Source organism: Cucumis sativus, chromosome 3 (genome assembly GCF_000004075.3).
Source record: "Cucumis sativus cultivar 9930 chromosome 3, Cucumber_9930_V3, whole genome shotgun sequence".
Lineage (NCBI taxonomy): Eukaryota > Viridiplantae > Streptophyta > Magnoliopsida > Cucurbitales > Cucurbitaceae > Cucumis > Cucumis sativus.
Genome location: NC_026657.2, coordinates 2,526,926 through 2,587,873, shown reverse-complemented (window position 1 = coordinate 2,587,873; position 60,948 = coordinate 2,526,926). Strand labels below are relative to the sequence as shown.

General features: G+C 31.1%; 9 protein-coding genes across 14 annotated transcripts in view; 3 read left to right on the top strand and 6 right to left on the bottom strand.

Moving 5' to 3' along the window:
- The first annotated feature begins 4,451 nt into the window (after positions 1-4,451).
- On the top strand, positions 4,452-8,972 carry LOC101219601 (protein YABBY 4). 3 transcript variants are annotated; one of them, XM_004150599.3, is made up of 7 exons: positions 4,452-4,867; positions 4,957-5,127; positions 5,351-5,468; positions 6,593-6,641; positions 6,951-7,026; positions 7,287-7,374; positions 8,657-8,972. In XM_004150599.3, the coding sequence occupies exons 1-6, from the start codon at positions 4,766-4,768 to the stop codon at positions 7,326-7,328; spliced, it is 558 nt and encodes a 185-aa protein (XP_004150647.1). In that variant the 5' UTR covers positions 4,452-4,765; the 3' UTR covers positions 7,329-7,374; positions 8,657-8,972. The 3 variants fall into 3 exon arrangements, with proteins under 3 accessions (XP_004150647.1, XP_011650422.1, XP_031738726.1); XM_011652120.2 differs by lacking the exon at positions 5,351-5,468; XM_031882866.1 differs by lacking the exon at positions 8,657-8,972 and having other exon boundaries at positions 4,766-4,867; positions 7,287-7,375.
- Positions 8,973-9,325: 353 nt separating this feature from the next.
- LOC101220548 (probable trehalose-phosphate phosphatase F) lies at positions 9,326-15,912 on the bottom strand. 4 transcript variants are annotated; one of them, XM_011652116.2, is made up of 14 exons: positions 15,775-15,912; positions 15,597-15,687; positions 12,180-12,279; positions 11,576-12,074; positions 11,346-11,486; positions 11,183-11,254; positions 10,957-11,082; positions 10,754-10,810; positions 10,565-10,666; positions 10,387-10,464; positions 10,228-10,297; positions 10,085-10,155; positions 9,893-9,985; positions 9,326-9,784 (listed from the first exon to the last, which is right to left on the bottom strand). In XM_011652116.2, the coding sequence occupies exons 4-14, from the start codon at positions 11,870-11,872 to the stop codon at positions 9,692-9,694; spliced, it is 1,200 nt and encodes a 399-aa protein (XP_011650418.1). In that variant the 5' UTR covers positions 11,873-12,074; positions 12,180-12,279; positions 15,597-15,687; positions 15,775-15,912; the 3' UTR covers positions 9,326-9,691. The 4 variants fall into 4 exon arrangements, with proteins under 4 accessions (XP_011650418.1, XP_031738724.1, XP_011650419.1 ...); XM_031882864.1 differs by having other exon boundaries at positions 12,180-12,274; XM_011652117.2 differs by having other exon boundaries at positions 15,597-15,658; positions 15,775-15,909.
- Positions 15,913-21,862: 5,950 nt separating this feature from the next.
- LOC101219204 (probable xyloglucan galactosyltransferase GT19) lies at positions 21,863-23,974 on the top strand. The gene has a single exon (XM_004150597.3). The coding sequence runs from the start codon at positions 22,085-22,087 to the stop codon at positions 23,453-23,455; it is 1,371 nt and encodes a 456-aa protein (XP_004150645.1). The 5' UTR covers positions 21,863-22,084; the 3' UTR covers positions 23,456-23,974.
- Positions 23,975-24,402: 428 nt separating this feature from the next.
- LOC101220318 (flavin-containing monooxygenase FMO GS-OX-like 3) lies at positions 24,403-27,772 on the bottom strand. Its single transcript, XM_011652115.2, has 7 exons — positions 27,041-27,772; positions 26,605-26,675; positions 26,287-26,439; positions 26,127-26,209; positions 25,612-25,747; positions 25,350-25,523; positions 24,403-24,737 (listed from the first exon to the last, which is right to left on the bottom strand). The coding sequence occupies exons 1-7, from the start codon at positions 27,564-27,566 to the stop codon at positions 24,516-24,518; spliced, it is 1,365 nt and encodes a 454-aa protein (XP_011650417.1). The 5' UTR covers positions 27,567-27,772; the 3' UTR covers positions 24,403-24,515.
- A 1,233-nt stretch (positions 27,773-29,005) lies between these two features.
- On the bottom strand, positions 29,006-32,488 carry LOC101220079 (flavin-containing monooxygenase FMO GS-OX-like 3). The gene is made up of 7 exons (XM_011652112.2): positions 31,765-32,488; positions 31,361-31,431; positions 31,006-31,158; positions 30,841-30,923; positions 29,875-30,010; positions 29,610-29,786; positions 29,006-29,372 (listed from the first exon to the last, which is right to left on the bottom strand). Exons 1-7 carry the CDS (start codon positions 32,288-32,290, stop codon positions 29,151-29,153), a joined length of 1,368 nt encoding a protein of 455 aa, XP_011650414.2. The 5' UTR covers positions 32,291-32,488; the 3' UTR covers positions 29,006-29,150.
- Positions 32,489-33,769: 1,281 nt separating this feature from the next.
- On the bottom strand, positions 33,770-38,035 carry LOC101212991 (flavin-containing monooxygenase FMO GS-OX-like 3). Its single transcript, XM_011652113.2, has 7 exons — positions 37,148-38,035; positions 36,257-36,327; positions 35,826-35,978; positions 35,670-35,752; positions 35,100-35,235; positions 34,850-35,023; positions 33,770-34,100 (listed from the first exon to the last, which is right to left on the bottom strand). Exons 1-7 carry the CDS (start codon positions 37,671-37,673, stop codon positions 33,915-33,917), a joined length of 1,329 nt encoding a protein of 442 aa, XP_011650415.2. The 5' UTR covers positions 37,674-38,035; the 3' UTR covers positions 33,770-33,914.
- A 211-nt stretch (positions 38,036-38,246) lies between these two features.
- On the bottom strand, positions 38,247-41,775 carry LOC116401639 (flavin-containing monooxygenase FMO GS-OX-like 3). Its single transcript, XM_031881847.1, has 7 exons — positions 41,064-41,775; positions 40,266-40,336; positions 39,850-40,002; positions 39,680-39,762; positions 39,054-39,189; positions 38,801-38,974; positions 38,247-38,612 (listed from the first exon to the last, which is right to left on the bottom strand). Exons 1-7 carry the CDS (start codon positions 41,608-41,610, stop codon positions 38,394-38,396), a joined length of 1,383 nt encoding a protein of 460 aa, XP_031737707.1. The 5' UTR covers positions 41,611-41,775; the 3' UTR covers positions 38,247-38,393.
- A 2,098-nt stretch (positions 41,776-43,873) lies between these two features.
- On the top strand, positions 43,874-49,145 carry LOC101219844 (glycine-rich domain-containing protein 1). The gene is made up of 9 exons (XM_004150600.3): positions 43,874-44,028; positions 44,381-44,552; positions 44,855-44,972; positions 45,061-45,315; positions 45,703-46,164; positions 46,300-46,844; positions 47,501-47,702; positions 48,032-48,187; positions 48,269-49,145. The coding sequence occupies exons 2-9, from the start codon at positions 44,395-44,397 to the stop codon at positions 48,932-48,934; spliced, it is 2,562 nt and encodes an 853-aa protein (XP_004150648.1). The 5' UTR covers positions 43,874-44,028; positions 44,381-44,394; the 3' UTR covers positions 48,935-49,145.
- A 10,609-nt stretch (positions 49,146-59,754) lies between these two features.
- The window catches only part of LOC101218731 (adenine phosphoribosyltransferase 3), a 7,298-nt gene continuing 6,104 nt past the window's right edge, over positions 59,755-60,948 (bottom strand). The window contains exon 6 of the mRNA XM_004150595.3: positions 59,755-60,181. Coding sequence (XP_004150643.2) covers positions 60,122-60,181 — 60 coding nt within the window. The 3' untranslated portion in view covers positions 59,755-60,121. The remainder of the gene's footprint in view (positions 60,182-60,948) is intronic.

Below are 60,948 nucleotides of genomic sequence, written 5' to 3'. Positions count from 1 at the left end.
ACAAATTAGAAAAATAAATGGAAAAGGTAATTAAAATTTAGCAAAGGACGAAGGAAGCAATTAAAAGAAGAGCATTTATGTGATAACAAAATTGCCTTTTTGGGATTTTAAAATTATGTATTTTTTCGATATTTGTGTTAGGCAAGTGAGATTGAGTGGTCAAATCAAACTTTTAAAAACTATAGAGTTGTACTGCCAAAAAAAAGCATGTTATAGAATAGAAAATTTTGAAAAACTTTGCATTTTCACTTTTTGGCAAAATAATTAAATTAAATTAAGCATTCATCTAAATAAAGTTTGTATTTGTTTTGTTTCTTTTATTTTTTAAAAAAAAAATTATGGATAAATGAAAAAAATTAGCAACATTTTTTTAAATATACAGTAGGAATTGATTTTTAAGAATTTAAATTTTATCACTTTTAAATTGCATGATACCTGTTTTGGTTCATCGTTATTGAATTAGATTATTTTTCTTTTTAAGATCAAATACGTGTTTGAACTTCTTAATTACTATAATTAGATTAACTTAAGTTGCATCTCACAACTAACTCACCGTTGTTCATTGATCCAAAGATAAAAGGGTAAACATATATAGTCTCAATAATTTCTTAACTATAAAAGGTTGTAAGTTCAATCCATGATGGTCATATTCTTTTGGAAAAATTTAGTTAGACATGTTGGTAAGTATTACTTTTATCTTATCAATGTCGTATCCTCCAAAATAAATAGAATATATGACTTCAAGTGATATATTTTCATCGTATAATAAATATGTTAAACTTATTTATGAAAAAAAAAACCATTACTATACTTTTTCATTCTTTTTACACAAAGTAAACAAAATATGTAAAATTTTCAATTTTAACACCAGAATAAAGTCATCAAAGGGAAAAGGAAGATAATTATAAATCAAAACATGATTTTTTTTAAGGATAATATACATAACCGTAATAAAATCTAAAATTATTTACGATCCGTATAACAACAAATAAAAGTTCACTAAACCACAATTGTATTTTCATAAATTCCAAATTTGCCCTTGAATATTGTGGGACGATTCGTCAATTCTTTTTCTTCTTCTTTGCAATGTTCATCTTCTTTGTGATTTCTTCATTCTTCTCTTCCATATTTTCTTTCTTTTATTTTTAAATGATTTATTCTTCTATTTAAATCTCCTATTTCATCTTCATCATTTTCGACAAGATGCTTTGAAGTTTGTTTCACAATTATTTCAATATTCTTCTTCATCTTTCTCATATTCGATAATATCAAAATCGTTAAAATATAATTTTAAATGATCAACATGATATCAAAATGATCTATCATATAGATGTTGTACAACATGTGCCAAGATTGTAACGCCTCAAGCCCAAGATTCATACCAACATTATTTGATTTTTTCTTGTCTTAAAGGCTTATTAGAGTGAAAGTTGTCCACAAACCAATATGAGTTCTTTCAGCATGTTTTATCCTCACTCACATGCATCCTATAAAAATTTTCAAGAGGTCACCCATCATATAGAATTGCTTCAAGCTAAGCACGTTGAACTTTGGAGTTCCTACGATCGACCCACTAAAAATGAAAGTGCACCTTGTTGATATATGTATCAACTTTTAATTCCTTTAAGTCTTTCTTAACCTTACTTTCATATCTTCATGATCCCTCTCATTCATATGTAATATCGTGTCATTCATATCTCCCTCCTAAACTCGGGGTGTTACAAAGATCATTTACAAAGATCTGAACTGCTTTTTGCACGCATGTGTCGCCAATTAATCGTGGAGTATTTTTGTTATTTCATGTTGTGAGCTTGTAACTTTTTGTATTTTTAAAATTGTTTTATACGGTCTAAATATTTTCACGTTTTATTTCATTTTTTAAAAAACCTCATTTTCTTATACAAATACTTTTCTTATTTTATTTTTTTTGGATGAAATGTGGAATGAGAAAATCAAAACTAATTTTGATGTATACATATACAAATGGACATTTCAAAAATAGCAAAATATTGAAAATGTTAATTATATAAATATTTTAAATTAATTATTAAGAAATTGTCAAAAATAGAACCTTTCACAAAACATTTACATTTGATAGGAAAATCAAATATAACGAACCTTGTTTTTAAGAGTTTTGTTTTGTAGAGAGTAAATATATGATTCGTCAAAATTTTCTATTTTGAAAAAGAAAATCCTTAATTAATTAGATGTGTTGTTGAATCATGATAACAATGCAGATAGTAGGCCCCTCTAATGTTAAGGTAGTTATGAAAGCATGTTTATTTTTTTAAAAAAGAAAAAATCTCTTATTATTTTGACAATATTCAGAAACAAAAGGATATATTATTAAATTAATTAAATAGTAGACTTTTTCCAACTAATTTATATATATTATTCATATTGCATGGGAAAAAAAAAGTAAACTTTTAAACAAGACCTTTATCTAAAAAATTCATTTGTGTTTAACGTATGGGAAGGATTTGAACATTTGACCTCTTATCTTAATCAATTAACTTAAGCGTTAGAAGTTAGGTCTATGTTTAGTTCTTACATTGTATCTAAATTTATCCATTATACTTTTCACAGGGATGAAGAACGTTATCATTAAAGCCTAATTAGTAAACATTTAGGAGTGTTTGGTAATTCGTAATGGAATAAGTTTATAATGCAATGTAATCAAAATCCAGGTTTGAATCGAGTATTTTAGTCTAATTGTAATAATACAACTCTCTATTTCGACAACCTTCAATTTAACACTCTTCTAGTTTCAATAATTCTGATTGCATTATTTCACCTTTCCAAACAATCCAATGACATCCTTTAAAAAAGGGCATTAGTATATATTGGTTGTCAAATAAAATTAAATGGCGTGCATTCTATCATTAAATCGATATTTCTTGTAGCATATCCAAATTGATATTTTGTTTGATTTGGTTTCACATGATCATATACAAATAGATGTGAGCTAGGGAAAATAGGACAACTAAACAAAAATAATGTCACATTTGCAACGTGTGCACTCTTGCAACCATACTCCAATTTATCTACCACCTCTCATGCCAAACCAAATAAAGTATTATCTATTGGACATGTCAATGTCATCTTCTAGCTATTACTACTAGCAATAAAACTATAGACTATATATGAATAAAAAAAATAATTATATACACACACACATTTAATCCAAATATATGTAATTGAATGTTGTTTTAAAAGTCACTATATATATAATGTAGTTTTAAGAGTTACAAGTTTGAACAACTCTAACTTTTTAAGATTGTATTTTTAAGGTTATTAGACTCATTTAAACGTATTAGAAAAAAAAAAAAAAAGCAAATTCTAAACTTTTCATTTTGTTCCATTTTAGTATGTTCTTTTTAAACTTTAAATAACCTCTTATATGTTAACACAATTTATTAGACACATAAAATTGAGTCCCTTTTCACCAAACCTTTAATTATATCATTTGAATTTTGAATTTTAGAGTATATAGTTTAATGTATGCTCTTGAACATGAAAGAAGACGAAAGGAAAACACACTATTGAAGAGTGAGATTTAGTTAGCGATAAGGTTCAAAATGTTGATATCAAATATATTGGCGATTGATAAATTTTACATAAATGTACAGATTTTATTGTTATGAAATGTTAAAATTAAAACAAGAAAAAGTATAAATTGATAAATAAATATTATAGGAAGTGGTAGACAAGTTAAATTATTTATTGTATACTATTCTCACATTAGTGACATTTTCTTACCTATTTTTTCATTTTACATATTTTTCGAATACAATTTCATCATATATGTTAAACTCATAAAAATATAAATATTTTTAAATATAGTAAAAAAACTAAAATATATATAAAAATGTCGAACCTAAATGAGTAATAGAGATTAATAGTAGTTTATTATAGTATCAAGTAATGATATTAATATATACATCTATAAATATTTATTAGTATCAATACATTTATATTATTAATAGAATATAAAGAATTTGTATATTGATAAATAATTTTAGTTATTTTACAACTTACAATAGTTTTTGGTCTGCATTTTAATAAAGAAAAAATTAATAGTAACTCATTAGTTTCAGGGAAGTTAAGAAAATGATGATAGTGTGATGATTATGCCATTATTGGTCACAAGAAAAAGAAAAGTAAGAGAGGGTTTGTCTGCAAAAGGACAGAAGTTATAGGCCAAGAGGTATAAGGGAAAAGAAAAGATATTATTTAGGGTTCGGAAATTGAGGAAAACTTCATAGCATTGGAAGAACCCATAACACAACACAACACAACACCCCTCTTTAACTTTTGAAAACTACAGCTGAGTTTGTCACCTCCATGCATATGTCCTTTTCTCTCTCCTATATGCATCGGGAATATCAAAATTATACATACATACCTACGTACATACATACAGTCATACCTTGTGATTTTGTTTTCTGTGTCTTTAATTACACAGTATCAGAACAAGTGATTTTGTAAAACAAGTGAACTTGCTAGGAAGGAAGAAAAAAGTGTTCTCTTTCCAACATTTTGTTTATCCTTTGGATTCGTTCTCTTTTCTTTTTTTTATTTGTTGCTTTATGTCGATAATCAAAGAGGGAAGAAAAAAAAAAGAACATAGATCTGAAATGAGGGTTATTTAGTTAAGTTGTCAATCCAATCAAATCAGTCAATCAAAAACTCAACCAATTAGAACCACAAAGTCGAAGGAAGGAAATCGTAAAAAAAAGAAAATAGAGGGCACAAATTGTTAAATATGTCATCTTCTTCCCATCCTACTACTTTCTCTCAACTTCCTCCTCCTCCTTCCGACCAGCTTTGCTACGTTCATTGTAACATTTGCGACACGGTTTTAGCGGTAAGCAATTGCAACATTGTTCCTTTTTCAATTTTTTTAGGGTTTCTTCTTGTTCTTTGTTTAATTATTCTTAACTTGTGTTTATTTAGGTGAGTGTTCCTTCTACTAGTTTGTTCAAAAGGGTTACTGTTCGTTGTGGCTATTGTGCCAATCTTCTGCCAGTAAACATGTGTGGTGGAATGCTTCTCCCTTCTCCAAGTCAATTTCATGGCTTCACTCACTCAACCACTTTTCTCTCTCCCAATACTCACAATTTCTTGGTAATTCTTAACGCTATACTCTATTTGATGACTTTTTTATTTATCTTTATATGTGTTTTTCTTACTTCCATTTTTATCCCTAGCTCAAACATCTCTTTTGGCTTTCAAAACCGTGCGTGTAACACATGATAAAACCGTGTGGAACTAAGAACCCTAAAATAATAGGTAGGTTTGTGAAACTCAAATTAATTTTAAGTTTTGGTTATTGTTGTTGTTTTGTCAGGAAGAGATCTCAAATCCAAATCCAAATTTTTTGATGAACCAAACAGAAGGAATTGATTTAACCATGGCCACTCGTGTACCTAATGATGTTCCAAGACAACCTCCAACCATAAATAGACGTAAGATAATTTAATTCATTCATCAATTTTTTTAAAAGAAAATTTTTATTTTCTTTTGATATATCTAATTTTTTGTTCTGATTTTTTTCATATAAGTTTTGGTGTCCATCATATAATTTTTTTCCTTCACATATTTCATATAAATTAGAGAAATTTCTAAGTGATGAACAAACCCTTTAATGAATTCTTAACTTTTCAGATAAGAATAATTCTTCGTCCTAAAAAAAAAAAGAACAAAATGCCTTGAATAAAGCTACTTTGGATAAAAGAGTTCACTCTAAAACCTAGCTATCATTATTAAGGTTTTTTTTTTTTTTTGTAGTAATTATAGTGAATAACATAAATGGTTTTATTGTTATTATTATTTTGAAACATAGGTGTAGTGTAGTTCTCATTGGATAATGAGATGCATTGGGTATTTTGTTTGATTGAAATTATTTAATAATACAGAAAGGATTAAGCACTTGGCAAAAAAAAAAAAACTTAAACTTATACTATTATTCATCATTTTCTTTCTTCACCCTATATGTCAAGAGTAATTTAATTAAGTGTTTTTTCCTCTATATATTATAGGGTTAAATTAAATTTAAGAGAAGATGTTTTCTTTGGTTCCAAGATATATTCATTTAAGTTTTCTCTTGGTTCAATGTGTGTTTTAATCTCTGCAGCCCCTATTTGCTTTTTCTTCTGTTTAGGGTGTGGCAGCTATCAAACTTCATAAAGTACACAACAAAAACACAAAAAAACTGAATCCTTTTTTTTGTTAGACTCAAAATGCATGCATGGGCTCTTATTAGCAAAACATTTTTTAGGTTTTAGTTCCAAAATATATATATATATATATATATATATATATATAATATATATATATTGAAAATCAATGTTAATAATAGCTATGATGAATTTGATTACTCTTTGGATCCCATTTGCTAAACTTTTATTATTGTTTTTAGTTTTGGTTTTTGATTAGGTTTGTATCAATATTTAAGTAGAATAGTTGCTTCTTCCTTAAAATCCAACCACAGAAACAAATTTTTAAGAACTACATTTTTAAGAGTTAATTAATTAAATTTGTTGAGATTAGAATTGAATATATACTATGGTTTAATTATTTGACTAAACAGCTCCAGAAAAGAGACAAAGGGTACCCTCTGCTTACAACCGATTCATCAAGTGAGTACTCATTTTTCTTCTCTCCCCTAATCTTTTTGTTTCCATCTTCTCATTTGGTAACTAAAGAAATATAGGAACCAAGCAAGCAAATCGTCTGTATTTTATAAAGATTACGAGTTCAAGTTATAGCCAATTTAAGATTTGTCGATATATGTATATCTATATATATTCTTTTAAGGTGATCATGATCTCTAAGTGTTCGTTTGTGTTTAATGAATTATGATGATATCATATTAGATAAACATTAAGTTTGATAATAAAATAGTATTTTGAAGATTATGCGTACTCTCCATGTTTTATATAATGTAGAGACGAGATCCAACGCATCAAGGCTGCCAATCCAGACATCTCTCATAGAGAAGCCTTCAGTGCTGCTGCTAAGAACGTATGTATCCATACATATATTTTCTGATCTTTCCTTTTTCCTTGATAAATTATAATGACATTAAATCATGTTTTAATCATATTTAATGGTTGTGTTAAACCTTTTTTTCAATCCGTAATTAGAGTTTGAAGAGATTCGAACTCTGAGTCTCGTGATGATCATTACTTGCACATACATTTGTGGTAATCGAACCATATTCATATTCGACTATTCTAATGTGTTGATTATATTTTTTCGTTTAATTGATCATGGTGAAAAAGTGGGCTCATTTCCCTCACATTCGATTTGGTTCTTCCTCCTGAAATATCAAACTGTGCCAAAGAGAGAGACAAACAATGGCTTGAGCAGGTCAAACACAAAAACACTCTTACCTTTTAAATTCTTTACTTTCCTCTAGTTCCCTGTGTTGGATTTTTTTGTTTTGTTGAATGCTTGATGATATATTCAACCAATAATTTTATGTGTGTTTTGGGATGTCTGATAACCCTTTTCAGAAAAAGTTGAACTTTTATTGTTGATAGTTTTGGTTCTCATTTCTATGTCATATACATTCGATATGGTTCAAAATACTACAGTTTACTTGTAGTTATTAGATTTCGAGTTCAACTTCAATTTAGTTGGTATGTTTTTAAAATGCTGCAAATTTATTATTATAGATATTTGGATTTTGTTTTAATTCGATCCTTAGGTTTAATTTTGAGATTTATACTTTTAATAATCTTGGTTTTTCATTAAATTATTATTTTTCATCTTTGTTTTCATTATAATGAGATAACATTGACTACTTCATCTCAAAATCAATTGACAGAAAAATGAGTAGTTCGTTTAGCTTAAAGAGCGTGAGATCTTTTGATTTTTTTAATATGAGATCTTCACCACATCTACTAATTAATTTTATAAAAGTTTAAAAATATATATAAATAATTATGTTTGGGTGTTAGAATCAAATTGAGATATAACTTAATAGTATGCATGGATTGATTTAAGAAAAAAAAGTTTTTCAAAAAACTCATTTACATTGAAAGTGTTTAAAATATACTTAAGAAATAATGTTTTTCGTAGCTTTTAAATATTCTATTTTTTTTTTAAAATAACTCACCTTTAAAATTAAATATTTGAAAATGTAATCTAAACCATGGTTTGAATGGTAAAATTGTAATAATTTAAATCTGAAATTTAACTGAAAAGCTACTAAATGAGTAAAAATGACTGGGAATCAAAATTATATTTTTCCTAACTCTTTTCCTTCTGGGAAAAGAAAAATGATTTGTTGCTAACTATGTGTATGGTATGTTATTCACTTTTCTTAAAACTACATTTGAATTCTAACCCAAATTTCAAAAACAAAACATTTCTTTATTGTTTTATTTTGTTATCTTTTATAATGTTAATGATTAGTCACACTCTTCCATGAATCATTCTAATAGTCAAACTATCATTACGTACATTAAAGTGTTTAAGTATTTATTACCCAATTACCATGAACAATCAATACTATATTTATTAAAGATTTAATTTTCAAAACTTGACTCAAAATACATAGCAAATAGTTCCATGAAACATGCTTATACTTCTTCTTTTCGCTCTAAAGCTCTAAATTTGACCTATTGTTTTCGGTTAATTTGTGTAGGAAGGAGAAAGATGTATGATCGATTTTTCAGTTGAACTAACATGGAAGTTTCCCTTTTTATATATGAAAATTGAATCTTTGTGTTTCTGGGGGCAACAAGGGGGAGAGAAATTTTGAGGTTTCCAAATGGCAATCTTTCACAATTCTCTCTTTTAATCTGAAGTAATTTCTATGCTCTTTTGTACTATCAATTATTGTATTTAAGTCTTACACTCTATCAAGTTTTTTTTTTATTAAGAAATTTACAACATTTGTTTGTTTCTCATGTTGTTCGACTCTTTACTTTATATAATATATATATTTGTTAGTATTCAAACGAGCTTGACCCAATCACTGTCAATTTTATACTTGTTTTAAAGATCAAATACTTTAATTTTTATATTGATAAAAAATATACTATGATATTTTTTTAGGTTTAGTGAATTACATTTAACCTATCCTAAAAATTTTCATTGTGAATCGTTTCTAATAAAAAGAACATAACTTCAAAGGTATTGACATCTTTTAGAAATGAGTGGATCTCCGAATCACATTGAATCTCGTTGAACTATGTTTATATCTTGGTAAGTCCTACTCTAAGTTTAACCTTATATGTCTGTCTTAACAAGAATATCACTAGACTAAGCCAGCCAAAAAGGAAAAAAGAAAGAAAGAAGTGAGCTCTGAGGGTGTGGAAAACAAAAATAATATAATTCCCAGGCATAATGATCTGGTACTAAACTTCAAAAACGTTTTACATGTTGAGAATATTGGGAGGGAGAGAGAGAGAGAGATGAAATAATATATAAAGAAAAAAATAGGAAACCATTTGGAACATTTCTTTGTGTGCTCTGCCAGAGGTAAGGGTAGGAAAAGAAACCTTTGACCCCCCACCACCCACAAAATAGCAGAGTAGTGATTCAAAACCAAACCAACCCTAAACACAACAGACTTACCCCAAATATCAATTTATTACCCTATTCTCAAATTTCACACACACACACACACACACAAACTGCTTCAGTTATTCTGTGTAATAATAAAAGAAAACCTAAATTATCCAATTCTTTGTTTTCCCCCCTCTTCACCACCACCCCCGACCACCTTCTTCTTCTGGCTTCTCACCAATCCTCTCAGGAATTCCATTACCTGCATCAGTTTCATCAACATTCATCCTAATATATTCTACTTTCTCATTATTTAACTTTTAGCTTAGTCCAAATATACACATTAACTTGGAATTTGCAAAACACTCACCTCTGAGGGATCCCTAAGAGAGTAGAATGCGTTGGTCTCCTTTGGCATAGGAGACACCAAAATGCCGTACCCTTGGTTTCTCTCTCGCAGCACCTGCAAGAAACAGTGAATAAGATTTTTTAACACTTGAACAAACCAACCTAGGATTCCGTATTATATATATCCTTTATTAGTAGGATCCAGATTTGTTACCTTAAAAGCATCTTCATCAGTTCTGTCATCCCCAATAAAGATAGGGAGCACGTCTTCACTTGAGTTCAATCCTGCAAGATTATTAGATTTGGGATGAGAATATGCACGCTAACTCATACCATTTATCTCAAACAAACAGTTACCTAGAGATTCAAGCAGAAATTCAACTGCTTTTCCCTTGTTCCAATCAATCACTGGACGGATCTCTAAAACCTACAACCGTATAGAAGCAGTAGTAAGAACATAGGAAAAAGGAAACTCTAAATAATGGAAATTTGCACGTAATGATGCATATACTATACCTTCCGCCCATGTGTTAATCGTAAACGAGGGTGGTCTTTTAGTACATCATGAACACATTGCGCTATTGTAGGCCAATTCTGAAAAAGATCAAACGGGAGAACATGTTTAAGAACCCAGATTATATAAGAAGTTAAAGATTTGAAGAGGATACAATCATTAGATATCCTGAAACATTACCTTCTCATCTACATTGCGATAATGTACAGCGGCACAAAACTTGTGATTTTCAAGTTTTGCGCCTTTAATATCTTTTGTCTTCTTGACGAGGGTTCCAAAAACCTACAACAAATAAATTTCTTGTACGTTATTAGTTTGAAACATTATACTAAAACTTGAAGATGATAAGAAGAAAAAAATAATGTCCACCTCGTCTATCATGGGTAAGAATTCCCTAGCGGGCTGGAACACATTAGCATCCTTGCCCTGTTATGTTAAAAGAGAGTTCATGGGAGTTAAAATTAATGAAATCATAAATTATGAACGTGCGATAATCATATTAAGAATGAAAAAGAAAAGAAGCTAAGGTATAATATTAGAAAACAAGGTTCTTATTCGATTCAATTGCTCACCTGTTGGTCAGTAGATCCAATACAGTTGGGATGGGAATTCAGCACTGTTTGACCCACAGGGCCGACGATATCCATCCCATGACTACCAGCATAATAGAGTTCCGTTAGTCCTACCAACTCAGAAACCTGGAAAATAAATGAAAAAAAGGTAGCTTTAGTTCCTAAAGAAATTGAGTTATTGACAAAAGCTGGAAAACAGAGAATTTCGGACGGATACTCCATTTACCTTTTCTCGCTTTCTTCCACTAATGATTGCCGTTGGAAAATATTTGGCAACATTTCTTACAGCACAACGCATCTGGTAAAAAGAAGAAATTATTTTGGTATGAAAATGGAAAAGGGAATAAGACAAGTATGGTTGGACATTGCTGTTAGAATGCTAGACGTACAGCATTTGACATAACAGCACAATCTGGATCATCTACTATTGGAGAAAGGGTCCCATCATAGTCCAAAAAAACAGCTATTTTCTTATTTTTTGCGTAACTGGTAATTTGCTCTAGAGAGTTGAGTGCTGAAGGATACTTCAGCTGCAGAACCAGCAACAAAAATATGAGTAAATTGAAGTGGAAAATATTAGACAAGGAGGAAGCTAAGATTCACAAGCATCAAACATTACCATCCAGGAGCTGTAAGCAACATCAGTATCATCGTCGGAAGGGAAATCAACATCGAAATCCTTAATTAGCTTCTTCCGAGGAGGAGAAGAGGATTTCATTGCATCCAACCAACCATTGGACCAGACATCATCAAACTTTCCTGACTTTTTCCTTGGGATTGTGATATATTTACTTGGGGGAAAAGAACCACCTGATTGAGAGTAAGGCAAAATAGCAGGATGGATTCCTAGCCTCGATTTATTCATTGGTGCAGGTTCAGTGAGAACAGGAGATGTGTGCTTCGATGTCAAGTCCATATAACAACTTAATACAAGATAAAAAAATATATATTTTCTAATACAGTGGTGTGATGGGAAGAAGATCGATCAAATACAGATTTATGTCCCACTTGTCGAAAACAATTTACCCGACCCTTTTATCAATGAAAAACCAACGCTTCAATGTTTTCTTGTCACTACTGTTTGGTGAGCAGTCCATCAAGCGCAGTCTTCCTGAAAACTGTTGGTGATACATAGATTTATTATAAAATGAAACTATATTATGGAGGTGAGAAAAAAGCGGCCAAGTTGCAAACAGGGAAAGACAAATTATGGCAGTGGGTACCTTTTCATTGCCAAAGCAGCACAGCATTTATAAAACGTAGCCTAACATTATTTGTTATTAGACCTTTGTCAAAGGAAAAGTATGTTGATTATCGTCTGTTCTGCATAGAGAGGGAAAGTGCTAATGGTGAGTAGCTTTAACAAGTTACATCAGCTGATAGAAGTAGAAAAAAGGAAACCAACAACAAAAACATTAAAATTAGAAGCTAGTACACAGAATATTTATCATGTACCTTAGCAGTATGTTAACAAATAATTTAAAGGAATAAATTATTTAACCATAAACCGGATAAGGTATCTAACATGTGGAATAATATTTTCCAAATGAGCCATGGTCAAACTCAAATGATCCATATCCCGAAGATGGGCATAATAATATTCTATCGGCCATGTAACCAGTTCAGGTCTTGAAATGTTAACATCTTTTTTAGTGCAACAGTTATCACATGCACCTTCTGATTTCAGATATAATATAGTTCTCAACCTGTGAATATAATTTATAACGGCAAAATACGGGGGAGGTGGTTAAGGGAGACCTGACAGTACTAAACTAACCACTTGATGAATAATTTTCCTGACAGTGCCAGAGGAGAAACTAAGGCTATAGATTAATGACATCAAGTTGAATCATATTTAAATTACGAGCCCTGAAGAATGTTAAGAGACACCAATTGGTACTTGCACTTTGAAAATGGTTATATTGTTGTGCACAAGATAATCCATAAGGATTCAGATTAAAAGCCTTCCGGCTTTCCAGATGCCAAATTTAGAATAAACATAAATAGGGTTTCATATACCATTTTAAAGCACGACACCCTTGTCTATATGTACATCAAGTAGCTATTTTTTTTAAAGACTACTTGCACAAATTAATTAACAATTGATTTATGATGCATACACAGAATTTACATGTAAAATAGAAGAAGTATTGCAAAAAGGAAGGAAGGCTGAACGATTCAGAACTTAGGAATGGTTTTTAAATTTATTACAAAAATATATTCAGAAGGCAAGTGAAAATCTCCAATAAATAAATAAAGTATTCAACTCAACAGTTCACCTCATTTTTGGATTTATGTCCAGACACATTTAACTGTGGATAAGAATGCTTCAGGTCTTATCTACATATCTTTTATGCAACGAATCGTGTATTTCCCATTACAATATTACTACTGGATTAAAAAACTCTTCTGGGACAACAAAGAAAATATTGCAGGCATATCTTAGGGAATCACGCATAATCTAAGCATCAGGAGCACTTAATCTCAAAAAACAAACTCGTGGACTAATTTTGCACAACATCGTCAGTAAAGATGCAAAAGAATTAGTGACAAAAATATATTGCATTATGATAAATTTTTATAACGTTTTTTATAACCAAATAAAGAGTACAAAAAGGGATATATTCATGCCATCGTCTCTTAAATAAAATAAAAAAGAACATTTTATAGATGGAAACTCTGTTTGAAAGAGTGCTGTGAGTGTGTGGGAGAAATAAGGGCGATGATTACAAAAAAACAAAAGAGGCATACAATGATTATCCATGTTAATTGGGTTTTAATATTTTCTGTAGATCAATAATTAGATTTTAATACCCCCAAAAAGATAATAATAAAGAACCTTTACTCCATAGCACCAACCATGTTTTCTTGGTCATCAAATAGATCAAAAATGTATTGATCGTATTCCAATTTGGACGAACTAAGACAAACGGTAGTGTCCATAGATTGTTACAGAACGTTGAAAAGATGCCATAGAAATTAATAATACACTCTCACAAAAACTTCATTCAAAATCAAAATCAAAAGAGTTGTTAAAAATTTACTTTTCATAATACATTTAAACTCACAAGAAAACAAAAAATGTTCGGACACCTAGGCCCCGCCTACGGACCACAAAGTCATTTCTTAAGACAGTTGTATAAAAAAGCCGAGTCCTGTAACTGGTAGGGCCAACCGCTCAAAGACGAGTCCCACACAGGCTAGTAATTACTGAATCCATTTCAGTAGAGCTCTGTGTTCCCAGATATATCAACATTACTAAAAAAAATTACCTTTTGATTAGTGTGAGGAAGAAGAAAAAGGCTATCATTACCAATATAAATACTCTAGTATCAGCAATTTAAATATCAATTTGCAAAAACTAACAACAAAATTCAAGCATGTTCTATTCCCTATATTTGGCTCTTGATGTTTTGTAACCATTTATTTTGCCGGTACTTATATTCTGTAAGGAAGGATTTCTCCCCTATTTGTCTGTGTCCTTATATTCTGTAAGGATTAGTCTTCTTATACTTAAAAAAGGTAGAATGCATCTTGAGGACTTGTTATTTGAATCAAGTACAAAAACTTAAAAAGTAATTCAAATAAAAAAAAAGTAATCTTAATGAGAAGAAACGATTATAAAAAAATTGTTTTTTTATTATACTCGTAGTGTGATTAGAATATATTGTATTGTAATCTAAAATTAAGATTGAGCATTTTGGGTCGAATTTTAATATCAAACCCATCTCGTTTGGAAAGTTTTCAATTAACGTTTTATAAATTCTCTTTTGTTTTACTCACAATTTGTAATTTTGATTACATCCACGTCCCTAGACATCAGTCAAGAAAAACAAACATGAAACCCGGAGGGAAAAATAAATTAATGTTAAAGAAAACCCAAGAAATGGAGACCCATTTTAAAGAGAGAGATATGGCGAAAAGAAAGAAGGTTAAAATTATTAAATTGACCAACTGCACACCAGATTCCTAATGGGAAAAAGTCAAGACAAGAGAAGGGCTTTCCTTCTTTACTCTCTCTCTCTCTCTAAGTTAGTTACATCAACAAAAGCACGTGAATTATTTCAACAACGACGGTGTTCACAGTTCCCAGCAACCGACAAAATAGAAATTTGTGGTGAAAAATCATATCACAGACGGGTAGGGGAGATAGATAGATAAAAAGGAGCTGTCATGTCAATCGGTTCATAAAGCCCAACTTTTCGACAAGTATCCTGTGGGGGTGTTTGGAACTAGAATGGAATCAGATCACCAACAATAAGACGGGTGTTGAAATACCCATCGAATTGAAGACAAATAAAAATAGGATAGATTTCAATTCCACTGCGGCTGTCCATCCAAACACCCATGTGTGTTAAATTCAGGTATTAAGAATAGCGATTAAGATTCACAAATTATCGACAAGAAACACAGGGAAAAAAAAAAAGCAGAAACGTAAATAAATTGGTAAAAGGTTGAAAATATTAAATAAATCATTGGAAATCGAAAATGTAAAGGAAAAAGAAAAGAAAAGAAACGATATATCGAAGAAAGCGAAATCTCGAATAACGACACAATCTCTGACAAACAATATAATAATAAGAAGAAGAGGAAATCAAAATGCGAAGAGGAAAATCAAGAGGAGGGAAGAATTAATTAACCTGAGTTTGAAGGAATTAGAAACGTAACCTCCAGTAGTTGCTCATGAAACAAGAAAACGGCGCTGAAAGGAAGGGATTACAGAGATGAAATCTGAGAAAATGGGATCAAAAGAAAGAAGGGGAAAAATGAGAGAAAAGGAAAGGAAAAAAGAGAGAGAGAAAGAGAAGAAGAAGAAACCTTGGGTTGAGCGCAATGTTAGAGATGATGAAATCTAGAGCCAAACAGAAAGATAAAAAGAAATGAGAGAGAGAATTGAAGGAGAAATGGTGAAATGAAAATTGGGGGAAAATAGAAAAAGGATTTGAAAAAGGAGAAATTTTAAGGTATTTATAGTGTTTTGATTCCGTGTTTAACAAGGTAACTCTTTTGTTTTCTTTTTTTTTCAAAATTTTCTCTCTGCCTTTTGGTTGTTGAAAAACTAAAAACTAAAAACTACTCTTCAATTTTTTACATTGTTTTTTAATTTTTAAAAATAGATGCATTTATTTACTCACTAAATTTTCTTTTTTTCTTTTTTTTCCTTTTAGTGTAAAAACAAACTCAAAAGTTCATTTCAAGTCATTTTTTATTATTAAATTGTTCTATGATAGTTAAACTATAAAATATTTAAAATACATTATTAATAAGAATATATATTTTATTGTTAAAAATTATTATGCATTTTTCAAATATAATGAAATTAATTAAAAAGATGATAAAATATCACCACCTATCTTTCATTAACTATGATGTACTACTTTATTTATTTGTATTATGATAACAAATAGTAGTCTATTTTGATATATAGTGGTTGATTGTAGCTAAATTATGATATTTTGCTATATTTTATAAATATTTTTAAAAGTTTTGTCATTTAACATATTATTTTCTTTAAAATACTTATTATAAATTTTATCAGAAACATTTTACATTTTTTTAATTTGGGGTTTAAAAAAATACATCCCGCTAAAATCATATATTTTTTAAAACTCAAAAACTAAAAAAAAGTGATTTTTCTTATCTGTGAGATGTTGAATTTAATGAATTTAACTTTGTGTTAGTTTGATTTAGTGTTTTTCAAAGGTTATTTTCAACCCTTTTGATCTTTGTTTACAAAATTTTAGGATAAAACTAAGAAAAGATTGTTGGGTAAACATGTAAATTAAGTACATCCACATAAGCTTTCGAGACAAGTAATGATAACGATGATGCACATACACTCTTTTTCATTATTTAAACCAAGTCAGCTTGGGATGTTACAAAAATATTGTAAAAATACAAGGACCACCATATAAACCATCATTTTTTAATAAACTTCAGGAAAAGTTTGTATTTATTTGATTTCCAAGTTTACAAATTATCTAAAGGGTTTGTAATTCTTACTTTTACAAGTCTCAAACTTTTTCCAAAACAATTTGAAACTTTTCCCAAATTTCAAAAGTGGATCCAACAACCACTAGGGTTTCAAGACTAAATTGTAATTTACCCAATTTCCCCTTTTTTCTATATGGTATGAAATGTTGCAATTAAAAATTTTCCTTTCAATTTTCTCACTTTTATTTTTCTAAATTATTACATCATAAACAGAAATTAACTATACCTTGAAGAAATGACTAAAAACTACCAATTTTTATTAAGAAAAAAGAAATATAGATAGGTAGGTAAGTAAGTAAGACATACGACACAAACGTACGTTGAATCTCTTATCTCCCTATTATTAAAGTAAAAATCCATCGAGGTAGAGAGAATTAATTGATTCATATATTTAGGATGCAATAATAAAACAAACCAATTGTTTGGCATAAAAATTAAAATGGATATTCAAACGTAAGTTGAATAAGTTGAGGAAAAGTTTAGAGAGGTATTAACTATTTTAAGCATGAAGTTAATTTGGTAGGTGAATATGAAGAGAATTTAATTAGGGGAGATTAGGTAGATGTCATAATCGGCGAATCTTAATAATAATTAAGGTTGTCAAATTAAAAAGAAAAAAATTTAATTGTAACGGTTTTTGTTGCTTTGAAATATGATTGTAGAAAAAAAAAATAAATAAATAAAGAACGAGAGTTTTTATATTTATTAATCGGAGTGAGAAAAAATAATAGAGTTGAGAGAAACGAGGGGAGAGGTTAAGATTTTAATTTTATAAAATTAGAAAAAGAAAAGGAAATAAAAGAAATGTGGGACCCAGGGGAGGAGGAAACTTACACGTGTAGGTGAAAGTTTTGTAAGTTCCGAGTCGACGACACCTATGAAGGAGAATGCGTGACGTGGCCATGTGTAGTGTGGGGCCAGGGTACAGAATATTGGACGGATGTGGCGCAGCACTCCCCCCCCTCCCCCCGCGTCTTATACAGCTGGCACTCCTCCCTCTCCTTCCTTTCTTTTCTTGAAAGAATTGGGGAAGAGTTGCAACTATGACCATCATGCTAAACTAATACCTAGCTCGTATACTATATTCTAAAATTATTCATTTACAACAACTCTTATAAGCTCTTATTAATCATAAACCATGTGGTTGATACGAGTTTCCTTCTCCACCATTAATCCAACTCTATTCATTTCAAATCTTGTATAATTTCTATAAATTCCAAAATGTCCTTCAATTCTACCTTGTTTTGGTTGTCTTCTTTTCGTTATCATCGACCAACTCGAACCACCACTATCAGTGGTCAATTTCAACCAACCTTGACAACCACCATTCTGTTCACGACCACATCCATTTTAAATTGTTCACGTAGTCATTTCCAGTGTAATTCGACAATGAAAATAATATTTTTATAGTATAACAAACGGAGCAAAGTTGTGATTAAAAGCATTATTAGAAAAGACTTACTAAACACAAGAGTATTTTTAATTTAAACAAAAACTAATTTTTAGAAAGCTTTTAGTCACGCAAATTAACTATTATTCTATGATCAATTTTCAAATATGATATCACTTATTATTGGTACGATAATTTTTTACTTTTTAAAAGAAATTACAAGGTGTATTTTGTTTGTAATGAAGAGATCATAGATTGCATTGTATTTGACTTAGAAAAATGGTTTAAGTAAGTAAGTCCCTTATCTTCCTTTGCATTAATAAGTTCGTTGATACAATTTTTCAACACTCTTATCTATGGTATCAGAAGCTCAAATTTCTTTACATTTTCACTTGTACTTAAAAAAAAAGTAGCAATAATAGGCAAAATAACTATCTTACTAGTGTTGAGCCAAAATGATAATGTCCAAATTTGAATGTCTCTAAACTTATGGAGTGGAAGAATCAAACCCTAAACCTTAATCGAGTCAACAACACAAACTTCATGTCTTAGTTGACAAATCAAAGTGTGTTAAAACACGGTTGACAAATTAATACAACTACATGTCTTTGAATTTTTAAAAAGCCATTCTAAACTCATACTTTAAATTGCACCTAAAACAACACTACAAGACAACAATCATTATAGTGAAAGAGAAGAAAACTCAATTTGGCGTGAAAACGTGTTTCACATTACAAGTTAAACATAGGTGAGTAATAAGCATTACGATTAATGAAGTTTTTGGCACAATGTTATGATTAAGAAATTTTCCCACTTTGGCTTAATTACAAATTATTCAAAAGCATGTTGAAAGTGCCAATTATACACACACACGTAGGTTACCAAATAATTAGATATATATAAGAGAATATTGCATTACATACCCTAAGGCCTAAACTCCATATGCTCCATGCCAAGATGCAAATTGGCCCCTTCATGTTTTTTAATGGAAAATTATTGATCACTAACTTTTGAAGAGTACTTTACTTTTATTTATTCTATAAACAAATTTGAATCCGATATTACCCCATTTAAACTATTTTTGTTTTAATTTTGAAAAATTATTTCAATGTAAGGAACTATGTTATTTTCTTAGAGGTTGTAACGTTGGTGATCTCATTGTTGGACTATTGCTTTTTCTAGTTGGCTTTTTTCGTGTTATCGAGGCTGATAAGAATGGTTTGGTTGAGTAATATTTTTGTACGTTGAGCGTTTCTTTTTAATAATTGTTAAAAGAATATGCTAATGTTAAATAAGGTAACACCATGATAAACTAGCTACGTTGATGTCTAAATCAAGCATCAACATATACATTCTCTCGATGTCGCTTTTGTGCGCATAAACAAACACTCCCACCTTATTGAGTGGGCAACATATATTCTTGGTTCTAGGTGCATTTTGGTGTCTAAAAAAGGGAGATATATGTGAATGAATCTTACATGGGTGGAAACCTATTTTCTGAAAGTGCTTACTTGAGTGACATGTTTTGTTTTAATATAATTTAAAATCTAACTTCTGTTTAGACCAAGTTAATAATCAATTATAAGGTTGCCAGCTATATCATTTGACCAAACTAAACAAAAAAACAAAATACATAAAGGGAGAGAGAGAGAGAGAGGAGAAAGGACCTTTGTGTTTGGCATAAAAGTGATTTTTCAATTGTAAGAAACAAATAGTACATTGAAGGAGGCTTTTGTCCACTTTCTATAAAAAGAGTTAAACCCACCAAATAAAAGAACATGTTTGGAAAGTGAGTACTCAATTTATGATCACAAATTTTTTCCCACTTGCTTCCCAATTAGTCAAACCCTTATATTTGGTAACCAAATTGTACCTTTACTTTAATTTCCAAAAATAAAAGGGTTATTAAACAACATTTAACAAATTGCTTTTGTCCACGAAATATGATTAGTGACAAAATATTATAAATAGATTTTTAGCAAAATAGTATGTCTTGTCAATAAATATTTAAATCGTGATAAGAGTATTCGAAAAATAGTTGAAAATCCAAATGATTGACAATTGAACCACAAACAAACCAAAATCGAATCGAATGCATGTTGTTCAATTTGATTTGTGTTAAATTGGAATTGATTCTTATCGAGTTCGGTTTGGTTTAAGAATATTAAACCGATTCTAAAATCGAACCGCTCTATTTTTAAAAAAAAAATATATATAATTATATATATATCTAACTTAGGGTACGGTATAAGTGTAGCTTTGTATGAATTATTTTGATGGACTTTCAAACTTCGATGTGTTGTACTAAATTACTGTACATATTAATTTAATCTATGTTTATAACTTTGTAAGACTTTTATTTATGTATAATTTTCATAAAGAGTTCTGATTCTAATATTTATGCGTAAGTCATTCGTTTCGATTCAATTTTATTTATGCATAAGCGGTTTGATTTCGATCCGGTTTGATACAGATGAGAGATTTATTTCAGTTTCAGATGATTTTTTTTTATCTTTCAATTTGGTGCGATTTTAACTTCAAACTAAACCGTAAACACCCCTAGTTTGTGATTGAGATACATATTATTTTAACTGGAGTTTAATTAGTGTGTGTTTGAGATGTAAACTATTTTAATTTGGATTTAAGAATCGATCAAAGATGAAAATATTGACATGGATATCAAGATTTCAGTTTTACTCATATATCGAAAACAATTTTTTTTTTATAAAGAACATGTGTTTGCCTTGTGATCTCAACAAATGAAATTGACAGAACAAGTAAGTGATTTTAATATATTAAAACTTCATTTCTAGTAGTAATAAACAATACGAACAAGTAAAGTGAGTTTAGTTAAGTGATAATTAGCATGATGTTGAATTTTGAAGACGGAAGATTTGATCCTCGTCATCGCAATTTTCATACTAACAAATAATATAAACATATAATAGTGTTTTTGAAGGAAAAAAGTGATTAAAAATATATTAAATAAATTATAGTTAATGTATGAGTAAATTAATCTCCATCTTGTTCATTTGAGGCCATTTTACCCAATGATGCAAGACCTCAAAGCTCATATAAGGAGAAAGCTAAAGAAACAACATACTCAACAATAAGATAAGGCCCATATGTAGCCCACTAGATTTAATACCATATTTTATAAAATTGTCTACAAAGAATATATGACACTATAACTAATTTAACGCACAATTTTAGTAACAACATCTATAGCCATAAAATGAAACTAACTAAAATTTAAAAAAATTTAATATCATCTATGTTTGATGTAAAAAAAAAGAAAAAGAAAAAATATATATTGTTTTTTAGAGCAAAATATTTATTAAACGATTTAAAACTCCAATGACCCTAAGAGTAAAAGCATAAATCAAATGTTTCTTTTCAGGATATATAGACTAAAACTGAACCAAAATATAAAGGAGAAAAAAATCAATTATGAAATCAAATTGCATCTCTTATTATAGAAATAAATAAATAATAATAATAATGTTGTGAAAGTTAGGGAAAAATAATAAATTTGATTAGGAAGTGGGGGAGAAAAAAGAGAGGAGTGGCGCCTATCTATAACACACGTCGGCGCATCGGGTGGAGTAGACGAATCAATTTCACCACCGACAATGGCGGATCGTCTTCAACCTCGACCTCAACCTCTCAACACGATTTCAAGGTAAAATTTCCCCTTTTCTTTTCATTTGACTCACTATTCTATGCTTAATTTACTTCCATATCATGGCCTGCAAACCAATTCCCGTTTTCTTCCTCTTTTTCTATTTCTTTTCCTTTTTCATTCAATTGTATTTCGCCCAGCACATTTCCCCTCCTGAAATTCTTCCTAAACATTGTGATGATCGTTGGATTCACATCAGAAGCCTCCCTTCTCGATTCAATCTTGATCTCCTTTCCAATTGTTCTGAATACCCTATTTTTGATGATTTTTGCCCTTATTTGGCTAACCACGGTCTTGGCCACAAGACTTATAATCGATCTCATAGCTGGTATAGGACCGATCCTTCGATGCTTGAACTCATTTTTCATCGCCGAATGCTTGAATATCCTTGTTTAACTTCTGATCCCGATTCTGCTGATGCCATTTATCTTCCTTATTACACCTCCATTGATGCCCTGAGATATCTCTACGGTTCCCAAGTAAATTCCAGCGCTGAGCATGGCCTTGAGCTTTTTGAATTCCTCAGCCGGAACCAGCCGGAAATTTGGAATCGCCGTCTTGGCCATGACCATTTCTTCGTCATGGCGAGACCGGCTTGGGATTTCTCTCAGCCATTGGAGAATGATCCCCCGATTTGGGGCACTTCGTTATTGGAGTTGCCTCAGTTTTTCAATGTCACTGCGTTGACATATGAGGGTAGAGCTTGGCCATGGCAGGAGCAAGCAATTCCTTATCCCACTTCATTCCACCCTCCCAATCTTGCATTCTTGGAGTCTTGGTTGCAGAGAGTTAAGCGATCTAAACGTTCCACTTTGATGTTGTTCGCTGGTGGGGGTGGCATCTCGGCCACTCCCAATATCCGCCGGAGCATTCGGATCGAATGCCAGAGTGCCAATGATGACGATGATGTGACTAACTCCCGCAAAGGCCGTAATGGGGATGCCAGTCTATATTCAAAGTTGTGTGAAGTTGTGGATTGCTCTAATGGAATATGTGAGCACGATCCTGTTAGGTACTTCAGGCCAATGTTGCAGGCAACTTTCTGCTTGCAGCCACCTGGAGACACCCCGACGCGGAGGTCAACTTTTGACGGGATCCTCGCAGGGTGCATACCGGTGTTTTTTGAGGACCTCTCTGCGAAATCTCAGTACAAATGGCACTTGCCAGAGGAGACGTTTGAGGAATTCGCAGTGACAATACCAAAAGAAGATGTGGTGTTCAAGGGAATAAAAATTTTGGATGTGTTGATGGGAATTCCTAGAGCGAGGATTAGAAGGATGAGAGAAAAAGTGATAGAGTTGATTCCTAGCGTGATGTACAGAAAGCATGGAAGTTCATTAGGTTTAAGAACAAAGAAAGATGCAGTTGATATAGCCATTGAAGGAACACTGCAGAAGATTGGTATGAGAGTAAAAGAATTGGATTTAGAGTAACAGAAAGATGCTGGTTCAATATTATTCCTCGCTATAGAGCTTTGTTCATCTCTTTTCTTTTTTTGGCTAAACTTATGTAATTATCTTTTGTTGTATTTGTTTTCCATGATTTGTGGATAAGAAAATTTTGATACTTAGAGCAGAGTTCTGATGGAAATTAAGGAATGTAAGAAGCAAAGGCTCTTAGGAAGCAAGAACTATGAACTTTGTGCTACACAGTTCTTGTAACTTAGGAAGAATGCATCAAGATATTCCAAATAGTCAAAAGCCCGTAACTGCAATGGCGTCATTGGATGCTAATGGAAGAGAAGTAGACAAACAAGTAAAGGGCCAAGGGGTTGACGAAAGTAAGGACTAGCTAGTGTTGATTATCTTTGTAATAAGAAGAGTTGTACTCGTTTAGTTGTTGGGTATTTTGATCTGACAAATTAATTTTTACACGTTCATATATTGTATGTTTACATTAAGAAGAATGTTTTTTCGAGTTGTGCTTTTGCAGTATGTTATAAGCTTTCTGGAGATTTAGAATAGCCATATTTCTCAACATGGTAGAGTAAACAATAAGAGAGTGTTTGTTACAGAAAGTGGAGTTGGTGAAGTATGAAGTAGAACGTACATTTCCAAAATCCCTTGGAGTAAATAAGATAAAATTGATGTATTTTAGTCATGAGGTCTCCTAGAACCTATGACTTCTCAATATTTGAGTTAACATTTTGCATCGTTTGGAAAAAAAAAAAATTGTGAAGAAACAATTTTGGAGCTAAATCAAAGAAAATGTCATTTCATGGTGCAAGAGAGCATTTCTCTCGGGTACCAAATTTCATATAAACGCTTGAGACTGTTCGTTTGAATAAACAATTCTGAGTAAAGTAGTTCTTAAGCTTTTGTTGCAACATATTTTCAAACTAAATCTGTTTTAAGGAAGAACCAAAATGGACAATTCAATGTTGTGTCATAATCTGGTCTAATATTATTTTCATTTTTATTTATAAATCAAGATCCAACATTTATAATCAAGACACATGATTGTGCAATGTACAAATATATAGAACCAAACTTATTAAACATTCAAATTCGAGTGGTTTTGACTTCCTTCATTTGTAGTAGTATACTTGCCAAATTCTTCATAAGCTTGATGAATCAACTCATCGTCATGCCAATCATCACGGTATGACTCAAGATTGGCCACTTTATTAATATCAGTAGCAACAAACATTTCCTTTCTCCATTCTTCATAGGGAGGACAACCACAAGTTGCTGCAAGCCAGTTACAGTAGGCAGGCTGCAATTACAACATTCATTCAAAATATAAGCAAAACTACAAACTTTATGTATTATTATATAAGAATCTTAGTTTGGTAGGCACTTGTTCCACTATCATAAATCATAGTTGCATTAGATCTTATGCAACTGTGATCTAGTAGAGGTTCATGAAAAACTCGAGTCTCCTACAACTTTATGTTCTATATATATAAAGAGCTTCACCACCTCAATAGTTAAAGGTTTGAAAATTTTTCTAAAGTCTATTTGATAATGATTTTATTTTATTTTTAAATTATGATTATTTGATTAAGAGAAGTTTTTAAAACTATAAAAAGTTTTTAGTTTTAGAATTTCCACAAATTTGAAAATGCAACCGAAAACACTTTGGTGGAAATAGTGTCATAAGCTTGATTTGTAAAAAAAAAAGAACTAATCAAACCAAACCAAGTTTCCAACATGGAATTCAAAATCATAACTTCTCCAAGGTACAAACATCACCTTTTCCACCAATGTTCACTTGGATTAGATCTCAATTAGGGTTATTCAAGGTTCAATTGGGTTTAGAGTTTAAACCCAACCGAACCGAGCCACAAATATTTGGTTAGATTTATGGTTTTGTATATAAACATACCGTATAACCACCCAATTTATGGGTCCGATGCTTGGGCTTGCCACGAGCTTCGAGTTCTTCATAAAAAGCTTTAACATCTGCCAACATTTCCTCTTTCGATGGAAGTGCAATCCTGTTTGATAAAACACCAGCAATCCAATTGCTTTGAAGCTCAAATATGACAAAAGGAACAACCTGCAGTACAAATTATAGGGTTATAGAACCATGCTTTTGTTCTATCAGTAAACTAAACCCGAAGATCGTAGCACAATCGGACACTTGCCTTAAATGGTAACCCAACGAAGGAAAGCCCTGGGGCCAATGCTGGGGGGAAGACATGCTTGAAAAGAGGTCCTACACGGTTGTCGTCCACCGTAACAGTGCCATTGGTTTCAAGAAACGGGAAATGATATTTGTACCTTGAACAAGAACATACATGTAAATATTGTCAATTACCCACAATTCTTATGATAACTATCAATACTTCAACACTCTCCTTCACTTATGAACTTGAAAATTTGTAGAAGACTGAATAAGTAGAAATCAATACTAGATGGAGAGGAAATGACATAATTGAGGGCTCAAGCTTATCCTTTCTCCCTCCTTGAAAAAATTGTCTATTATTTGATCGGAAGGAGTCGTACAAAAATGCATTATTTAAGCTCTTATCTTTATTCCCCTCATTACAAGATTTCAATCTACATGTTCTCTAATGTCTATAATTGCTTTGATAAATATTGTGTTTCTCATCTACTTCTACCTACATCGAAAGCTTAAAAACAATCTACTGTAGCTTACCCAGTACAATGCAGAATAACATCAGCCGAAACGACGGACCCGTCTTGAAAGACCACCGTTCCATCTTTATGGACACTTTCGATCTGCAGTTTTTAAGTAAATATTAGGACCTTAAAGAACTCATACAAAAATGGAAATTCTCTCCAATGCTCACTTATACCATTGGATGAAATGAGACGTTACTAATAATTGATTTTTCGTCCGAAGACTCTGTTTTAGCTGGCCTGCAAGCAATATGAATTTCTTTGGCAACCCCAATGAGCTCCTGAGAAATGTCCGTACCACTCGAAGAATAACCTATCAACACAACAACCTATTCCAAAAGGAAAAACGAAGAATACAAGTGAGGCCAATCCATGGAAAAATTAAAATGTACACAACTGAGTTTAGAATCAGCAAATATTACCCTCCTCAACAGCTACAGTACCCTTAATTTCATGTAAGCTGACATAGAATATGTAGAGCATTCTAAATGTACCTTACCGCGAAATGGTTCGGGATCACGATAATTGTGACTATGAACTTGTTCCCCAGGCCATCCATCAATCCCTGAAAAGATTTTTTCATCATTATAAGATAATGCAAGAAGTCAATCCCTTATCCTTGGAGAGAGGGGGTGATCAGAATTACTAGAAAATAGAGTTCAACTAAAAAGTGTCCAAACAAAATGGGTTTAATATTACAATTCATGCTCAAACTGCTCAATCCAAACATTAATTTTGTACTCCAATCTCCAAACATCCTCTTCCTAGAGACACAAGGCAACATAATAGAGACGTTTGTTTCACCAACTTCTTAAAGTGAAAGTTGCAAGTTCATAACACCTTGAGCTATGAGCAGGGTATTGATCAAAGAACAAAATTGTTTTAAAGAAAATACTTTAAGTAGAAGAAAATTTTAATGCGTTATTTTACCTGGAATCTCTGCTACTCGAGGCTGCGAAAAATTGCCAACACAAACAACTACAGCATCAAAAATGTCATAATGAACATCCCCATTCTCACATCTGAATTCAACCCTCCATTTGCCAAGCTTCTCCAAACCAGCAAACACCACCTCAGTTCTAAATCTCACCAACTTACAAATCCCAAATTCATTAGCGAAATCTTCCAAATACTTTAAAACCTCTGTATGACTTGGAAATCGCCTGGGATCTCGATCCTCCCCTTCTCGAGGAACAAAGGGGAAATCACGGACCCCCATGACTTCTCTGGGGATATTGGTTCGTAGAGATTTGTAGAGGCTGCTATGTATTCGAGTCCGCTTAGGGTGAACTCCAAGTGGGTCGGATTCAATTTCGGGCGAATATACCCAGACCCCTCCGATCTGATTATTCCGTTCGAAGACCACGACTTGGTGGCCCTCCCGGGAAAGTTGGCGGGCGGAGATGAGGCCTGCGCCACCGGCGCCGATCACTGCCACGCGGCGGGAGTGTTGCATCGTCGTGGGTTGAGGTGAGGCCGGAGGGGGAGGAAAGTCAGGGTGGCAAGTAGCGATGACTAAAATGGAGTGGTAACATGGATTTGTTGTTTACAGGAATCAGTATGATAAAGATTTTAATTTAAAAATGGTGTTCCACGCGCATGTTGTGGTATTATATTATAACGTTGTTCTTGTGGGTTGTTGTTTTTACTCAATTCCTCCCTTTTAATAAACACAGCTTTTACAACCACTATTTATCATTCACAAAATAAAATATTTATATATATATATATATTATGCTTCATTCTCACATCTTCTTATTTCTTCATTATTTATATAGTAATATGGAGTTCCACACCTTCCTTTTTTTTTCTTCAATTATTTATATATATTATGTGTCAACTCCATGCCTTCTTCTTCTTTTTATCATATATATATATATATATATATTAAATATTTTAATTCTTAAGATATTTTTTTATTATTAAATTCTACTTTTTTTTCTTTATATATACACGCTCAATCTACACCCAATCTTCAATATTCAACTTTTCTTATTTTTAGTTAACTTTTTTTATTTAATTCACTTTTCTTATTTTGAGTGATTCTTTTCAATATATTTGTATATTTATTTATTTAGAGGGATTTGTTAAAAATAGAAGAATGGACAAACTATTTAAGTTTCATACCAAAATTTTAACACAATGCCAAACTATCTATTTTTTTTAGTATAACATGTAAATACTTTCCATTTTCTTCCATTTATGTTAATTTATATATATATATATATAACATTCCATCTACAAGGGGTGTTCTGGATTGAGTTGGGTTGAAAGACTTTTTAAACCTAACCCAAATTGAATTGGTTCGGCCTAGTGGAGTCATATATGTTTTAAAACGAAGTAAAATGTTAATTATGTAAAATTTTGATTTAATTTTCATATATGAAATTGAGATTTACTAACTCGATTTCAATCTATATAATAAAAGTTTTCTTTTCAAAATACTAAAAAAAACTGTTTTTAATAATGAGTAAAAAATAATGAAATTGGATAAAGCTAAAATGAATATGTGTACATATGATATATACGTAAACTTAGATTGGTTTGAGTTATTTTAGATGAATGATGGATTAACCCAACCCATAAAATTTTCTTTTAGTTGAACCCCAATCCAACCTAAACTACATAAATTGAGTTGAATTGATCGATTTTTTTGGGTTTTGATTTTTGGAACAACCCTATTATCTACGATAAACTATATGTATCTATGATAAACTATATGTATCTATGATAGATATAGATAGTAGCCTATCAAAGTATATTACGACCTATTAATGGACTATATTAATTTGCTATATTTATATAAAAAACTTAATTATATTTTGCTAATTTTAAAAGCAGTTTAAAAGATATTGAGAGTAATTTTGTTGAAGCATATTTTCAAGCTCAATGTGATTTATAATCAATCACCAAAGATAGGCAATGCAATGTATAGCGCTACAAGGTAAATATTATTTTCAAATCAAGATCCAATATTTGTAACGAGGAGGAAGGATCAATGACAACATAAATATGTAAATGTACACATATACAACAAATCTTATGAAGCATTCAAATTTGAGTTGTTTTGACTTCTTACATTTGTATTATACTTGCTAAACTCCTCGTAAGCTTGACGAATCAACTCATCATCGTGCCAATCATCACGGTACGTCTTGAGATTGGGCAATCTATAAAGATGAACAGAAATGTTCATTTCCTTTCTCCATTCTTCATAGGGAGGACAACCACAAGTTGTTGCAACCCAATTACAATAGGCAGGCTGCATTATAACACCCATACAAATATATAAGAAAAGGTACAAACTTCATATATTATGAAAGTGATTAGTTTGGTAGCCATTTGTTTGGCTAAAAATAGAGTACTTAAAACTTGCATAAATGTTTCAAAAATATCTTTGAAGCACAAACAAGTTTTCATGTGGATGTTTGTTCACAAGACCAATGAGAACCTCAGAAAATAATCATTCAGGCTTGTGATTATTAAGCATAAAACGTACCATCATATAATCACCCAATAAATGGGTCCGATGCTTGGGCTTGCCAAGAGCTTCAAGATCTTCATAGAAAGCTTTAACATCTGCCAACATTTCCTCTTTTGATGGAAGTGCAATCCTTTTTGATAAAACACCAGCAACCCAATTGCTTTGAAGCTCAAACAAGGGAAAAGGAATAACCTGCACTACAAATTACAGTTAGAGCAAAACAATTTATTATTCTGACCATAAACCAAACTCGAAGTATGTGACACAATCGAACACTTGCCTTGAATGGTAATCCAACAAAGGAAAGCCCCGGGGCCAATGCTGGGGGGAAGACATGCTTGTATAGAGGTCCTACACGGTTGTCGTCCACTGTAACATTGCCATTGGTTTCAAGGAAAGGGAAATGATAGTTGTACCTTGTACAAGAACATGCATGTAAATGTTGTCAACTGCCCTGCAGTTCTTATGGTAACTATATTCAGATTTTTAACATAAAGTCAGGGGTAAGTATCAAAGACCAAAGCAATGTTTCAGTGAGATTCAAGTTTTTCAACCTCCAACTTTACGTTTTTACCTCAGAGAAGTTTAAGTTGATAGTCGGTAGGTTACAAAATATAAGCTTCAACCCTACAGGCTTAGAAATTTGTAGAAGGCTGAACATGTAAAAATCAATACTAACTTGGAGAGGAAATGATATTATTAGGACTAGAACATAAGGCTTATTCTCCAAATACCATGTTTAATTACCAATCAACTCAAAGGCTCAAGCGAGATTATTTAAACTCTAATTTATTTGATATTTGCACTAAATTAGTTTCGAAGCTTGTAGATAAGGAATCCTACAGAAATTAGTCTCCACTACACCCATTTTTTTTCCCCATAATTTCACAATTCTACCCTAATTAACAAAATCTCCCTAAATTTAGTATCCAAATCCTAAAATAAGGCATTCATCATAATTTTCTCTCTCTCATGCATTCTAATTCAAGAGACTCACTTTAATTAAAACAAAACAAAAAAAACAACCTCATCTACCTAAATAGTTTTAAATCTACACATTTTTTTCAATTTATTTTTAAAAAAATACCTTAATTATTTGAATCACCCCAATTGAGCAATGCTTGTTTTGATTCTATTGCAAGATTTGAATCTACTTTAGCATGTCAATCATCGCTTTGATAAATATTGTATATCTCATCTGCTTCTACCTCCATTGAAAGCTTAAAAGCAATCTATTGTAGCTTACCCAGTGCAATGCAAAATTACATCAGCCGAAACAACACACCCGTCTTGAAAGACCACTGTCCCATCTTTACACACACTTTCAATCTGCAGTTTTTAAGTAAATATTTGGACCTTAAAGACCTCATTCAAAAAATAAAAAGAAATCTCCTCCAATTCTAACTTATACCATTGGATGAAATGAAACATTACTAATAATTGATTCTCTGTCCAAAAGCTCTCTTTTAGGTGATCTCCAAACAATATGAATTTCTTTGGCAACCCCAATGAGCTCCTGAGAAATGTCTGTTCCACTCGAAGAATAACCTATCAACACAACAACCTATCCCAAAAGAAATTAAGTTATACACAACTGAGGCCAATCCATGTTTGTTTCATCATGTGAATGAAAAAACTTCTTGAAAAACAAAAATTAAAATGTACACAATTGAGTTTAGAATCAGAAAGTTTGACACACCCTAACACCTACAGTACCCTTAGTGTTATATAAGTTGACATAAAATATGCAGAACGTGTAAATGTACCTTACCCCGAAATGGTTCGGGATCACGATAATTGTGACTATGCACTTGCTCTCCAGGCCATCCATCAATCCCTGAAAAGATTGTTTCGTCGTACGAAGATAATGCACATGTAAATCCCTTATCCCGAGAGAGAGATGTACACAGACACAAGACAACATAAAGGGGCTGTTTGGCCCACTCACGGCTAAAATGGTGTAAACAACTATTGCACATTTATCTAGTAACTAAAATTTCTCCTCTCAATCAACTATGTATTCATATGGTTTCGTTATAAGTTCAACAAGAAAAAGAAAAAAGGAAAAAACACAGAATTTTTCCACCAATTCTTTTCCTTTTCTATACAATTACTTAGATATTGGAGTGTTTGCTGAGCCTAGTGGCTGAAGTAAAGAGAAGCTTCCTACCAGGAATCTCTGCTACTCGAGGCTGCGAATAATTCCCAACACAAACAACCACAGCATCAAAAATCTCATAATCAACGTCCCCATTTTCACATCTAAATTCAATCCTCCATTTCCCAAGCTCCTCCAAACCAGCAAACACAACCTCAGTTCCAAATCTCACAAATTTGTAAACCCCAAATTCATTAGCGAAATCTTCCAAATACTTGCGAACCTCCTGATGACTTGGAAATCGCCTCGGATCTCGATCCTCCCCTTCTCGAGGAACAAACGGGAAATCCCGGACCCCCATGAGTTCTCTAGGTATATTGGTTCGAAGAGATTTGAAGAGGCTGCTATGGATTCGGGTCCGATCCGGGTCGACTCCAAGTGGGTCGGATTCAATTTCCGGTGAATATACCCAGGCCCCTCCAATTTGAGTATTCCGTTCGAATACAACCACATGGTGGCCCTCCCGGGAAAGTTCCCGGGCTGAGACGAGGCCTCCGGCGCCGGCGCCGATCACTGCCACGCGGCTGGAGTGAGGCATCGTTGATGGTTGAGGGGAGGGGAGGAAATTGAGTGTAGCTAATTGAGTAGAACATGGATTTATGGGTAAGAAATGGGAATCTTTTTTTGATAAAAGTATGAATGATAGCTGAAGTGCTACCAACTCTACTCCACATGCATACTGTTGGGAAATTGTTGGAGATAGCTTTAAACAGGTTTTGTCTTTGTAAAATTAGCATAGTTTTTCAAAAATCGTTTAAACCATCTTTTCTCTTTGTTCATATAGTGCTCAAGATTGATCGACATTTTCCTAAAATATTAAAATTGTTCTACTTAGGATTGTTTTGGATTTTTCCGTGCATCTAGCTAGATATCAGTTAGATCAACAACATTAACAAATTTTCAAATCTTTCCAAATCTTAATTAGCTTTCTGTAAAATTTGAAAACATGCATTTATGCCAATTTTTCAAAATTCAAAATAACTAGTTTTCTATCTATTTTTTTACACTAATTTTTTATACAATTCCTCAAATCTTTTATTCTAATTTATGTATTTCATAATTATGTTAACAAGATTAGCATAGCAATCTTTTTAAAATTGGGCAATTTGACTTAGTAAAAGATTTGGTCCATCTCGGATCAAATTGCATACCAAAATTCCAAAATTATTTCTTGGTACAATTTTGATTGAGATGAATCAAGATTTTTAAAGCTTTTCCGATCACTATTTAAAACTGATGAAGTGAGATCCATACTTTTTTAAAAGATAAAAAAAATAGTTAAGATATGAATAATAGTAGAATTTCGATCTAATGTTGGACCATCTATGGATTAAAACTTTGTAATATTTTAGAAAAACCTCGGTAGTCAATCTCGCACAAGACAAACAAAAGATATTTAAACCATTTTTAAAAAATGTGATAGTGTATGAGACAAAACCTATTAAAAGCTATTTCACATAATTTTTCCATATTGTTGTTATTATAATTTTTTAAAGTTCCCCATGTGACCACGTGGTAGGGAGATACTTGTGTAAAAGCCTTAAAAGGAAAGGATTTTTGCTCCTACCTTTTCTAAATTAAAAGAAAGAAAGCTTCCCAGTTTGCTTCTCTCTAATGTTAGAAATATGTACGTTTGATGAAAATATCGAGGTCTCCATTGAGAAAGAAAAATCTTTTTTGTGATAAAGTGTGTTGGTACCACTCCACATGATGTGAGTGTTTGTAGTCGTGAAACCATAAACACCTAGGTGAGATCAAGAATATTCCACTATTCTTACTCTTTCAACGACAATCTTCTTACTATTTCAACGACAATCCTGCAATTGTTTATCAAAAAAGACGTGAAGAAATAAATTTGAGGATAAAATGGAGAAAACAACACTTTAGGGTATAAAATAACTTTTCTTTTTTATAAACTTTGAGGTTAATTGCTCAACTAAAAATTTCAACATAGTTTTTGAAGATTTTGTAGAAGCATATTTTGATGACTTTTAACCAAATCACCAAGACGATGGGCAATTCAATATGTTCCAATAAGTTGATATTATTTTCAAATCAGGATCCAACATTTGTAATCAACAACACATTAGATAAATATGTATTGTACACATATAGAACCAATCTTATGAAGCATTCAAAACTATGTGGTTTTGAGTGTCCTTTCATTTGTATTTATACTTGCTGAATTCCTCGTAAGCTTGACGAATCAACTCATTGTCCTGCCAATCATCACGATATGTCTCGAGATTGGCCTTTTTATAAATACCAATAGCAATGTACATTTTCTTCCTCCATTCTTCAAAGGCTGGACAACCACAAGTTGTTGCAAGCCAGTTACAATACACAGGCTGCATTGTAACATCCATACAAACATATAAGCAAAAGTACAAAGTTGATATGTTATAGAGCTTCATGAGTTTGATTTGCATAAAAAATACATAAACATAAAGCAAAATGATAATCAAGTGGGCCAAATTTATGATATGGGATTTGAACCCAAAAAAAAAAAAATCTCTATAGATCAAAACATCACCTTTACCACCAATGTTCACTTGGGTTAGGGTTCTAACACAAAAACCACAAGTAGGTTTATATGCAGATAAGTAGTAATTTGGAACTTTTAGTCAATTTCAAGTTTGAAACTAATTATTTTCCTTTTTTATGGTTAAATTATAAAAAACACCCCTAAACTTTACCATCCATATAAAAAAATACTTATATACTTTCAAAAGTTACAATATTACTCTTAAACTTTCAAAATGTTAAAAAATACTTGAAATATAATTTGAACAAAAATTGGAATATGAAATGATGTAGCAGTAACCTAGAGTGAAAATTTAAATCATCACATTGTTTTAGGTCATCTCATCACCACATAATCATAAGTCTTGAAGTTTGTTTAAAATTCTAAAACATTTATGAAATTTTATTAGTGAAAGTTGATGAGTAATATTACAACTAACGAAAATAGAGTTTTTTTTTTTAGTAAATGGTAAGTTAGTTTTCAATTGCACGTTTCTTCACAAAAGTTTTATGTTAATGCTTGTGGGAACCTCACAAATAATCATTCAGGGTTGTGATCAAGCATAAAACATACCATATCATCACCCAATTCATGGGTCCGATGCTTGGGCTTCCCAAAAGCTTCAAGATCTTCATAGAAAGCTTTAACATCTGCCAACATTTCCTCTTTTGATGGAAGTGCAATCCTGTTTGATAAAACACCAGCAATCCAATTGCTTTGAAGCTCAAAGATGGGCAAAGGAACAGCCTGCAGTACAAATAGCACAGGAATTTATTTCAACCATAAACCAAACTCGAAGTTCGTACTACAATCGAAAACTTGCCTTAAATGGTAACCCAACAAAGGAAAGCCCTGGGGCCAATGCTGGGGGGAAGACATGCTGGTATAGAGGTCCTACACGGTTGTCGTCCACTGTAACAATGCCGTTGGTTTCAAGAAAAGGGAAATGATATTTGTACCTTCAACAAGAACATGCATATGAATGATATCAACTACCTGCAATTCTTTTGATAATTACCAATACTTCAACACTGCATCTCACTTGTGAATTTGGAAATTTTTAGAAGGCCCAAAAATTAACTAATACAAACCTCATGTTCTTATTCCATGTTAAACTGTCAATCGACTTAAAAGCCTGAACTTCAGTACAATGTTATTCTTTCACCCTTTTTAGAGAAGGTTAATTATTTAAACTTCCATTTATTCGATATTTGCACCAACTTAGTTTCATATTTTGTAGAGAAGAGATCCTACAGAAATGTATTTAGCAGTTTTCTAATAATTAGAAGTTTAAACTTTGTTCAACAAGATTGCAATGGACATGTTGTGTAATGTCCGTCATTTCTCTGCTTCCACCTACATTGAAAACTCAAAACAATCTATAATAGCATACCCAGTGCAATGTAGAATAACATCAGCTGAAATAACGCATCCGTCTTGAAAGACCATTGTCCCGTCTTCACGGAGACTTTTGATCTGCAGTTTGTAAAGTAACTATTAGGACCTTAAAGACCTGATTCAGAAATAGAAATCCCCTCCTCACTAATACCAGTGGATGAAATGACGCATTACTAATAATTGATTGTGTGTCCAAAAGCTCTGTTTTAGCTGATCTGCAAGCAATATGAATTTCTTTGGCAACCCCATTGAGCTCCTGAGAAATGTCCATACCACTAAAGGAATAGCCTATCAAGACAACAACCTGTCCCAAAAGAGAGGAAAAAGAAGAAGGAATTAAACATGTTCTGTTTATATTTGCATCAACGGATTCATATATACCAGACATCAAAGACACAGGTTTGTAGATCAACAGTCTTTTTCCAATCATCACACAAATGGAAAAAGTTACTGAAATACAAAAATTAAAATGAATACAACAGAGTTTAGAATCACAAGATATGGCCCTCCTCAACACGTACAATATCAGTGAAGTCGTGTAAATTGACATAGAATATGCAGAGCAATCTGAATGTAATGTACCTTACCTCGAAATGGTTCTGAATCACGATAATTGTGACTATGCACTTGCTCCCCAGGCCATCCATCAATCCCTGAAAAGATCATCTTCTTATTAAAAGACAATGTACTAGTCAGTCCCTTATCCCAAAAGAGAGAGAGAGAGAAAACTCCTGTCGGAAACTTTCCTATAGACTGGCAGACACAAGACAGCATAAAAAGAGTACATGAATAAAAAAAAAAACACTAAAACCAAAACACAAAAGCTTGTATATTATGAAAAAAATGACAGAAAACGAGCAAGAACACAATCAACCTGTTGGAAAATATGAATAAAAATTTATTTGTTTTTAAATTTGGAAGTCATAACTTTTCGTGAGAAGGTATGTTGTTTGAGGATATGCCTCTTCTCAAAAGACAAAACTCTATCCAAGTCTATAAATATGTGGTTTCTTTATAAGGTCTACAAGGAAAAAAACACACAAAAAATTGTTCCTCCAATTGTTTCTCATTTCTATATAATTAATAGATATTAAAGTGTTCGTTGAGTCATGTTGTTGAAGTATTCTATTCACAAGTTAGTAATCCTGTCTTAGACTGGAAGACAAGTTCATGACACCTTGAACAGCACCATAGAAGGACAAAATTCTCTTAAGGAAACAATGTAAATTCATTCATTAAAGTTTGTGTTTCCTTATTCTTCTCATAATTTACTCTTGCACAATCAACCTATACAAAACCTGCAAGAATTGAAACTAATGGATAAGAGTAGTTAATCTTATCTAAATTGTACAGAACTCTAATTGCTAGTGGGAAAAGAGAATAAAATGCCAATTCTATCTCCTCCTCAACCTTCATATTCATTTAAACAGTAAACAATTGGATTTAATTGAAGAGTTTTTCTTGTTCTCATACCAGGAATCTCTGCTACATGAGGCTCCGAATAGTTCCCAACACAAACAACCACAGCATCAAAAATGTCATAATCAACATCCCCATTTTCACATCTGAATTCAACCCTCCATTTCCCAACCTCCTCCAAACCAGCAAACACCACCTCAGTTCTAAATCTCACCAATTTACAAATCCCAAATTCATTAGCGAAATCTTCCAAATACTTCAAAACCTCTGGATGACTTGGAAATCGCCTCGGATCTCGATCCTCCCCTTCTCGAGGAACAAAAGGGTAATCACGGACTCCCATGAGTTCTCTGGGAAGATTGGTGCGTAGAGATTTGTAGAGGCTGCTGTGCATTCGGGTCCGATTCGGGTCGATTCCAAGTGGGTCGGATTCAATTTCGGGCGAGTATACCCAGGTCCCTCCGATTTGAGTATTCCGTTCGAATACGACCACATGGTGACCCTCGCGGGAAAGTTCCCGTGCCGAGACAAGACCTCCGGCACCGGCGCCGATCACTGCCACGCGCCGGGACTGTTGCATAGTCGTCGGTTGAGGCGAGGGGAGGAAATTCAGGGCAAAAGTAGAACAAGATTTAATTTTGAATCGTCGTCTTGCTGCCCAGTTCACATGCACGTTGTAGTATTATACTATTAATTAGTATCTTCAAAAGTTGGCTAATTCACAATAAAGAACAAAGTATTTCGTGCCCAAATTCTTTTGTAAACTTTAGTTTCAACCATTCAAGAAGAGATCAGAAAACATGGCATGGAAAGAAGTTCAAAAGTGTAGAAATAGGCATGGATGACAGAAAAAAGTGTAGATTTTGTAAAGAAAACAATCACGGCATGAAAAAGAGGTGATGTCAAATTTTGTGAAAGAGGAAATATTTAAAGACAATTTGAAGTATTCATACATTTTTACCTTTATATTTTAACTCATAAATTATAATTCAATCAAGTACAATTTGCACTTAAATGACTATTGCATTCTAATATCATGTTTGAGAACATGAACTGTGAAGTGAAATTCAAATAGTGACTATTATAGATTCTAATTTCGATTTAAAAGTTATTCATTTTTCTAACTAAGCTCTGGGTTGAAATCAGTCTTTTGTGAGAGTTTGCATGGATCCAAGGACCTCTAACTTTTCATTTATCAAATATTCTGAGCACTTGTAAAGAAAATGGGCGATCCCATACTACTATTATTTTCATTAATCAACAACACATAAATTATGTAACATGTATACAACCAATCTTATCAAACACTCAATTTCGAGTGGTTCCCACTTCCTTCATTTGTTGCATACTTGCTAAATTCTTCATAAGCTTGACGAATCAACTCATTGTCGTGCCAATCGTCACGGTATGACCTGAGATTGGCCACTTTATTCATATGAGTAGCAATGTACATTTCCTTTCTCCATTCTTCATAGGCAGGACAACCACATACTGCTGCAAGCCAGTCCAAGTAGGCAGGCTGCATTATGATATCCATGCAAAATGTAAGCAAAAGAACAAATTTGATATATTATATAGGTAATTAGTTTGGTATGCATTCGTCTAAAAACATAGTTAGCATAAAACATGACGATTGGGCTTTATGTTAATGCTTGTGGGAACCTCACAAAATAATCATTCAGGGTTGTGATCAAGCATAAAACATACCATATCATCACCCAATTCATGGGTCCGATGCTTGGGCTTCCCAAAAGCTTCAAGATTTTCATAGAAAGCTTTAACATCTGCCAACATTTCCTCTTTTGATGGAAGTGCAATCCTGTTTGATAAAACACCAGCAATCCAATTGCTTTGAAGCTCAAACAAGGGAAAAGGAACAACCTGCAGTACAAATTATAGCATAAGAATTTATTCAAACCATAAACAAAATCTGAAGTTCGTACCGCAATTGGATACTTGCCTTAAATGGTAACCCAACAAAGGAAAGCCCTGGGGCCAATGCTGGGGGGAAGACATGCTTGTATAGGGGTCCTACACGGTTGTTGTCCACCGTAACAATGCCATTGGTTTCAAGAAAAGGGAAATGATATTTGTACCTTAAACAAGAACATGCATATAAATGTTGTCAACCAACTGCAAGAATTGCAATAACAATCAATACTTCAACACTCCATCTCACTTGTGAACTTAAAAATTTATACAAGACCCAGCGAGTAAGAATCAACACTAACTGGAGAGGAAATGACATTATTGGAACCCAAATACAAGATCCCATGTTCTTATAGGTCACTAATTAACACAAAAAGCTTATACTTCACTTCAAAATTAGATTTTCTCCCACTTCAAAAGAAGTTGGTTAATTATTTGCCCCAACTTAGTTTTGAAACTTGTAGATAAGGGATCATACAGGGATATATTTAGCAGTTTTCTAATCACTGGAAGTTTAAGCCCTGTTGTTCACTATCCTCATAACATGATTGCCATCTACACGTTGTCTAATCTAATGTCCATCATTGCTTTGATAAATGTTGTCTTTCTCATTTGCCTCTACCGACATCGAAAGCTCAAAAGAGTTTAATACCATACCCAGTGCAATGCAGAATAATATCAGCCAAAACAACGCACCCGTCTTGAAAAACCACTGCCCCATCTTTATGGACACTTTCAATCTGAAGTTTTTAAGAAAATATTCGGACATTAAAGATCTCATTAAGAAAATGCTTTTTAAAAAATCCCTGCAATATGCTCACTTATACCATTGGATGAAATGACACATTACTGTTAATTGATTCTGTGTTCAAAAGCTCTGTTTTAGTTGATCTCCAAGCAATATGAATTTCTTTGGCAACCCCAATGAGCTCCTGAGAAATGTCTGTACCACTCGAAGAATAACCTATCAAGACAACAACCTATCCCAAAAGAAAAAAAGGAATTAAAGACATTCTATTTATATATTGGTGGCCTCAACAGATTCATATCTATAAGACCTCAAAGACATAAGTTTTCAGAACATCCATGGTTGTTTCATCACATGAATGGAAAGACTTACTGAAGAAAAAAAACTAAAAATTCATACAACTGGGTTTAGATTCAGAAAATATGGCCTTCCCCTAGACCTACATTATAAGTAATCTCAGTGAATCGACATAGAAATACAGCAATCTGAATGTACCTTACCCCGAAATGGTTCGGGATCACGATAATTGTGACTATGTAATTGCTCCCCAGGCCATCCATCAATCCCTGAAAAGAGTGTTTTCGTCATTATAAGATAATGCACAAGTCAATCCCTCATCCCTGGAGAGAAAAAGAATAAATAAATAGCCTGTCACAAGCTTGCCATTCTGTGTTCTTATAGGCAGACACAAGAAACAACGTAAGGAGATTAGAATAACCAAAAATAAAGACTAAAACCAAAAGAAGAAACCTTATATTATGAGCAAAAATGATGACATAAACAACACTTAACAAAAGAGTAGGTTTTTTCTCGAAAGACACAACATTATACAAGTCTATACCTATTGGTTTTCTTACAAGTTTTACAAAACAATAACAAGAAAAGAATACAAAGAGTTTTTCCTTCAATTCTCTCTTTTCTATACAATTACTTAGACATTCGTTGGATCTCGTGATTGAAGTGTTGCATTCACGAGACAATTGTTCATAGCCCCTTGAGCAGCATAAAGGGAATGAAATAGTTGTCATTGTTTCCTTATTCTTAACTTGCACAATCAACGTAGACAAAGGCTACAAGGATTGAAATTAATGGACAAGCTACATCCAAGAGTAGTTAATCTTATCTAAAATGTCCAGAACTCCCATTACTAGAGGCTAAAATATATGATACCAATTCTATCTCCTCCCTCAACCTTGATTTTTCATTTAAAGAGAGGTCATAACTACCTAACCATAAACACAAACTAATAGTAAACAATTGGACTGAACTGAAGAAATTTTCATGTTCTTTTACCAGGAATCTCTGCCACTCGAGGCTGTGAATAATTGCCAACACAAACAACCAGAGCATCAAAAAGGTCTTCTTCAACATCCCCATTTTCACATCTAAATTCAATCCTCCATTTCCCAACCTCCTCCAGACCAGCAAATACCACCTCAGTTCCAAATCTCACCAATTTACAAATCCCAAATTCATTAGCGAAATCTTCTAAATACTTCAGAACCTCCCGGTGACTTGGAAATCGCCTCGGATCTCTATCCTCCCCTTCTCGAGGAACAAAAGGGTAATCGCGGACCCCCATGAGTTCTCTGGGGAGATTGGTGCGTAGAGATTTGTAGAGACTGCTGTGAATTCGGGTCCGATTTGGGTCGAGTCCAAGTGGGTCGGATTCAATCTCTGAGGAATATACCCAGGTCCCTCCGATTCGAGTATTACGTTCGAAAACGACGACATGGTGGCCCTCGCGGCCGAGCTCACGGGCAGTGACGAGGCCACCGGCACCGGCGCCGATTACTGCCACGCGGCGGGAAGTTGGGAGGAAATTGAGAGGAGATAACATCCGTTTGATTTTCCGATTAGAAAAGGGAATTGGATTATTGATGATTCTTGTTCGATGTGGTTGTCAACTAATTTGGTTTCGATTTTTGCAAATTATGATAAGATTCGTTTATTCATGTTTTCTTTATCCATAGAAGGAAAGTATGAAATGTAACCCATCGCATCTTCCTATTTGTTTAAAATAAATAGTGAAAAACAAAAATGATTTCATCCGTTCACGATTTTCACCCGAATCACCTCACCTTTTATTTCTATTACCATATTAGACAAAAAGAGGTTATAACTAAGTTCACGATTTTTAGAAGTTCAAGTCCATGATTTCCACTTTTGAACGTTTTTTTATTCCTAAGTTGCAAAGAATCGTGAGTTTGAAAAGGAAAAAACAAACTAACTGAACTCAAGATGTAAGATAAAAAATTCACAAAACTTTTCACCCCTATTTTTGTCAATATCTTTCTCTTCCACTTATTATGTCATTTATTTATATCCTCACCTTATTTTCATAATAATTTTTTTTACAAAAAACTATATTATTTTTAGATTTACCTCCCATGTTTGCTACAAAATCTAAAAACAAAAATGAAAACAGAGTTGTATTTTATGATTTTAGATATGTGTTTGACGTTATATTTAAAAAATGAATTCTAGTTTTTAAAAAGTTTAAATGTGTTTCATATTATACATATTTATAAATTATAAAACTAGTGTTATTTATCCACCAAAATTTAGTACTAATAAATTATTATTAATTTATTTATGAATTTAATTTATGTTTAAAAAATTAGTTAAATTATAATTTAGTCACCCTTGTTTCGAAAAATGTTAGAGTATAGTTTATAGTTGATAAAAGTTCACATATAATCCTTAGAATTTCACAATCTTCCTAAATAGTCCTACGAGCAAGACTATTGTTTATGATGTTATCAAACCACAAGGATTAAATTTTAAGTTATAAACTATAGAGACTAAATTCTATCCTTTTAAAAGATTTTAGAAACCAAATTTGTATTTAACAGAAAAGTTTATATAATTATTATTTTGTATTATTATATAATTTATAATACATCACCTAATACATATTATATCAAAAAAAAAAAATAATCATATTGTATTTCTAAATGTTTTTATATGTATTTAATATAATTCTCCTTTTGAAAATGTAAAATTCAAATTTTGGATATAAAAAAAATGTTTTCATAATTTGCACGGTTTAGATCCTAAAATCCAAAAACAGTTTTGCTGAACTTAAGTGAATTTGAAACATAGAACATAATTTAGATTCTCTACCAAACAATCTTTAATCTTTTTCTTAGGTTCTAGGTTGAATTGGGTTGTTTTTGTTTAATTTATTAATTGTGCTTTTGTTTTAAAATAAGGATGAGATTTGAACGACAAATATATTTTTACGGCTAGGAGTGCCTATAAATTGTTCATTGACAAAATGTTGCCTATAAGTTTTAGCGAGGACCCGTGGTAGAAAAAACTTTGGGCTATTAAAGTTCTAAATAAAGTGAGGTTTTTTTATATAGAGAGTGTTCGACAATATACTACCTTCTAATTACAATCTTTTCTAGAAACACATCCCTGATGGTGTAGGTGTAGGTGTTGTGGGAAAGACGAAGAATAGAATCAACATATCTTTCTCAGATGTAAGTAGGCAAAGAAATTATGGTAGCTGATTCTTTGTTGCTTGGTGGAGAAAGTATCAAAGGCTAATAGGGCTCGATTTTGTGGGATGTTAGAGGAGATGGTTTGATTGGAACCTCTTGAAACATGGTGTGTAGGTTAGGGATGTCGAGTGCAGAGTTGGTGTTAGAGATTATATGAAAAAAAAATCAAGATGAAACTTGGGATAAGACATCGTGCTATGATGGATGTACTTATCACGAATTGGTGTTGAAGTTTGAACCATTTTAATTTATTAATCACACAAGAAAATGACAAAAAAAAAAAAACTTAAGAGACCAAATAAACACAAACGTGAAACTAAATTATTAAAAGCCGACCCATAGAAAAAATGAATGAAATTGGATAGTAGACAAATTATTGGTGTTATTTGCAGTTGATTTGATTCTTAATAATGTTGAGTTTAGAAGAAAGATCAACCAAGTAATTGGGTTTGAGATAAAAACCATAATTTTCAATCATTTCCATAACCTTTCCTTAGAAATTTCTCTTAGATTTTTTTGATAACTATAATTGATATCGACATTTGCAACTTCCTCCTAACTGCCAACTTGCTCAAGCTTCCACCACCTCCCTTTTTCTTCCTGTTCTTTAATATATATATAAAGATGACATTTTTCTTCCTTCTCCGTCATTTCTCTCTGTATATTTATTTATATTTTCCACCCCTTTTTCTCTTTTCGTCGTTTTACAGTTCTTATCTCCAAATCTCGCATGCTCAAGGAACTTTAAGGTAATAAATTCTCTTAATTTTCGATCTTGTGTTACTTCACGATTACCATAGTTAGAATCGAAAGAAAATTAGAAAAATTAAAAAGTAAAGTGATATCGATGATGATGCTGATGATTTTGATGCTGGATTTCTAATAACTTCTGAGAAATTGGAATTACTCTTTGAGAATTGATTATTATTCTCTGTCTTTAACCGACGTTTTCATTGACGGATGAAATTTTTACTAATTCTCAAAAGAGTATTGTAACAACCCCCAGTTATCACTATGATTGATGAGTTAGTTATATGCAAGTAATTGAACAATGGATGGTAGTTAGAATGTTTTTTTCTGAAATGGGTTTTCAATTCATAGACTTGTTCTGCAAAATGGAGAAGAATCAAGAGCTTGAATGGGTAGAAGCACAACAGATTGAAATAGGTGTTGATCTGGTAGCTGCAGCTAAACGTCAGCTTCAGTTTCTCTCTGCGGTCGATCGGAGTCGATTCCTTTATGAAAGCCCTAGCCTTGAAAGGGCTATTTATAGGTAATAAATATAGAGGTTAATTTTTGTTTCACTTGTTTTCAATGTGTAAATGTAGAGAAGTTGATAAATCACCCATTGACTCAAAAGATTAAGCGAATGGGTGAAGAAAAATTCAATTATACATCTTAGAAAGACAGTATATTCATTTGTTCAAATATTTTTCTATTACCACTCAAGTGTACTTGTTTATGTCTACAGTGGTTTTGGCCGAAAGTTATATCTCATGGATTACTACTCAATTGTAAATTGATATTTGCGCATTAGATGACAGATTTCTGAAGTGTGGAAAATTCAATTTGTAGGTACAATGCTTACTGGCTTCCATTACTTGCCAAACATTCCGAATCCCCACTACTTGATGGACCTTTAGTTGTCCCCTTTGACTGTGAATGGATTTGGCATTGTCACAGATTGAATCCTGTACATTCTAGACTTTGATGTATTGAGTTCATTGCTAATATGATTTATGTGGTTAAATGGCTAACAAATATTTTCTTAATTTGTGTAGGTACGTTACAAATCTGATTGTGAGGAACTTTATGGAAAGATACTTGATAATTCCAATGTTAAATCAACAATTGGAAGTTCTTGTTCAAGAGAAACTGAAGAAGTTTGGAATGAATTATATCCTGAAGAGCCCTTCAACTTCAACTCAACCAGCGAGTCTCAAGAGGATGTTTCAAAAGTGCTATCAGGGCTTGAAAAATACACCAAATATGATTTAGTTTCAGCTGTTAAAAGACAAGGTCCCTTCTTTTATCAGGTACTGATACTAATAACTTGGATAAGTTTTATTGCAAGGGTGCCTAGTGAACTTTGTCTTAGTTTCCAAAAAAATAAGGTTATTTTAAAAATGGATCTTCTCAAAGTTTTTAATGCATCATGTGGACTTTACACAAATCATTGAAAGCTATGATCTTACCAGTTCAAACTTTTTCTATATGATCTTTCTTTTAAATTTCCTCCAGAGCTAAACATCTTTGGTTCTTTGTCCATTTTCTGCATCGTTCTCAATGGAGACATTTGCATTTCTTCCAGTACAAAAATGAAATCTTTTATAAATATATTATTTAGAAAATACAAGCGCGTTCAATGTTGAAACATTCAATCCTTCGTCATATATGTTTTGTCCTGAAATTGATGTGAACAGGTGTCCCGACCTCACATGGGCAATGAAATTTTCCTTCAAGAAGCTGTGGCTAGATACAAAGGATTTCTGTATTTAATCAAAAGCAACAGGGAGAAGTCCCTAAAGCGCTTTTGTGTCCCAACATATGATATTGATCTAATTTGGCATTCTCATCAATTGCACCCTCTTTCCTATTGTAAAGACTTGAAGAAAATACTTGGTGTGGTCTTGGAGCATGATGATACGGATTCAGATCGAACCAAAGGGAAGAAATTGGATAATGGGTTCTCTGGAACTACTAAACAGTGGGAAGATACATTTGGTACTAGGTACTGGAGGGCAGGGGTAATGTATAGAGGCAATTGCCCATCTCCTCTTGTCCTCAATCCGTATTCAGCTTCAACTAACACGATTAGAGATGATGTGGTTTCATCCCAAGACTGTCAAAATATAGTTCATCTTCCTGAATTAAAGACGGTTGAGGTAGCTCCCTTTTCTCAATTTATTCTCATACTCCATTCCCAATTTTTCCCATGAACATTTTTATGCAAATGTATGCACTTGGAAATGAACTTATCCTACTACCAATTGTTATTGATTGCATGTTTCAATTTTCAGGTCCTGTTGGAGTTTGTGGAAGTTAAAAACATACCAGAAGGGTTGAAAGGAAATCTTTTTGTACAATTTATGAAAAGTCAGCCAGATGCTATATTCAATTCCAAATGGAAACTAAGTATATTATCTGAGACGGGGGTGAAGCAGGTAGCTTCCTTTCAGTGTGAACCTAAAGGAGATCTGAAGTTGGAGCTCATATGCTGTAGGTCTTCCAATATTCCTATAACACGGACCCCCTTAACATTGGGTTCCGTTTCGCTTCCCCTAGGCCTAGACGATATTCTTGTTCCATCCTCTAAGCTGTCAATGGAGAGATGGTTGGAGCTGAAGCCAGTTTCAGACCATGTAAGCTCAAAACCAATTTCCCTCCGAGTGGCTATCTCATTTACCGTTCCCCACCCTGCTCAACGGGAACTTCATATGTTTAGTTCTCGAGAACTATCCAGATGGACTTCTTTTCTCCCTTCCTGCACAAGGATGCAACGCTCAAAGGGTTGGACGCAGGTCACTGATGAAGCAGGAAATGATGTCATCAACCTCCAATTGAGGTAAGGTTTATGGTTACACCACCTAAGAAGTACACATATGGATACAAGACATAGATATGATGCAACATGGACCCGTAACTTTTCATTTTATTGAAAATCTAGGACACAAACACAAAAATGACACATTTAACAAAATACATGTTTTAAAAGTATATGTTACTTTTATACAAGAAAAAACTTCAGAGTTGATAAGTTTATGCATTTCTATGTTGAAAAAAAAAAGAGTTTCTAAGTGTCCAAGTGCACATATGTCAAACTCAAGTGTTTGAGCTTCTTAGATCAACGTGTTGTTTACATTATTAAAGTAATGTTGCTATTGCAAGTGATATTAAAACTGTGGTCGTTGTAGCTTAAGTATCTTTGTAGACGATTATCAAAATTTTCTATATATGTTCAGTCCTTGAACTGGTTGGACATCCCATTTGAGAAGTTCATAGTCAATCTCTTTAGTAAAATCACATTCCTATAGAGCTCTAAAGGATAAAGATACTTATAATGCAGTTTGGAGTCTTGGATAGTACTTTCTTACAATCCCAATGTTAGTGTCTCATTTTATTTGATAGCTTTATGACTTATTTACAAATATTATCATAAAAGTGCACTGCATTTTTTCGGTTATTAATTTTCTTTTTGATAAGTTGGTTCTTTTCCTTAAGGGATTCTTTGAAGGCAAAGGTGGGGAAGAATAACATTCCAACAAGTAAGGAGGTGATTGGCATAAAAATGTCCGGTGAATCATGCCATCTTGCTGAGTTTGTAAAGACAGGGTGGTCTCTGATTGATGGTCAATGGCTCTTAGATTTACAACAAAAATCCAGTGAAGATGATCATCTTTTCAAGCTTGTGGGCAAGAGACTGGTATGTATTGTCCGTGTTGCAGAGATTTGATCCTTATTATCCCATGATATGCTGGAGAATCGAGATCGTAACAGAAAATCCCTCCGGTTGTCTGTTATCATATCAACAAACTAGAAATTATGCTGATATTATCTCTTATTGGCCAGAAAAAATTGACATAGTTACACGTTGAAAATTTCATATCATATACAAGTCAATATAGTTATTTCAATATGCAACGTGTTCATCTACTAAATAGTAAATACTCCCTTCTAAATGGCCTTTGTGGATTAAGTTTACAGCAAGACTTTAAAATTTTCCTACTTACTGTAAAAAAATTGCTTGTATAGGTGAGATTTTACCAGGGCAGGAAGTTGGATTATGAGCCCAAAAATTGTGAGAAACATAATCGTGAACAGGATTTCATGTCTGCCATCGAGTTCTCTGCAGAATATCCGTATGGAAGAGCAGTGGCATTGTTTGACTTGAAATTTGGAGTTATCAAGGTACTACTACCGTGCAATTTTGCCTATTTTGCAAATTGAATGTTTGAGAATGATACTGACTCTCTTTATTGTAATAAAAAGATAAAGGAAGAATGGATGTTGGTGCCGGGAATCTTAACAGCTTTTCTTCTCCTTCACACATGGAAGAAAAAAGGGTATAATAGCCTAACTGTAAATGAAGAGAAGTTGGAGGCTGACACTGATCATGAAAGAGTACAAAAGTCTGGAAAGGAAGAGATGACTATGAATCTAACCAATTTATCCTCTTCAAGTACAGATCTAAAAGCCAATGTTTCTGAAGGAATTGCAGTTGTACCAATAAAAGAAGAAGATTCTAAAGAGAACATAACAATGTCATTGAACCAGGATAAACTCAGTAGCCATTGTGACCAAAACACGGTGAAGAGCGGTGGACGTGGAAACATGGTAAAGAGCGGTGGTTGTGGTGGATGTGGCGCTGGTGGTTGCGGTTCAGAGTGTGGAAACATGGTGAAGAGCGGTGGTTGTGGTGGTGGATGTGGTGGTGGGTGTGGAAATATCGTAAATAGTGGTGGTTGTGGAGGATGTGGTGGTGAAATCCTGGCAAAGAGCGGTGGGTGTGGGGGGAGTGGTGGGTGTGGCGGGTGTGGTGGTGGTTGTGGCAGTTTTGGGTATAAAACTGCACAACCAAATGAAGGTAAGCAGACTGATGGCAGTATTGCTGGAAAAGAATTACCAGCAGCTTGTGGTATGGAATGTAACAAATGAATAAACAAAGTTTGTATTAAAAGAAATAATGTATAGGCAAAGTCTAAAACCTATCCAATAAACATATGAAAGTCAAGTCATGGTATTGTGTTTACCTTACCCATTCTGTGTATGAGGGCTGTGTCAAAGTCATGGTTTTTGTTTGTATACAAGTTTCATGATTTGTGTATATTGATAAATAAATATGTTTGTAGGTTTGTGTACAACTCCAGATTTCTTTGTTTTATCATTTTACTTTCTTTTCTTGGGGCTGATAATTTGCATTAAGCCCCCAATCAAAACACAAAATCTAACATTCCATCTTATTGTATCTGAAAATAAGGTTAAGACTTGCTACTTTTATATCATTTCTATTTCAATAGATCAATCATACTTTTATATCATTTCTATTTCAATAGATCAATCATTAAATATCAATCTTAACATCAATATCAATAATTCAATTTGATTAATATATCTATAAAATATATATAATATCTATATTCACAAATAAGTCTCAATAAAATTTATTTAAATTAATAATTACTTTTTTTACTCTAAATTAAGTTATACGTATTTATATTTATATTGAACTAAATAGATGACACTTTTTTTTTGTCTTACGAACATTTATAAAAGATGGAGAAATTCGTGGATATTTAATATCGACGTCGAATCTTTCAATTTACAGATACATAGATATTTTCATCCTTAGTTTTGACCTTGGAATTGTGATATTCTATAATATATATATACACACACACGTATCTATACTACCTATATACATAGAAACTTTCTATTTTCATTTTGTCCATTTCATTTAAGTAATTATAAGTATAACATTAATCAAAATTTTGTCAATTTTAAATAAAAATTCAAACGAAATTTGTAAAATCACATATTAATTAACAATTAAAATCTAAACACGTTCATTAGATATTAATTATTTTTAATTCCAAAAATCTTTTAGCTTCTTAGATTTTCAATCATTTTTTTAAAAATGGATTTTCATTAAAAAAAATTATCTTACAAAACCACCCACTGACTACGTTAAATAGACACTTCACACCTAATAATAAATAAATAAAAATTTACATATGAGGTCTCTTTTCATTCTACAAATTTAATTCACTATATAAAGCTCACTATGCTAATTGAAAAATATCACTCTCTGAAGTCTTAAGCTTGTAATGATGAACAATGATAAAGAAATATGAGAATGTTTGAGGTCGCATCAGTGGAGCATCAAGTCACGTACAAGTTAGATGAATGGGTGAATCTAATTTTTTTTAAAATTGTATTTCATACTCATATGTTGTCTTTAAAAAAATAGATAATTAATAACTTAGGGTTATTAGTATAAAAAAGATGATTAGCAATACCTAAAAAGGCACACACAAATACTTCAAACAAACTTTTCTTTCATTTAAAAATTTATTGTTCTAATAATTTACTATTTTACTTTGTATTTGTATTACGTAGAAAATATTGTATTTGTATTATATATAGAATATTTTATGAAAAAATATAATTTAATAAGAACATAATGAAAAATACAATATACATATTTAAAAATATCATTTAAAATGTTTGATTTATGGTGTATATTACAATATCTAATATCAAAACAAATAATTTACTAGCACAATTTCTATGATATTTTTTAACTCAATAAGAGTAGGATATAAATATAAAAAAAAATAAATGTTATACATTTTGTTTGAAAAAAAGTTGTTTTAAATTTTTAATAAAACCTTGACATTTGACATATCATATGTTGTTACAAGTAATAATAATCTACGGTATATATAAAACTTAGATGAGAGAAAATTTTTAGGACATTTTTTCCCTTCCATTGTACTATTTTCTATTATTGCATGGGGAACAATGGTATCTTTTCACTTTCCTATTTTAATAGTAATTGAAGAATAAATGATATGATTTTATAAATACTTTATGAATTTATTAGGTTAATTGTAACTTATGAACCTAGTTAAAAAAACCAAAAAATTCATCCAACTTTTAAAATAAAAATAATCAATAATTCATTGTCCTCTTTAATCTTTCTATTTGAAATTATGCTAATTGAAAAAGAAACTAAATGACTTATAAATACCTTATTAGATAATTATGGTAATTGTAAATTTGTAACTTGAAACCCAAACAAAGTTTATTATCTCAAGTTTGCAAACAAATTGGATAGCTTCCAAACAAAATATCTTTTTTTGATTGCATGATTCTAATCTTATAGTTTCAAGGCAAACCTTTTCTTTTCTTTTCTTTTTCTCTTTTTAATTTATATTTATTTTAGTTGTGGTAAGATGTGTTTGTTTTAAAATTATATCTCTCTAGAAAATCTTTTACATTTCATCAATGTTTCAAGTTGATATATAAAAATTACACTTTAGAACATCTTCATTGAATATTGAGTGTCTAATTGATCTGTCCACCAAAGGCTAGACTAATCAAATTGATAAAAGGTTTCTAGATTTAGTCTAATATGTAAATCCACAGTATCAGTAAAAGTGGAAGCATATTTGAAGGTTCATACAAACATCAATAGAGCAAGACCCACTAATAGAAGCATACACTCTTAAATGATAGTTATTTGGTAGTGATTTATGAAATAATTGTTACAAAAATCCCATCAATTGTCATTTGTTTAAGAATATCTATATGTACTTGTATAAGAGGAAAACTTTGGGTTAGTCACTTCTCTTGATTTGTATTTTTATTCCATTGTCAATTCTCTTTTATAAAAGTTTGTAAAATATAGTATAGAAAACTAATGTAATATAATTAATTCATTTTTTTAACGATGACAAATTAGAATTGTCTAGTAATCAGTGTAGCATTCCATTTTTAGGAATTATTTATTGATTTAATTTTAAACAAAGTTGAAATAAAAGTTGTCCAAAGAAAATGTTGTTATCATAAAATGTAAATATGACATGTGTTAAGGACTAGTAATAATCTATAGTATATATAAAAGCCTCAATGTGAATAAATTTTTTTTCTTTCCATTATACCCTTAAGTTTAATGTGTTTCAATTCACGTTTTGGTTTTATGGTAAATTCATTTTTTTTTTGTAATATAATTAATTGTAAAAGATTAATTGTTTTTCATTTACCTTTTATAAATTAAATATCTTTTTCATTTTTATTTTTTTAATATAATTAATTATGGAAGAGTACTAATGGTTTTCCATTTATATTTCTTCAACTTTCCTTCCTTAATTTCTTTCTATCAACATTATTCAGTATTTTATTTCATTAGTTTGTTATTCTTTCCCTCTCAACTTTTTCTCCAAAAGTTCAATATTTAACATGTCAAGATGGAAACTCATTTGAAGAAGATCGTGTGCATATAAAGTGAGGGTAAAAGTGCAAATGTGCAATTAATTTCTTGACACCCATTGGTCCTAACTCACCGAGATAGTTATGTATACTAAAGAAGAAGACAACATTATTTAGTACTTTATTTTTTTCTTTTATTTTTTTTCTTATTTCCTTAAGTAACATTGGAAGTAGAAGATTTTAACAATTTTGTCATTTAAATACAAAAATTAAGGTAGTTAATTGCTAAATTAAATTAATTTTTTAAAATTGTTTTATTAATATGATTGTTGAATCTTATGATAGTCTATATTTTTCTTTTATGTTATTTAATTAATTTATTTATTATTCTCTCGTTCCAATATTGTTTCTTCATAAATGTAAGAAAATAATTTTCTCTACATCTAAAAAATCTCACTTTTCTCTCTAATTAATTAATTCTCTTATTAAAACTTTTCTTTTCAACATCCATTATTTTCATCTTCTCTTAAACTTTTATCTTTAAATTATTCACATTCTCTTCTCTCTTATTAACTTTTCTATATCATCTTCCAACCTTTTAATTTCTTCCTCTTCGAAAATTTTTAGTATAAATATTTATTCTTTTCTTCCATTCAAACTGATCATAAGTCACAACAAAAATCTAAGATGTAAATAAAAAAAATCAAATTATCATTCTTATGTTCTCTTTTATTTTTTCATCTTTGTTGTATTTATTTACCTTTATATATAAATATGTCTGTTTGTATTCTTTCATGGATGTTTAAATCGTGTAATCTTAGATTTTTTTGTTAGAATGTAAACATGTGATCTAAATATATGTTTGTGTGTATTTTTTTTCATAAAATATGTTTGAGTCAGGTAACCATGAAGATATATATTTTTTAGAATGTAACAATGGAGAAACCTGAACAATATAAAAGAATACATTCTTTGTTTATGTTTTTTTTTTCATTTAATTAATTTTTGTTTTTTATTAGAGTTGTTTTATTAATAAAATGGTGAAGGGTGGTTAATACACTTTTATTGGGATTGAATTATGTAACTTTTATTGAAATCAAATTACTAATTATAGTTAAAAGTAATACAATGTAAAGGTAGAAATATCAAAGTAGCTTTTTGGTTTTTGTCATAACAAATCCATTAAAAATAATAAAATGTCATAACAAATCTATGATTTTACAATAAATTTTAATAAATTTTAAAATTTGAAAAGTTTGAAAATTTCAATCATTTAACCATAACTCTTAAAATTAAATAAACATCACCATTGTCTACCTTTTTCTATAAAAATCTTGTATGTGTATTTTTTTCCAAAACTCAACCATTTTTCTAAAATTAGTTATTTATTTTATAGTGTGCTCTAGAATATAGATAATCACATTTTTCTACAAAATGTTGTTTATTTTTTCTTCTTGACAAAGAATTATTCAATTGGTATGATATAAGATATTAGATAAGTGCACTAAATTTCTCCTTTTCTTTTTTCATTCCTAAAATAAATTATAAAATAAGTTCTTTAATAAATAATATACGGTTATATTTGAAAAAATAATTTTTAATTTGATTTTAAACATCAAATAAGTAGATTAAAAAAATTATCTTAAATGCATATACTAATCTCTTCCCTCTAATAAATGTTTTCACGTTTTCTTTCATGAATATATTCTTTTTCTCAATCAGAAATGATATAAACTTAAAAAATATATATACATATTTAAAATGAAAGTAATATGTTTGCAAAATAAAGAAAAAACAAGTTTTATTATAATTCAAGAATTTAATATTGATTGCAATATTATTTTTAATGCATTATATTTTATAGAATACATTAAACATTAAAACGTTAATACAAAATTACTTTTAACCCTCTTCATTTTTCACTTTTTTTCTGACATTTTTATCAAACATTTTTTCTTCAATAAACTCACTATCAAATAACTTTTAATGATAGCAGTTGTAATGTGTATCTTTTATATATGTATATATATATTTAAATGATGTATCTTTTTAAAATTAAATTTGTTAAATTTTGTTATATGTGATTTTTTATTGACTTCATATTTTTTTTATATTCATTTAATAAGTTAAAATGACTATTAAAAAAGTCATGTGCAATGCACGTGTTGAAAGACTAGTATATAATATATATAATATATAAATGTATGGATGTGGAAAAACTTTTGGTTTCCAATTTTGTCATTCTTCTTAGTAGATTTACTTATTTTCAGTAATTTACTTTTTATTTATTTTTTAATTTGCAATTAATTTGTATTATGCATTTATGAGTCTATAAATATTTTCGATGCCTTGGAGATATAACAGCACCTATCCTAACATCTTCCTAATATCTCAATTGGTTGAAGATTTTAATAACTTTATTCCATTTTACTAATTTCAAAATAACCAAATAATTATTTTTTATTAGCGGAATCTCGACCTTTAATTTTATTTGAAAATAATTGAATCTCAACCCTTAATAATTATTAGAAAATTAAAACTAGTTTTCATATTAGATCTTATTTTATTTTTTGAAATTTGAATTTAAAAAAATAGTCAATATGTCTTCATCGTGTCAATCCTTAATTTTATTTCTAAATAACCTTAATTTGTTGAATCTCAATCCTCAATAATTAGAAAATTAAAACTAGTTTTTATATTAGATCTTATTTTATTTTTGAAATTTGAAAATTTTAAAAATAGTCAATATGTCTTCATCATGTCAACTGAACTAATTTCCTATCATGAACCCTAAACTTATAAGAGTATTGTTCAATGTAGATGTGATGAAAACAATTGTTATCATAACTTTCATTTCACCGTTATCATAACTTCCATCATAGTTACATTGCAATGATCAAATCATAACGGTTTCGGTGTGTGTTTGTGTAATTTTAATTAATAACAGTTGTTTAAATGTAAATTATTTTGTCAATTTTCTTTTTTCATGCTTGTTGTTTAGGTAAGAACTCTCTAATTTATTTCTCAATATTTCTTATTAAATTCAAATTAACTTATTAAAAAAATATAGCTTTGTGTACATATATAATTAGTTTAGTACCATTAATTATACAACGGTGGAAATGAATTAAAATTAAAAACGTGTTATTGCATTAATTGTATTTAGAAAGACTTTTAAACCAAAACATATTTATTTGACGAAATAATATTAATTAAATTATAATTTCTATTAATATTGGTTTAACGTCTATGATTGGATGTTTATATGATTGAAGAAATAAAATACTCACATATGAGAACTGTAATTATTTTAATATTTGCATTCTTATCAGAAGTCTCTCTAGTTTAATTAATTTATGATATGCACTTATGAGTCTATAATTAATTTTGACACGTTAATAACGTATCCAACGCCTATCATAACCTCTTCCTTAACAATTTTGTTGAAGATTTTAACAATTTTATTCATTTTTTTAATTTCAAAATAACCATATTATTAATTTTCATGGGCTAAATCTCAACTCTTGTTTTTATTTCAAAATAACAATTATGAATCTTTAGACCATTAATAATTTAAAATTTAAAATTAGATTTTGTATTAGATCTTAATTTATTTTTTAAATTTGAATTTTTAATTTTAAAATTAAAATTAAAATTAGATCTTAATTTGTTTTTAAAATTGAACTTTTTAACTCATAGCCAATCGCTTCATTAATTGGTTTTCCTTATTTTCTTCTACATCAAATTTAATCTCTTGTTCCTCTTAACTATGGTCGTACATTTGAAATAATTATTTTTTAAAAAAGGGAATACCTCTTATTCACTACTTAGTTTCGTATTGCATTTATCATGGTCTTCTTCTCTTTTGTCCCTTTCAATTATATTTTTAAAAAATATTTTAAAATGATTTACTATTTTACTTTTTCCTCAACAAAATAGGTTAAGATAGTGTGTTTTTAGATAAAATCTCTCAAATTCTATCTACATTTTATTAATTAAATAATATAAATAATTTTTTTAATAAAACCAGCTACAATTTCCCCTAAGAGACAAAGAAGATATAACTTTTGTATTTTTGTTCTTTCGAGTGAATTTTGTTCTTCAACCCAAGTGTTCGAGATTGCAGGTTGTAGACTTGAAGATCGAAGATGGAAGATTGAAAATGAAGATAGTGTCTGCGTACTTCAAATGTTTATATTTTTCTTCTTGAAAATGCATGATGAAGTTGAAAATGATCTGAAACTTCAAATGAAACGTTTATTTGCAAAAGGGAGCTAGGGTAAAGATTAGGGTTTGCCCACTTAAAGGTGGAAAGATTAGGGTTTGTCCGCTTGAAAAAGATGGGATCAAAAAATAAAAATGGAAAATTGAGACATAGGAAGATGGAGAATCAAAAAGCAAAAATGAAAAATGAAAGATCATTGCAACCGACCTGGAAAATGAAGATGAGGGGATTTTGATTGGCCAAGTATGTAGTTGTAAATTATGTTTCAATATTTATTAGAGTGTAATTATATTTATTTTAGCTTAAGAAAGTAGCTCGCACTCTATGTATATAGGGGTATTCTGGGTTTTTCAAATTCTTATTTATTGTATTTTTTTGGTTTTGTCATTTTTTAAAGAAAAAAAAAAAGCGGTTTTGTTATTTTTCAAAATGCAAACTTTTAAATTGTTATTCTTCTAGTCGATCCATAAAATCTGAGTAGATTAAAATTTGAGAAATTATGTCATTTTTTTATATTATAATTTTAATTTAGTCTCAAATGTATTTTAAACGTATTGAATCTTTTAGTTTTCTTTTGCCTCCCCCATAACTTTTCAATTTTAGGAAAGACTCAACAAAAACTGATAAACAGTGAAAGCAACAACAACAAATAATATGGATGAAACCTTAGAATCACCAACAGTAAGAACAACTAACAGTGCATATAAGTAGAGAAAGTAGAAACACTAGACATTGTTTAACCAAATTTGATGACATAACATCTACGTCTGAGGGGTCCTTGACCCTAGATCAGAGATTCAACTTATTATGATTTTTTAGTACAAAGATTGACACTACTAATCTTCACTCAGTACTATGAGTGATACATCATTACATAAGGTAACTCTATCACTAAACTTATTCACAGATAGATTTGACTAATCAAAATTTCTCCCTTGATCAAGTTTCTCATTAATCAGTTGATTAACGTAGTGTACTGGAGGAACTCCCCCTGAATCACGTCATTCATCAAGACGTAAACAAAAGTTCTTTTTAAAACATCATATTACATAAACTTGAATTTCAGATGTTGTAAACTCATGCTAAATAGTAGCTGGTACAAGTATCAGCAACAAATCACACCATTGAGAGAAGACTTACATGCATCTGGTTCTTATGAATAACTGGCTGTTTAATAACAAAGTCGTTCTTCCCAAAACTATCTTCTTCTACAGCAACAACGTTTCTCTCACTCTTACAGAAAAACACACTTCAAATTCTTATGAATAACTGACTGTTTAATCACGAAGTCATTCTTCACAAAACTGTCTTCTTCCACTTGCGCAATCACACGTTTCTCTCCATTCTTTTACCAAATGAAGCACACTGAATAACGGCCATACATGCACATTATGAACTCAACAACAAATCTTCACAAAAAGGAAATAATATTTGTTAAAATGAACCAAATAAAATAATTTTCCCATAATTAGAATATTCTTCACAAACTTTCTTTAAACGAGCTGAACAAATAAAATATCCATCTTGACTTTTGAAGACAGACCCATAAAAATTATAAAAAAAACTATATCATCCAAAATTTATATTTTATCAATAAAATATTATGTTTCATACATTTTCATCTACATTCAACTAGGTTGATTTTCAAATCCATGCACCATATTCAATATATTCTATATATACAATTGAATTGATCATTTTTCAATTAGTCTTCTAACAAGTTTAAATGAAGATTTGTGAGTCAAGACTACAAAAGCCCACAAACCTTAGCTTCGTCATATTTTTGTGATGCCTAGGAGCAATCAATTGACCCAATAAAAAGATGCAGAAAAATTGATGAGAATTCAAGGATGAAGAATGTAAAAGTCGGAGACTAAATAGAGAACGTTCAGAAGCATCATTTCAAAAAAAATAACAAAGTGACATGAGGATGCCAAAGATATAGGTTTTTCAATTTTTAAGTATTGCTTTGTAATTAAGTATGTTTTTGATGTTAAGATGTAGGATGTGCTTACCACTATAGTATATTATGGATCTTATAATTGAGGGATCGAAAAAAAAAGTGCACTATCAATTTGTATTATTTCAATAATATATTTTCATTTAAATTTAATTATTCATTTCAAAACAATAACTAATTATAATTCTCGAGAAATTTGTTAAATAATTATACTTTTTGAATATGGTAGAAATACATAAAATATATAGAATTGGCACAAATGTTCAAATAATAATCAAGTCAATGTCTATATCCAAAATTTCAATCCATTTAAATATTCAATATGTAATTGAAACATATGAAAGAAAAAAACCACTTATCGATCTAAAATCTGATTGAATAAATTGTTTTATATGATTAAATCCTTTATATCTTTTAGATCATTCAATTTATACACACGTATATCATAAATCTTGAGTAAGAAGTCTTTCAAGAAATGGGCGTCTCTCAAGAAATAAAGAATGAAGTTGAAAAATGTATTTTCAAAAATCACGAGTAAATAAATAAGCTTCATATTTTTTGGTATAATTAGTTTTTTTTTTATTTAGTCAAATAAAATGAAAAGTTAATGTGCATAGCACGTGTTACCAACTAATATATATATAAATTTAAAACTACAAAAAAAGTGTAATTTTATTTTGTGTAATTGGATTTGGAATTCAAACCAAACCCTAACCATCACCCCAATTCACCATCACATCAATTCTAACCATATGCTAATAATTTTGAGATTCAAACCTTGCAACAAATGTAGAAATTGCCACGTCGTAAATGAACCAACAAAGTCACGAGTTGCTTCTTGCTTCTCTCTAGTTTTTTTTTTGTGATTCCTTACTTCTTTTTCTTATCATTAATGAAGCGGAAATGATGATAGTGTTGAGAAGGTGTTCACCTAATGAAGATGTCTTTATACAACTATTGTCCAATCATATCTTTTTCAAAAAGAAAAAAAAATAGAGCAACAAACCAAGGACTTGTACTAAGCTAGGTTGCTCTTCTCCACATTCATCAATAAATATTTTTGAATTGAAACATGATGACTGATAATGGTGCTAATTAAGGAGTTATCAACCTAATTGAGATATCTAGGTACGGGTACTAATCTCTCTGACCTCTAGTATGAATTTTTTAAAAAAAAAGTTGAAGAAACAAACCAAATTCCTATACTAAACTAGATTTAATGTCGTCTGACATCCTTTAGTGAAATTTTAATAATTTTAAAGACATGTCTCAAATCCAAGTTCGTACGTTTATACTCAAAATGCTCTTGAAGAACTACTCCTCAATATTTATGTTGCAAAAAAAACCTCTCATTCATCCTAGACAAACCACAAGAAACATATATTATTTGAAGTCACAATGTTTCCCCCTAATCATACCTTTAGCAACAAATAAACCATATTCAATATTTGGACTCTCTGCTGCAAATGCCCCCAAGCAAAAAGCTTCAAGTAAGTCAAGGAAAGAATGGTGGTCGAAAGATAAATCTCTCTTTTTCTTTTTCATGTGAAACTTCAAAGTTCCCAAATATAAAATTCAATGATTAAATAGAGCAAAAGCAAGAAGCTGAGGAACAAGAACGAAAAAACAAACTGTGTGAGATGAGAGATCAAAATGAATCTGGCAAGAAGGGGGAGTCCTCCAATGTACACATATCTTCGTACACCCTCATGATCATTGCGGCAACTTAACCGCGTCGATACTCCACTAAAATGTACAATGATTTCCCGCTTAATCTCTCCCGACCCTGTCAACAAAGTTTGTTCCATTTTTTAGGAGCAGTTTATACACGTACATATACCAATTATGTCAAAACTATTTGTAGATATAATACAACCTAAAATAATTTGTTACGATTTTAAAAACTATTGGTAATACAGACATATCACTAATAAGTTACCAACCATACAGTGTAAATATGATTATCTTAACAAATACATATACATTTGAATACCTTTAAGTTTGTTTATTAAAAAACACATTGGTAAGTTCTTAAAAGAAAATTAAAATATAAGAGATATTAGGTTTCTGTTTTTTAATTAGAAAAATTAAACTTACCTATACAACTTTGTACTTGTTGATTTATTTGTTTTTATTGTATACTTTTATTAGTGTTTTCAGAAGATAGGTCAAATTTTGAAAATTAAACGAAATAGCTTTCAAACCCTTGTTATCATTTACCAAAAATTAATCACAAATTGAAATGTCGATAACCAATCAAAGTTACAGTAAATTATCGAGTAAGAAGAGCTTTATTGGTGATATGGTAATATATATTTGAAATTGAAGAATGCGTTTGAAATACATTTTCAAGTGTTCGATTTAAAAACCAACTCATTTAGAAAAAAAATAAAGTGTTTTATAACCATTCAAAGTAGTTTTTGAAATGTATTATAATCAGTTTTTATCCTAATTGTCTAAATAAAAATGAGTTTATTTAAGCAATTAGATTCAAAGCATATATTAAAAAAACTACAAATATCATATTCTATGATAGATCTGGTATATCAACAA

Coding starts and splice junctions, on each gene's coding strand:
- LOC101219601 (XM_011652120.2), top strand. CDS start 4,766: ATGTCATCTTCTTCCCATCCTACTACTTTCTCTCAACTTCCTCCTCCT. Junction 4,868..4,956: donor TTTGCGACACGGTTTTAGCG/GTAAGCAATTGC, acceptor GTGTTTATTTAG/GTGAGTGTTCCTTCTACTAG. Junction 6,642..6,950: donor GCTTACAACCGATTCATCAA/GTGAGTACTCAT, acceptor TATATAATGTAG/AGACGAGATCCAACGCATCA.
- LOC101220548 (XM_011652116.2), bottom strand. CDS start 11,872: ATGGACTTGACATCGAAGCACACATCTCCTGTTCTCACTGAACCTGCA. Junction 11,487..11,575: donor TTGCTTACAGCTCCTGGATG/GTAATGTTTGAT, acceptor CTGGTTCTGCAG/CTGAAGTATCCTTCAGCACT. Junction 9,785..9,892: donor CTCTTAGGGATCCCTCAGAG/GTGAGTGTTTTG, acceptor AAACTGATGCAG/GTAATGGAATTCCTGAGAGG.
- LOC101219204 (XM_004150597.3), top strand. CDS start 22,085: ATGGCCTGCAAACCAATTCCCGTTTTCTTCCTCTTTTTCTATTTCTTT.
- LOC101220318 (XM_011652115.2), bottom strand. CDS start 27,566: ATGCAACACTCCCGCCGCGTGGCAGTGATCGGCGCCGGTGGCGCAGGC. Junction 26,210..26,286: donor ACGTCTCATTTCATCCAATG/GTATAAGTGAGC, acceptor TAAAAACTGCAG/ATCGAAAGTGTCCATAAAGA. Junction 24,738..25,349: donor ATAAATTGGGTGGTTATACG/GTATGTTTATAT, acceptor TTGTAATTGCAG/CCTGCCTACTGTAACTGGCT.
- LOC101220079 (XM_011652112.2), bottom strand. CDS start 32,290: ATGCCTCACTCCAGCCGCGTGGCAGTGATCGGCGCCGGCGCCGGAGGC. Junction 31,159..31,360: donor CCGAACCATTTCGGGGTAAG/GTACATTTACAC, acceptor CTTTTGGGATAG/GTTGTTGTGTTGATAGGTTA. Junction 29,787..29,874: donor TTGTTGGATTACCATTCAAG/GCAAGTGTTCGA, acceptor TTTGTAGTGCAG/GTTATTCCTTTTCCCTTGTT.
- LOC101212991 (XM_011652113.2), bottom strand. CDS start 37,673: ATGCAACAGTCCCGGCGCGTGGCAGTGATCGGCGCCGGTGCCGGAGGT. Junction 35,753..35,825: donor ATGCGTCATTTCATCCACTG/GTATTAGTGAGG, acceptor TACAAACTGCAG/ATCAAAAGTCTCCGTGAAGA. Junction 35,024..35,099: donor TTGTTGGGTTACCATTTAAG/GCAAGTTTTCGA, acceptor TTTGTACTGCAG/GCTGTTCCTTTGCCCATCTT.
- LOC116401639 (XM_031881847.1), bottom strand. CDS start 41,610: ATGTTATCTCCTCTCAATTTCCTCCCAACTTCCCGCCGCGTGGCAGTA. Junction 40,337..41,063: donor TCGAGTGGCAGAGATTCCTG/GTAAAAGAACAT, acceptor CACTCTTTTCAG/GGATTGATGGATGGCCTGGG. Junction 38,975..39,053: donor TTGTTGGGTTACCATTTAAG/GCAAGTATCCAA, acceptor TTTGTACTGCAG/GTTGTTCCTTTTCCCTTGTT.
- LOC101219844 (XM_004150600.3), top strand. CDS start 44,395: ATGGAGAAGAATCAAGAGCTTGAATGGGTAGAAGCACAACAGATTGAA. Junction 46,165..46,299: donor CTGAATTAAAGACGGTTGAG/GTAGCTCCCTTT, acceptor TTCAATTTTCAG/GTCCTGTTGGAGTTTGTGGA. Junction 48,188..48,268: donor TGAAATTTGGAGTTATCAAG/GTACTACTACCG, acceptor TGTAATAAAAAG/ATAAAGGAAGAATGGATGTT.